Source organism: Hyperolius riggenbachi, chromosome 6, assembly GCF_040937935.1.
Source record: "Hyperolius riggenbachi isolate aHypRig1 chromosome 6, aHypRig1.pri, whole genome shotgun sequence".
In the NCBI taxonomy this organism is placed as follows: Eukaryota; Metazoa; Chordata; class Amphibia; order Anura; family Hyperoliidae; genus Hyperolius; species Hyperolius riggenbachi.
Genome location: NC_090651.1, coordinates 84417180 through 84489268, shown reverse-complemented (window position 1 = coordinate 84489268; position 72089 = coordinate 84417180).

Here is a 72089-nt window from a genome sequence, read left to right as displayed (position 1 = left end):
AAAGGTAAGTTGGTGCAATAACCTCTTACTAAAGTATTTCTTGGAAAATGGAATCAGTGGAATCCTGACTCCTAGTACAGGTCCTATTACACTAGGGGTATCTAACGTAAGTCTTCAAGGTCCTTACACATTTTTGGCACAGCTCAAATTCGTTGATGGGATTGAATCAGGAAAGGTTCATAAAGTAGAACACATTTCTCCATTTTTCTGTTCATCCTGAGCACTGGTATGGATATGACCCTTGAGGACATCCCTGTGTTAGACAATGAAGTATCCACTCTATAAGAAACACGGTTTGTGGTTCATTGATCAGACTCTAGGCCACCAAGTTATTATTTAGTATTTATATAGCTCTGGCATCTTCCGCAGAGTATCTTGTCTTGTCACTTAACTGTCCCTCACCGTCTAATCCCTAGCATAGTTATATGTCTATGTATGTATGTATGGTGTAGTGTCTGTATTGCAATCTAGGTCCAGTTTATGAGGAACTCAGTATAACTTGGGACCCTTTTCCACTAGCAATCGCAATCACAAACGCTTGCGATTGCAATTTTTCATTAATTCTGTTATACAATTGTGATTTGCGATTTTCATTTGCATTGCATTATCATTGTAAAAATCGCTCCAGAAAGCAATTGCGATTTGCGATTTCCAAATCGAATCACTGTAGTGGAAAATACTTCTCGTGATTTCTATGATAAAGTAACAATCCTAGGGATTTAAAAATCACTAGCGATTTGCGATTTTGCGATTCAGCAATCGCAATCGCTCTAGTGGAAGAGGGCCCTTATCTGTATGTTTTTGGGGTGTTGGAGGAAACCCACGCAGACAATGGGAGAACATACAAACACCATGCTGCCCCATGCCACTGTGCTCCCACAAGTTCTGTAAGTTGTTACTCTGATGAGATCAGGATCCCCCCCATGCTTCTACTTCTAGTAGTCTCACTTTAACACAAACAGTCTAATTGCATGGACGATCTAGAAGTCAGGTCTGTTTCTGAGCTTGTAATGGGTACCTGGCAGCTGATATTTCTTATGCCCTGTTCATATGGTATCTAATCCACGTTGTGTTGCTGAGGAAAACATCTACTTTATCTTCACTGTTCTGAGGAGAGAAAAAAAATCCATCAGTGTTTTGTCTGTTTAGCGACAAGCTATGTGGCACAGAGGAGTGCGCAGGAGAGAGGGGAAAAGCCATTACTCACTCAGCTGGTACAAGACATTTCTAAACCTGATTTTCCACCGCCAGGTGGGCAGCTTTAACACCATCGTAGTTGCATTTCTGCACAATGTGTCATGAAAATGAGGCACTAACCTGGCATTAAGGTAGTTAATCCCTTAGCTTGGCCCCCTCAAGGGCTTATGGGTAGTTTCTGCCATGCACAGGCAATCCGCAAGTGCATCCACTGTGTAATGAGAAATGCAGGGGCCGTTCCATGTTATGCCTTCTTAACCCAAAAGGGCCTTCATGGGGCACTAGCTGCTGCCTTGTATGTGTCTTGTTTGGAGATGAGACTTATCAGATTAAAGCTGAAAGTGGAAGTTGCCAAGGTCAGGGCTACATACAAATGACTGCTTAGGCTAAATAATCAATTGTTCCCTTGCTTATGTTTAAAGCAAACTGGCATGGCTTTTATATTCTAGGTGGTGGTATAAATATGCTTTAACTCTGATCTCTCTGCAGTCAGTGTAAAATACAGCAAAAGCTGTTCTAGCTGCTTCTAGTTGTTTATTTTTTCAGGTGTGTGATTCAGACACTGCTGATCAGGGATGGTCGTAGTCAGCCAACTTCGCTACGCTGGAACTACGCGTATTTTTACGCAAATACGCTTCGCAATCTACGGCTATGTAATCAGAATCTTCACTACGTTTGCATTTTGTAGACTACGTGTTAAAATACGCAAGCTTCGCGTAGTGCGAAGCGTAGTTGATGCAACCGCTTATGCCCTTATGCGGAAAAAATTCCGCAATAATCTTCAACCTATTTGCAAATATAAACTAATTTAAGTGTACATTCCACCTTCCAATGCGGAATTGTATGCGTCTACAAGGGCAATAATATTTCTGCGCATGCGCAATGATTCGTATAGATGCAGTTACCGCACGCGTAGTTGACTTCGCAATACATACGTCAACTACGCGCATCGGGCGAAGCTTCGCATAGCGGGACTACGACTACGCGGAAATACATACGTGTAGTTCTTAAACTTCGTCTACGAACTACGATGCGTAGTTGCGTACTACGACGCGTAGATTCGCGCTGGCGTAGTTTACGAGCAACCCTGCTGCTGATTCCAGAATGATCAGCAGGATGGCTACCAGGCAATTGGTATTGTTTAAAAGGAAATAAATATGGCAGCCTCCGTGTCTCTCACATCAGGTTCCCTTTAAGCCATTGCTTAGACACTCTGTACAAAATCCTTTGCATGACTGAAGACTAAGCTCGCTGCTGTATTGAGATCTCATGGTTTCCGTCATAGCTCACATAGCAAATAGCCCCTAGGTATCTGTTTACTGTGACTGCAATTAATTTATGTTTTTACTCATAGTTTATAGCTGTGGGAATAGCGCAGTGCGGTGTTTTCATTCACTGACGGCTGCCAGTTTTACTGATATATTAATGCTGTCCCTTTAAAATCTTACTGGCCTCCAGGTGACTGGAGAGTCATGACCTTTCTTTTTTACAAGAAAGCAGCTGTCTTTCTTTTCTGGGTCATTATAATGGAATACTGAAACGTTAATTCAACAAATGCCTTTCAAGACCCATATATTTCCATTTTATCCTCCGAGCAGATCCCATAAAATAAACTGTCAAACTCAACATTTTAAGGAAATGAAACCTGTGTTCTCTTCAATGTAGAGCACACAAAGCAATTTCCATTGACTTCAGATAATAAAGGCAGGTTCACTATCCCAGCTGAACATGACACTGACACTCCTTTCTATATGAATATGGATTGCATAGAAAAATAGAGTTCACCTCACCTCATGTTTCAGGGAAATGGCATTTCTGTCAATTCCAGTGCCTACAGGAGAATCTTAAATGGAATCTGTGAGGATTTAGCTGAGAAATCAGAATTTAGGGCTGACATTATAAGGATGCTATTTTACTGGAGCCCTTAAGTCCTTGTGTGTCACAGTACTGTGGCTTATATGCTGCTTTTATTACTTCAGATGTCTGGGCCATTGTGTTGAGGTCTCATAAGATCTTCTATAGCACGCACTTGGGAGTCCACTGCACCCACAATGGGAGGTCTCGTCCTGAATGATGTCATTAAGATGCTCTGTATACCATGTTTCCCCGAAATTAAGTTGTCCTCCGACAGTAAGCCCTGGTGGAAATTTCGAGCATGCTCAAAATAGAAGACCTAGCCGGCAGTAAGGGGAAAAAGTATTGCAACTTGTGTTATTACTGAAGCATGGCTCCATCATTGGGCCAATCACTGAACTCACATATAGAGATGGCCCGAACGGTTCGCCCGCGAACTTATTCTCGCGAACTTTATGACGGTTCAACCCGCCCCCTATAGTACATCATTAGGGTCAACTTTGACCCTATACATCCCAGTCAGCAGGCACAGGGTAGCCAATCAGGCTACACTCCCTCCTGGAGCCCCCCCCCCTTATTAAAAGCAGGCAGCATCAGCCATTTCACTCACTCGTGTGGCTGCAGTAATTAAAGAAGGGAGAGGTGCTGCAGAGACATTAGGGAAAGCTTAGTTAGGCTACAGTTAGGCTTGTTAGGTTGCTCTTTCTTGCTGATACTTATTGCTAAAAAGCACTCCTTATCCTCAACAGCTCTTTTGAGAGCTAATGTTGTTCTTGTGATCTATTTTTTTGTGTGTGTCCCACAGACACCTGTGTTGCATATACAGCCCTGTCAGTCAGTCTTAGCTGCTGGACCTTGGCCCCTTGGTAATTCCTACTGTGCCACTGCCAGGCCCAGCACATTCAGTGACTACCTGTGTGTGTGACAGCTGCACATTTGTAATACCCATCTTGTTAACTGCACCTGTATGATAGCTGCACATTGTATTGTAATACCAGTCACTGCTAACCTTTCACTGCACCTGTGTGACTGCACATTTTATTAGTCAAGTCAGTGCATACCTTTCACTTCATCCCCCCAATATGGACAAAACAACAGGCAGAGGCAGACCCAGAGGAAGGCCACCCGGCAGGTCTGTTCGAGGTCGTGCTGATGTGATTTTGTGTGGCACGGGACCAAAGTACAGTGCTCAGAAGAAGGCACTTCCCATCAACTCCCAAGATTGTCAAGACGTGGTTGACTATTTAACATAGAACACCTCATCTTTCGCAGCCACCAGCGCTACTACAAGCACCACATCCACTGCATTTGACACTTTGCAGGAGTTATTTGGTGGGAAATTAACTGATTCACAGCCACTACTGTTACAACAAGATGAAGGTGCTAAGCAAGTTACACCACCTCATGTGTCTGAGTTAGGCGACACTATGGACGTAATGTGTGAGGAGGAGGATGATGAAGTACCTGCTGTTGGTGCAGTTTATGAGGTGTCTGAGGCAAGCAAAGCTGGGGAGGATGATTATGATGATACGGATGCCACATGGGATCCTAAGAGACAAGATGACCAAGGTAACAGTTCAGAGGGGGAGTCAGAGAGGAGTAGGAGGAGACGAGTTCCTGAAAGAAGCAGGGGGAGCTCGTCGTCAGAAACAGCTGGTGGCAGTGTCCGGCGTCATGTATCGCCACATATGTACAGCCAGCCAACATGCCCTTCAACGTCAGCTGCTGATGCCACCATAGTGCCATCACCCCAGGGGGGCTCAGCGGTTTGGAAATTTTTTAGTGTGTCTGCCTTAGATCAGAGCAATGCCATCTGTTCTCTCTGCCTCCAAAAATTGAGCCGTGGAAAGGCCAACAGCCGCATAGGGACAACTGCCTTACGAAGGCACATGGAGAAAAGGCGCAAAGTGCAATGGGAAGAGCACCAGAGGAAAAGCAGCACACAAAAGCAAAGCCACCCTCCTTCAGGTGCATAATCTTCAGCCTCTTTCTCAATTGCACCTTCACAATCACAGCCACCCTCCTCCATTCCGCCTTTCACCTTGAGCGGTTCCTGCTCCTCTGCCCACATCAGCAGTCAGGTGTCCATGAGGCAAATCTTTGAGCGTAAGAAGCCAATTTCTACCAGTCACCCCTTTGCCCGGCGTCTGACAGCTGGCTTGGCGGAACTGTTAGCTCTCCAGCTGTTACCACACCAACTGGTGGACTCTAAGGCCTTCCAAAAATTTGTGGCCATTGGGACACCGCAGTGGAAGATACCAGGCCGCAATTATTTATCTAAAAAGGCGATACCCAAACTGTTCCATGAAGTTGAGAGGCAAGTGGTGTCATCTCTGGCACACAGCGTTAAGTCTAGGGTCCATCTGACCACAGGTGCCTGGTCTGCCAAGCACGGTCAGGGCAGGTACATTACTTACACACAACCTTTGGGTCAACCTGGTGACCGCTGGCAAGCAGGGAGTACGTGGCTGTACAGCAGACCAACTTGTGACACCTCCACGGCTTGCAGGCAGGCCTCCTGCCACCTCCTCTCCTCCTGCTACATCCTCTTCGCTGTCGGCATCCTCCTCCTACTTGGTTGAGTGGCAGTTCAACTCTACTGGTGCTGCAATCTCCTCTCCAGCTACACAGCCCCAGCTCCCCAGGGCCTATGCTGCGTGCCAGGTACGACGGTGTCACGCCATCTTAGTCATGTCTTGCCTCAAAGTGGAGAGTCACACTGGAGCAGCTCTCCTGGCTGCTCTTAACAAACAGGTGGATCAGTGGCTGACCCCGCACCAACTGAAGATCGGCAACGTGGTTTGTGACAACGGCAGCAATCTCATTTCGGCTTTGAATTTGGGAAAGTTGACACTTGTACCCTGCATGGCACATGTGCTGAATCTCATAATTCAGAGATTTGTGTCTAAGTACCCAGGCTTACAGGATGTCCTGAAGCAGGCCAGGAAGATGTGTGGGCATTTCAGGCGGTCTTACACGGCCATGGCACGCTTTGCCGATATTTAGCAGGGAAACAACTTGCTGGTGAGATGCTTTATTTGCGACTCACTGGAATTCGACCCTGCTGATGTTTGACCGCCTGCTACAACAGGAGAAAGCCGTCACCCAGTATCTCTACAACTACAGTAAACGGACACACTCTGGGGAGATGGGAATGTTTTGGCCAAAGAACTGGACACTCATGTGTAATGCTTGCAGGCTCATGCGGCCGTTTGACGAGGTGAAAAACATGGTGAGTCGCAGTGAAGGTGACATCAGCGACTTGATCCTGTATGCTTTCTTCCTGGAGCGTGCCATGCGTAGAGTGGTGGATCAAGCTGTGGACGAGCGTTAACAGGAACAGCAGGAAGAGTTGTGGGATCAATTCTTATCAGAACAAGATGTTTCCTCAACACCTGTGGCAGCTCAGAGGGGGGAGGAGGAGGAGGAGGAAGAGTCATGTGGGGAAGAGCAGTCAGACTCAGATGATGAGGAAGGTGTTTTTTTTTGGAGGAGGAGGAGGCAGCAGAAGAACAACCGCAGCAGGCATCGCAGGGGGCTTTTGCTGATCAACGTTCCCGTGGTATTGTTCATGGCTGGGCGGAGGAGGAGAACTTACCAGACGTCACTGAGGAAGAGCAAGAGGAGAAGGATAGTACGTCTGGATCTAAATTTGTGCAGATGGCATCTTTCATGCTGTCCAGCCTGTTGAGGTACCCCCCGAATAGAAAAACTCAAGGGGAATGAGCTGTACTGGGTGGCCACGCTACTAGACCCTCGGCATAGGCAGAAAGTGGCGGAGATGTTTCCAAATCACCAGAAGGCAGAAAGGATGCAGCACTTGCAGAACAAACTGGCAACTATGCTTTACAGTGCGTTTAAGGGTGATGTCACAGCACAACAGAATAAAGGTACCACTGCCAGTAATTCTTCTCCCATGTCCACGCAGGCAAGGACAGGATGCTCCAGCGATCTCATGGTGATGTCGGACATGCAGACATTCTTTAGTCCAAGGCACCTTAGCCCTTCCGGATCCACCCTCCACCAACGCCTGGACCGGCAGGTAGCCGACTACCTGGCCTTAAGTGTAGCTGTAGACATTGTGAGCAGCATTTAACCCTTGGACTACTGGGTGCGCAGGCTTGACCTGTGGCCTAAGCTGTCCCAATTTGCCATTCAACTTCTGTCTTGCCCTGCCTCTAGCGTCCTGTCAGAAAGGACCTTCAGCGCAGCTGGACGCATTGTCACAGAGCAGAGAAGTCGCCTAAGTCACAAAAGTGTTCAGTACCTCACCTTTATCAAAATGAATGAGGCATGGATCCCGGAGGGCTACTGTCGGCCCGAATACTAAGTCAGTCCCCACACACAGAATCTCTGCCTGCACACCGTGTGACTGCCTGCCCCAAGACTAAGTCCGTCCCCACACAGCATCTCTGCCTGCAGGCCACTTGACTGCCTTCTCCACCACCACCAACAGGGTCCAGGACACCAGGCGGATTCTTGAATTATAATAATTTTTCTTGGGCGTGTACATGCCTGCCTAATTTTTCTGGCTGCACTGCAGCTGCAAAAACAAAACGCATGTACATGTGCCAATTCCCCTTCGTGATTATTACCTTGCCGGGGTGAAGGGGCTTGCGTATCACAATGAAGCAATGACCGATGGCTATATGAGTGTCCCGGGGGGGCTTCATTGTGGACAGACCAAATTCAATCAGCTGGACAATCACTGATCTGTCATTCAGCTACCTCAGCCCGGCAACCATATGGGCTGGAAAACCGCCATCACCTGCACTCTCGTCATGGTGCGCACCAGTCCAGCACATCCGTCACTGCACAAACAGCTGTTTGCAGTCACTGCATACCTTTCACTGCATCTGTGACTACTTATTGTATTATACCTGGCAGTCAGTGCATACCTTTCACTTGAATGGATGGCAGACTCGCCCTCCATAACAGATTCTCGTTAAAGGATTTAAAGTTGATTCATCTCATATACAGCAGGGCCTCAAAAGTCCTCCTGTATTGTTATTTTTTGTCACTACCACGGGACTTGCATGCCATGCCTGCTGCCTACCTTGGATGTGTGGTGGTAGCCGTTTCTCAGGCTCCAACTCCAGACCTGAATCGAACCCTGATTCCCTTACCATTACCCGTGGTCACCATGGTACTGAGAAAGTAATATGGAAACTTGTTTATCAGTCACACAGTTGAATGGATGGCAGACTTGCCCTTCATAACAGATTCTTGTTAAAGGATTTAAAGTTGATTCGTCTCATATACAGCAGGGCCTCAAAAGTCCTCCTGTATTGTTATTTTTTGTCACTACCTCGGGACTTGCATGCCATGCCTGCTGCCTTCCTTGGATGTGTGGTAGCTGTTCCTGCTCCTTTGCCCACAGCGTGCCTGCTGCCTTCCTTGGATATGTGGTGGTAGCCGTTTCTCAGGCTCCCACTCCGGACTGGGTTCGAACCCTGACTACCCGGCTGTACGCTTTCTTTAACAATGGTAAAGAAAGAACCATTGACAGTATGAGCAGCGATGGGCTACTGGGTGCACAGGCTTGACCTGTGGCCAGAGCTGTCACAATTTGGCATCCAACTTCTGGCTTGCCCTGCCTCAAGCATCCTAGAAAGGACCTTCAGCACAGCTGGAGGCATTGTCAGTGAGAACAGAAGTTGCCTAGATCAAAAAAAGTGTTCAGTACCTCACCTTTATTAAAATGAATGAGGCATGGATCCCAGAGGGCTACTGCCTGCCCGAAGACTAAGTCAGTGCTGACTCCCCCCCCCCCACACACACTGTTGTTCTATCATTGAGCTACCACAGCCCGGCGACCATACGGGCTTGAAAACCGCCATGGCCTGCACTCTCGCCATGGTGCGCGCCAGCCCAGCAAGGCCGTCACTACACAAACAGCTGTTTGCGGTGCGTTACACAGTGAGTTTGGTGTGTCAGTGTGAAGCAGTACACTAATTACACTACCTGATTGATGTATATACATGCTTTTAAATGCTTATAAATGTTTTAAAGCACTTTATGCCTGCAATTTAGTATTCAATGTGATTTCTGCCCTTAAAACGCTGCTGTGCATCAAATCCAGATTTTTCCACGGGACTTTTGGCATGTATCCCACTCATCCATGCAAAAACTCAGATGTTAGACCCCTTGAAACATCTTTTCCATCACTTTTCTGGCCAGAATTAATGTTTCTAGTTTTCAAGGTTCACCTCCCCATTGAAGTCTATTGCGGTTTGAACCGAACTTTTGCGGAAGTTCGCGTTCGAGATTCGTGAACCGAAAATTGGAGGTTCCAGCCATCTCCTCTCACCGCTACGCAGAAAGTGCAGTGATTGGCCCAATAACAGAGCGATGATCCTGAGTGCAAGACCATTGGCTCCAGTAGAAGCACACATTGATGTACTTCTTCCTAATGGGCTGAAGTGCAGGGACACAATGTAATGGAGCTGGGGGAAAGAAGAGGATGCAGGGGAACAGCGGAGGACACTGGGGACAGCGCAGCTTGGTGCTGGTGGTAAGAGGAGGATGCAGGGGGACACATCAGGGATATTAGAAGGCACAGCGGAGGACATGGACACGGAACCCAGGAGGACAGGAGATAGAGGTGGACACAGGAATAGAAGGAGACACCAGGAAGACACTACCAAAGGTACAAGGGGACATGCGCACACAAGATGTGGGTCCAGCAGAGGAGGAGGCGGCACAGTGGGGAAGGCAGGAGGACACAGCACAGGAACTCGTGTGTTCATATGAAATCCCCTGAAAATAAGCCCTAGCACATTTTTTTGGTGCAAAAATTAATACAATGTCTTATTTTCCAGGAAACACTGGCCCATATGCAATTCATTTTTTTCACCTGAGTTTTCTCCTAGGAATATGGTGAGTTCATAGAAGATTTTATTTTTTGTCACAAGTTAGCGGAAAATGACACTTTGTGAAAAAAAAAAAACAATTAAAATCAATTTCCGCTTACTTGTGACAAAAAATAAAATCTTCTATGAACTCACCATACGCCTAACGGAATACCTTGGGGTGTCTTCTTTCTAAAATGGGGTCATTTGTGGAGTTCCTATACTGCCCTGGCATTTTAGGGGCCCTAAACCGTGAGGAGTAGTCTTGAAACCAAATGTCGCAAAATGACCTGTAAAATCCTTAAGGTACTCATTGGACTTTGAGCACAGTTAGGGTGCAAAAAAGTGCCACACATGTAGTATCATACTCAGGAGAAGTAGTATAATGTGTTTTGGGGTGTATTTTTACACATACCCATGCTGAGTGGGAGAAATATCTCTGTAAATGGACAATTGTGTGTAAAAAAAAACAAAAAATTGTCATTTACAGAGATATTTCTCCCACCCAGCATGGGTATGTGTAAAAATACAGCCTAAAACACATTATACTACTTCTCCTGAGTACAGCAATACCACATGTGTGGCACTTTTTTGCAGCCTAACTGCGCTAAGGGGCCCTAAGTCCAATGAGCACCTTTAGGCTTTACAGGGGTGCTTACAATTTAGCACCCCCCAAAATGCCAGGACAGTAAACACATCCCACAAATGACCCCATTTTGGAAAGTAGACACTTCAAGGTATTCAGAGAGGAGTATAGCGAGTCAGTGGCAGATTTCATTCTTTTTTGTTGCAAGTTAGAAGAAATGGAAACTTTTTTTTTCTTTTTTTTTGTCACAAAGTGTCATTTTCCGCTAACTTGTGACAAAAAAAAATCTTCTATGAACTAATCATGCCTCTCAGTGAATACTTTGGGATGTCTTCTTTCCAAAATGGGGTCATTTGGGGGGTATTTATACTATCCTGGAATTTTAGCACCTCATGAAACATGACAGGTGCTCAGGAAAGTCGGAGATGCTTGAAAATGGGAAAATTCACTTTTTGCACCATAGTTTGTAAACGCTATAACTTTTACCCAAACCAATAAATATACACTGAATGTTTTTTTTTTTTTTTTATCAAAGACCTGTAGCAGAATAACTTTCGTGCTCAAATGTATAGGAAATTTTATTTTATTTGAAAAATGTCAGCACAGAAAGTAAAAAAAGTCATTTTTTTGACAAAATTCATGTCTTTTTTGATGAATATAATAAAAAGTAAAACTCGCAGCAGCAATCAAATAGCACCAAAAGAAAGCTGTATTAGTGACAAGAAAAGGAGGTAAAATTCATTTAGGTGGTAGGTTGTATGACCGAGCATTAAACCGTTAAAGCTGCAGTGGTCTGAATGGAAAAAAAGGCTCTGGTCCTTAAGGGGTTTTATGACTGCAGTCCTTAAGTGGTTAAAAGGGATTTTATGACCAGGTGTGAAAATGTCAACTTGGAGATATCTTAGGTGAAAAAGTGAATTGCATATGGGCCACAGGGCCATATGCAATTCTCTTTTTCACCTGAGTTTTCTCACAGGAGATAATTTTTCATCTTTGATTTTAAATAACTTTCCAGTACTTTTCAACTAAAAATGTACCAAAAAGTTGGTGAAAAAGTGCTGTTAAAATTATTTTGAGCATATTCTTGCCTTCTGGGAGCTTAAAAAGCATTTTATTGACAAGTTTAAAAATATCCCCTAGGAGAAAACGCAGGTGAAAAAGTGAATTGCATATGGGCCACAGTATCAATGTTTCTCAATCTTTTCTCATTGCTATACTACCATCACAGCCTTTATGGTGTTGGAATAGTATCCAAGCTATTATAAATCAGCATGTGGGCCACACCGACAATATAAGTGGAGCACAATTCTCCAAAAGGTCAAATTTAACACCTAAAGCCTTATTATAAACATACATACCTGACTGGAGATGGATTTATAACCATTTGATTTGTTGAAAAAAAGCAAGATTGCTTGCACTGGGAATGGAGATCCCTGAGCAAGGCTTGTATGGGCTGGTTGGTAGTTCTCTGTGGTAGTAGTCCACCTCCCTCGCCATTCTGCCCCTTCAAAACACCGTTTTAGTTGTTTAATGGGTTCAGTCAGCCAGGATTGCTAGTCATATGCCAGTGTCAGATACTTTTGTAGTAGTGAGTGGATGCTGTCTCTTGGTCAGTGCAGGAGGACAGAGTGCTCAGGGTTGCCGAGCATCAGTGAGAGAGTGCTGTATTTTTCAAAACAAGAGAGTACTGGAGCAGGAGGAGATTCGGAAGAAGGATGCAGGGCTGTGGTCTGATGAGGAGTCTTCAAAGCTAATCATGTAACAGATCCAAGTAAAGACAAGGCCCAGGGTGTGGCAGTTTCTGTGGGCGGATGTAAAGAACCACTGGGTGAGCTCAAAGGAGGAAGGGGGTGAAGCAGTTTAGTTGTAGTAGAGCATTTAGCATCTATGGGGATATTGAAGTTGCCAATAATGCAGAAGTTATGCCAGTAGAAACCACCTAGACCACAAGCAGATGTCTGCTGATCAGCTGTTATATAGCGCTACTATTCACTTCAATACAACTTTTATAAACTGCTGAAAATATATGCTATATGCTTTGTTTAACCTGCAGTGATATACAGTGGGATGCGAAAGTTTAGGCAAGGTTGTTAATCATCATGATTTTCCTGTATAAATCGTTGGTTGTTACAATAAAAAATGTCAGTTAAAAATATCATATAGGAGACACACACAGCGATATTTGAGAAGTGAAATTAAGTTTATTGGATTTACAGAAAGTGTGCAATAATTGTTTAAACAAAATTAGGCAGGTGCATAAATTTGGGCACCACAAAAAAAGAAATGAAATCAATATTTAGTAGATCCTCCTTTTGCAGAAATTACACAGCCTATAAACACTTCCTGTGGGTTCCAATGAGAGTCTGGATTCTGCTTGAAGGTATTTTGGACCATTCCTCTTTACAAAACATCTCTATTTCATTCAGGTTTGATGGCTTCCGAGCATGGACAGCTCTCTTTAACTCACACCACAAATTTTCAATTCTATTCAGGTCTGGGAACTGAGATGGCCACTCCAGAACATCGTATCTGTTCCTTTGCATGAAAGCCTTAGTGGATTTTGAGCAGTGTTTAGGGTTGTTGTCTTGTTGAAAGATCCAGCCCCGGCGCAGCTTCAGCTTTGTCCCTGATTCCTGGACATTGGTCTCTAGAATCTACTGATACTGAGTGGAATCCATGCGTCCCTCAACTTTGACAAGATTCCCAGTCCCTGCACTGGCCACACAGCCCCACAGCATGATGGAACCACCACCATATTTTACTGTAGGTAGCACGTGTTTTTCTTGGAATGCTGTGTTGTTTTTCCTCCATGCATAACGCCCCTAGTTATGCCCAAATAACTCAATTTTAGTTTCATCAGTCCACAGCACCTTATTCCAAAATGAAGCTGGCTTGTCCAAATGTGCTTTAGCATACCTCAAGCGGCTCTGTTTGTGCTGTGGACGGAGAAAAGGATTCTTCTGCATACAGCATCTCCTTGTGTAAAGTACGTCGAATGGTTGAACGATGCACAGTGACTCCATCTGCAGCAAGATGTTGTAGGTCTTTGGTGCTGGTCTGTGGGTTGACTCTAACTGTTCTCACTATTCGTCGCTTCTGTTTATCCGAGATTTTTCTTGGTCTGCCACTTTGAGCCTTAACTTGAACTGAGCCTGTGGTCTTTCAATTCCTCAATATGTTCCTAACTGTGGAAACAGACAGCTGAAATCTCTGAGACAGCTTTCTGTATCCTTCCCCTAAACCATGATGGTGAACATTCTTTGTCTTCAGGTCATTTGAGAGTTGTTTTGAGACCCCCATGTTGCTACTCTTCAGAGAAGAATAAAAGAGGAGGGAAACATACAATTGACCCCCATAAATACTCTTTCTTATAATTAGGTTCACCTGTGTATGTAGGTCAGGGGTCATTAAGCTTACTAAGCCAATTTGAGTTCCAATAATTAGTTCTAAAGGTTTTGGAATCAATAAAATGACAACAGTGGCCACATTTATGCACCTGCCTAATTTTATTTAAACAATTATTGCACAGTTTCTGTAAATCCAACAAACTTCATTTCACTTCTCAAATATCACGGTGTGTGTCTCCTATACAATATATTTAACTTGAATTTTTTTATCGTAACAACCAACAAATGTATACAGGAAAATCATGATGATTAACAACGTTGCCTAAACTTTCACATCCAGTGGCGTAGCTAAGGAGCTGTGGGCCCAGATGCAAGTTTTACAATGGGGCCACCAAGCACTCTATACATAACAATTGATACAGCGCACCAAAACCTGCCAATGGCAACTACAGTGTCAGAGGTACAAGAAGGGAATGGGAAGCAGTTTGTTAATGATTACCACTATTCAAAGTATCTATAGACGTGATTATTATGAGCCCAGGACCAAAAGAGAGCTAATACTGTAGTGGAGGAAGTGCCTTTCGGGGCCCCTCTGGCCCAAGTGGCCCGATGCGGTCGCAACCTCTGCAAACCCTATTGCTACGCCCCTATTCACATCCCACTGTACATTGTTTTTCATGTGTGAGTTGAGAAGCTTTTTTTGTGCCTTCCTGTCCCGGGATTTGACTTTACAGCACGAGCAGGATGGGGGGAGCTAAAATGTCAGTGTAGCCCCTAATCTGTATGGGTTGAATCATGAATTCCACATTGTGCTGGAATGTATGTAGTCCTTCTGCTGTAGTGCTGAGATTCTGATGTCAGAGATCCAATGCAAACAATGATTAGCCTTCCGCACTTTAACACCCACAAGATGGAACTCCAGTAATTATAAGGCCCCATTCTTACTTGGGCGATTAGCGAATGATTCCGACTAATCGCTGAAGCGCTAGCGCTTTTTGAAGCTCTAGCGCAATACTAACCTATGGCAATAATCTCACTGCCACGATTGCAGCCGATTGCAGGTGTTTCGCGATTAGCAATCACAAAACATGTTCCCTGCAGCATATTGCCGCGATTCTGGAGCGGTCGCGATACAGGGCTTATAAAAGCGCTGATCATGATGGCTCAAAATCGCAAGAGTGTACAGTGATTTTACCGCGCTAATCGCGGTAAATTCACAGACGCAAAACGGTAATGCTAAGTGCTACCATTTTGCACTTTTAAAGAGACACTGAAGCGAAAAAATTGGTTGTGTAGTATGGATAATTACTAGAACATTAGTAGCATAGAAAATATTCTCATATTTTTATTTTCTGCTATAAAGTGTTTTGTTAGCATTGCATCATTCTCTAATATTTGCAGTTTACACACTACTCAGCACTCTAAATGATTTTACAGAGTAGGCCAGTGAACTATTGACCTGTACTCCGCTACAGAAAAAACAATACAGTGACTGACAGTTGAGATAACAAGCTTCAGAAGACAGAGCTCTTTGTGACTTTGAAAGTCGTGGAGCTCAATGGCTCTTTTGCATAGATAACAACTGGAGTTTCTTAACTATTCCTGTACTGGAAACAATATTAGACTTATGTCTCTGCTAATTGTTTTTCGCTTCAGTGTCTCTTTAAAGAAAACCTGTAATGAGAAAAAGTTCCCCTGGTGGGTACTCACCTCGGGTGGGGGAAGCCTCCGGATCCGATCGAGGCTTCCCCCATCCTCCTGTGTCCCGTGGTGGCGAAAAAGCTCCCGGAAAGGTGGGGATGTAAATATTTACGCTTCCTGGCTCCAGCGCAGTATCAGCTCTCCGCTCGGAGATAGGCGGATATAGCCGATCGCTGTTGAGCCGCTGTACTGCACAGACCCAAGTCTCCTGCGCCTGTGTAGTAGAGCGGGCCCGACGGAGATTGGCTATTTCTGCCTATCTCCATGTTGAGTGCCTCAACAGCGCCCCCGCTGGAGCCAGGGAAAGTAAATATATTAGCCTTGTCAGGCTTGTCGAGCCCGGATTGCGGAACACTTCGGAGGAGCTAGATTGCCTGCAGCTACATTGGAGGGGGAAGCCTCATTGGGACCCTGATGCTTCCCCCTACTGAGGTGAGTACCCACCAGGGGAGGTTTTTTCTTGTTACAGGTTCTTTTTAAGTGTGAATGGGCGCTAAAAACAACTAAAATTCAAGTTGTACTCAGTGGAGGATATTCACTTCCAAAATGGTTTGCATGCAAGAACATTCTGTATTAAACCCCGTTTGCTTCCTCGAGATCTTAGACTGATTTATGTGCATGCATGTGTTCCCTAGAATGGTAGAACCAGACAGGACAAGCATGAATCCCAGGTTTAGGAGCATGAAATGTTTCCCTTCTTGCTGACTGGTGTGGGTAGAGTAAGGACCCTTTTGACTTGGAGGAACCTCAACGCTGGTAAAAGGGTCTAGTACAGATTGCTTTTGCAAGCATTCCCTTTTGGAAGGAAATATCCACCATGAATGCAACCGAATACAACTTGCATTCAAGTTTCTTATCATTTCTAGAGTTCCAGCTTGTTGCAAGTGTTTAACTGCTGAGGGTTAATGATTTTTTGTACATAAACTGATCACTCCCCTCAACACCTCCATTTCTATTTAAATCCATGGCCCTCAGAAGCATGAGCATAGATCCCCTTGCTTGTGGGTAGAGTTTCTATGCATTCAGATCCCATTGTAATGGCATGTGAAGTTTCCGTGTACCATGTACTGCCAAACTAGAGTTTTATTTCATACCTCCGGCAAAGGATTGTTAATACGAGCATCCAGTTGATGTAGATTAATGAGTAGCCATGAAATAATTTATTCATCCTTAGGACAAGCGCAGCACGATCCAGAGCAATAGGAATTTCATTCAAAAGAGGTGAAGTATTTAGATGGATCTTTTCTGCTGTAATAAGTTGTTGGCCTGCTTTGTAGGAAGCGGATCACTAAACTAAGTAATGGATCGCTCCATCTGCTTCCACTAATTCTTTCCCTGCTTCAGGCCTCAAGTCCAGAGTACCATGAAAAAAATACTAGTTAATCTAGAGGCTAGTTTCACACTGCTATCCAACGTTAGCGGTGCGATGTGAGGGTCGCACCGCAACACCAAAAACAGCCTTCAGGGATTTCCACCTTAATACGCAGTAATCACCATTCTGGCATCAGGCCAAGCAAGAAGTGAGGCTGTTTTGCGCTCACTTCCTGTGGCAGAAGAGAAGAATTGCGCGGAAGTGTATTGACAAAATATGCTTCCGCGCATGCACGTTGTGAATACTTGCGGTGGCCACTTTAAAATAACCACTTCACACAATTTGAGAGGCCCCATAGACTTTCATTGGCGTAGCATTGGCCTATAACAAAACAGGCCAACACAACGCCACAATGTGAAAGGGGTCAGAGTGTTTTCCGCATACATAATTCTAACCTGCAGAACACGCGTAGCTCTCCCTAGAAAGCAGGAAATAGCGGGGAAGTGAGCATCCCGCAGATCCCATTATTTCAGCCTGCTTGTCAGCTGCGTGGTTTTTGTGTGTTTTACAATAAATAGTCAATGCCTGCAAATGTAAACTGTGGCAGTGCTCTATTATTCCACGTTCACAGCTCGGTTCATCACAAGCAAGGCCTTCACCTGCTTTCATGACATCACATCATTATATCCTGTCATTGTATTGTGCAACCTCTCTCAAGCTGTTCTGTGCTGGTGGAGAAGGGTTTGACAATACCGAGCCGAGTATGTTTATCGCTATCTGCGGTGTTGCCTTTCATGTCTTCTGATTTATCTCCGGCAAATGTCAGCGGCAGACAAGTACTTCAGGGCTGCACCTCCTACCGTATTGTGTCTGAGTATGAAACGCATAACCTCTTAATTATCTCCCGGCGAAGCAGTCCATTAATGTAGCTGACCTCTGTTTTACATTTATTCTTTATTAACTCTTTTTGTCTTCTCTTTTGATTTTATTTACACGGCTGCTGCTTTTCCTCCCCTTCTGCCCTTTTACTGCCTGTAATCTGATGATACTTCTGCCCTTTTACTGCCTGTAATTCCTGCTAGATTTGGTACAGCAGGCAAAGGGTGTATGACAGTACACCTGATTGGCTGACTGGCGTCTGCTGGCCAGATAGAGGCAGGATATTGCTCTAGCTGGAAGTTAGCAATTGTGTTTGTTTGCAGTCGGCATTCAGTTTAGAGGTGGTGGGGTGAGTTCCCTGGAGGTGAGAGATCCAGGGCTTGCCCACACTTCCCTCTAGGTGTCGCATGGTGGTTTGGGGGCCCCAGTGAGTGAGAGAGACCTGGAGCCCCTGGGCTGTCATGTGGACCAGTGTTTGTGAATCTGATGGAGCGCCATATTACGCTGACAATAGAAACTGCAAAGAAAAAAGGGTCTTCCTTAGAAATATAGTTGGCTGGAGATATTCTAGACTTTCAGGTTCTTGATTTGGTAACAGCTGACATATGCAATCTATGCCATTTCCTGAACATAAGGCAAAGGATTAACCCCTTCTGTGCTAGCGGGGGATCTCACTCATATTCAGTGGCTTGTGATGTATTAAAAGGACATTCCCAAGTGTGCTGCTTGCTTAAAATCTGATACCACCGATAAAATGATAATTACAAGTAAAAAGACAAAAGCACTCCTTGCATTTATAGATAGATAGAGGATTTCTTACCCATATACAGTTTAGAGATGCTCACCCTGTGTCAATGCTGACAGCATCTGTATTGACGGTTCAGCGGGTTAGGCTTTGGTGGACAAACCACTTTGATAAGGCATGGGATGTCATTATCATGGTTCCCTGGTCAGTCAGGAAGTTTTGTTCGCCCTGGACCCCAAATGGAAGCTGAATTCCCACCCACCAAAGGGTCCCAGACAGAGCTTCAGACAAGGGCACCAATAGGAAGTTTAAAAGTAACAAAAATGTTAAAAAGCATACTAGAGCTAACGCGTTTCACAAGTCAGCTTCTTCAGAGGATACGCTGATTTCTCACACAATGTACCCATTTCATGATTTAAGTCATCCTGTTTGAGAAAGTTAGTCACATGACATAACTCCCAGGCGATCGAGTATTCCTTCTTCAGCTAGTGATGTCTAGAGCTTGTGTATCTGCTCGGTAGATGGTGCCCTGATAGGCATGTTGTGAATGGAGTTACAGGACATTCGTTTTCCTCTGTGTTTCTACCAGCATGCACAAGCCTGAGCAGATGGCAGCACTCTGGAGCACAGAGACATTAAAGGTGCCTGCAGTCTTTTTTGTACAAGAATACCATTTCTGTGTAATGAGAGGAAGTACCTAAAATATAAATTCAAAGCATATTCGCTTACTTTACCTTTTTATTACATAGATTTAGTAAGAATGGACAAAAAATATTGTATCATTAGTTGGTACCTTAACATGACTCCAGCCCACCAGTCTAAAGTGGCTATACACTTGTAGATAGCAACTCAATGTGGCAAAAAGATATGCCCCTCTCTAAACTGATTTTTATCAGAGAGGGATCTATCCCCAACACACACAGTGCATTGATTTTCAAAAGATTGGTCTAAAATCTATCAAGATTATAATCCGGTGGGGTATAGACTTCTGGCAGATAGGATTAGATTAATTCAATTTGCCAGGAATAAAATTAAGTGTGTGGTTACCTTTATTGCCGTACAGTTCTGTAGAGCCTTATCTAGTTCTTCCCCACTCTTTGTGCAATAATGCATTTAAAGGGTACCTATAGCCATATAAAAAAAAAAGTTACTTACCTCAGTGGGGGCGGGTGTTGGGTGGCCTCTGGATGGCCCAGAGGAGGGGAGGAGCGGGCAGATGCGGCCCTCAAGCAATGTTCCTATAGCTTTGTACTGATTGGTACCACTCAATTACTAAACATTTTCCTGGCCTTAAAGAGAACCTGAGGTAGGTATTTTACATCTTAAGAGAACACAGAGGCATGTTCTGTGCATAATTACATGCCTCTGTGTCTCTGTATTGCCACCTCTAGTCCATACCCCCCCCCCCCCCCCGAGGTCTCTTGTGCCCCCCCCCCCCCCCCTCCCTGAAAAAAAAACATGCCAGACTAGCGACAATCTCCTTGTCGCTAGCCTTCTATTTACCTGCGGCCTGTCAATAATTGTGCACTCCCCCGCCTCTGTCCCCGCCGCTGCACGCCTCCATGAGCTTCCTCCAATCGGTACCTAAGCCGCGAATCAGGAAGTACCTCCCAGGTCGCGGCTTAGCTTCTGATTGGAGGAAGCACACGGAGGCGCTTCCTCCTGGCCTGTCATTTTTTTCATGGCGAGGGGGGGGCACAGCAGACCCGGGGGGGGGGGGGGGACTATAGGCAGCAATACAGAGACACAGAGGCATGTAATTATACACAGAACATGCCTCTGTGTTCTCTTACCCGCCGCAGGTTCTCTTTAAAGGGTACTGTGAGAATCTGCTCAGCTGCCTGTGCAGACAGGCAGCGTTTTGACCACTGTTCACGTCTGCATTCTGCAGGTCTCTTTAAGAGAGACCTTCTGTCAGTTCTGCAGCTTGCTGCTGAGGGATTTGCATACATTCGTTATGCAAATCCCCTACCTGCCTCCTGTGATGACTGGCAGTATAAAGGTTGGGATTACCCACAGTCCTTGGCTGGTCATTCCTTCAGGGTTTGTAGTACACACTCCTAGTGAGTGTCAGCCATGCTCTTGGTTTGAAGATCAGCTTAGAGTAATTCCTGGAAACTGTGCTAGGCAGATTTCCCTAGTGCAGTTAGGATTGTTTATCTGTTTTGTTTGTCTGTTGCGATTGTCCTGTCCCAGCGGTGGTCGATAGGAAGTCGTTCTGATCTCTGTTCTTGGAGCATAGCTGGTGCAGCGGTTGCTACCAGCTATCTCTTCTGTTCTGCCTCTCTGGATCGCGCTAGCCACTTTTCGCTAGAGCTGTGGATCCTTCTGTTCTGTCTCCTGGGATCGCGCTAGCCACTTTTCGCTGGCGCTGTGGAGCCTTCTGTTCTGTCTCCTGGGATCGCGCTAGCCACTTTTCGCTAGTGCTGTGGATCCTATCTCTCGCTTGACTCTGTTTTCGTGTGTCTGTCTTGTCTGCTACGACCGCTTGCTGGAGGCTCGGTGAGGTAACCGTTAAGCAAGCGTTCACGTCCTCTGTTTCATGTTTGTCTGTCGATGGTTAGTTAGGCGTGCTTGTCTCTATTGTGCTTATCACATGGAGACCGCGCATAACCGCGTGCACTGTTGCGAATGAGTGCGGTGTTCTCGGTTAGCTAGCGTTTGTTATTTTACGCATCTCCTCATTGTATGATTTGCTGTGCCTTTGCTACTCTCATGCTCCGCCTTGCTGTAGCCTTTTGTCACGTCTGGCAATCGCACCTCTCGCGATCGCGTTCCTGCTTCTTATCTGCTGTGGTGTGTGCACAGTCGCGGGTTGGCGACTAGTTTTATGCACACACACACAATCTGTCTCTGTGCTCACTCTCAATCGCTTCTCTTGCGATTGCGTTTCTTCCTTCCGTACAATTCCTGTCTGGCGTGTCTGGTAGGGCAGAGGAGCTGTTCCTCTGCACTCCACAGCTCCACCTGCCGACAGGAATTTCCCTCTGCAGGTGCATAGCACCTAGCCTGGGTGTCCTAAATCATACGCTGGTGGAGGGTTTTCGTTGTGTCAGTGCGCGTCTTGTGCGCTGACCACGAAAACGACCCCGCCATCATTACAGGTACCCAATGGAACAGGATAAGATAGATGTGTATGTACAGTACCAAATATACAAATAACTATGCATTGTTCCTTTTCTTCTATTTCTGCCTGAAATAGTTAAGTATGCAAGTGACTGTTTCTCTCCAGTTGGGACTTAGTTGAAGTATAGCTGTAATCCTCACTGAGGCAATTACAGCCATAAAACGTTTTCTTAGCAGAGAACAGCTTCTGAGTGCAGGAGATTTTTATTCATAGATGCTTATTCTTATCTCATCAGCTTTTCACCTTGGCTTTCCTTTAGGTCCATTTGGTAGTGTACATTGAGGTTTAGTTGTTTTCTTTCTACAGCAGTGATTTATTTTTAAACTTTAGGCTTTGAGGAAACACACCGCTTTTGCAGGATTTAGAACATTTGTCATGGAAGGCGGAGCTTACATAGCAGCCATTTAGCACAAGGGGAGGAGTGTGAGCACTGCACATTAGCAGGACCAAGCCACAGAGTAAGCAGTTCCAAGGTTAGTATGGTTTCATTATGTACAAAATACTAGCACACATAATAAGTTTGCAAAAAAAGAAGTTCAGTTGTATTTAAAGTATCAAAGCAAGATCCTGCATTTTAACCATTTGTATCAAACAGTGAACATTCAGATACACAGTACACATTAGTATATACAAAAGTGTTACGGGCACAAAAGAACAGAGCATGCACTAAAAAGTAAACCTAATGGCCCCAATCTGGTAGCTATGTGCGGTAAATATTTTTTTGTCGGTAAAATACATCATGCGGTATTTTCTGTTTTGGTTTTTTGGGCAATTCTGAAAGATTTTTCTACATTTCTGAAAATGTGTAAAATGCGGTAAAACGTGCAGTATTTCAGCTGTAAATATTAATAATAATACTCTTTAATTGTTTTCCATAACTACTGGTAGCCACACATGGTACATTTTCTTCATTTTTTTTAATTAATTTTGTTCCATTATTCTGTTAGATCAAGGGTCCTCAAACTTTTTAAACCTTTAAACCGGGGGCCTGTTCACGTTCCCTAAGATTGTTGGGCGGCAGAACTATCATTTGGAAAAAAAAACTTCCCATGTAAACTGCACATATTTTATTTGTAGTGGCAAAAAAAAAGAAAAACACCTACTTGTGTCTCTGGTTACTGGGTGGCAGGTGATGCTCCTGGCTTGTGTTTCTGGATACTGGGCAGCAGGATTTGCTGCTGGCCTGTGTTTCTGGGTACTAGCAAGCAGGATTTGCTGCTGGCCTGTGTTTCTGGGTACTGGGCAGCAGGATTGGCTGCTGGCCTGTGTTTCTGGGTACTGGGTGGCGGTAGGAGTTGCTGCTGGCCTGTGTTTCTGGGTACTGGGCAGCAAGATTGGCTGCTGGCCTGTGCTTCTGGGTACTGGGTGGCGGCAGGACTTGCTGCTGGCCTGTTTCTGGGAACTGGGTGGCGGCAGGAGTTGCTGCTGGCCTGTTTCTGGGTACTGGGTGGTGGCAGGAATTGCTGCTTGCCTGTTTCTGGGTACTGGGTGGCAGCAGGACTTGCTGCTAGCCTGTTTCTGGGATCTGGGTGGTGGCAGGCATGGGAGGACTGGCCAGGGGGGAAAGGGGGAGATTTCCCCCAGGCTGCCTCTTTTTTAATGATTTAGGGCTGGTACAGTGCCTGGTGCTTTCATGTTTTTGTATAAGGCAATGTGAACCACTAGGCTGGCTGAGAGAAATAAACGCCCAATTTCAGAGCAATTAGAAGGCAGGCAAGCTGGTAAATATACACAACATGATGCAGAGCAGAAGCTTGCCTGCAGGGTCCATGGGAAAAAAAAATCGGTCTAGTCTCTCATCATTGTTAAAATGACTGCATGTGCACAGCTACATAAGGTATTGTCTAGGTTGAAAAGTTTTTGACAGTCATTAGATTCCAGAAGGGCTGCTTACAGACAGTCCCTAGACTCCAGAAGTGCTGCTTGCAGACAGTCCTTAGACTCAAAAAGGGCTGCTTGCAGGTGAATTCTGATGATAAATTCTGAATGTGACGGAAACCCCAGCCATTGTCCCTCAAGTGTTCTTACTGTATTTCCCATGTGACTACTGGCGTATAGCACGTGGGGCACGTGTGTGTTATCATTTGGGCTTGGGCTGCGGTGAAAACGGGCCTCTAGTTTGTGTTTTCCCTCCAGGCCAAAAGGTCCCAGTCCTCCAGGAGTTGCTGCTGGCTTGTTTCTGGGTACTGTGTGGCGGCAGGAGTTGCTGCTGGCCTGTTTCTGGGTACTGTGTGGCGGCAGGAGTTGCTGCTGGCCTGTTTCAGGGAACTGGGTGGCGGCAGGAGTTACTGCTTGCCTGCTTCTGGGAACTGGGTGGTGGCAGGAGTTGCTGCTGGCCTGTTTCAGGGATCTGGGTGGCGGCAGGAGTTGCTGCTGGCCTGTTTCAGGGAACTGGGTGGCGGCAGGAGTTGCTGCTGGCCTGTTTCAGGGAACTGGGTGGCGGCAGGAGTTACTGCTTGCCTGCTTCTGGGAACTGGGTGGTGGCAGGAGTGGCTGCTGGCCTGTTTCAGGGAACTGGGTGGCAGCAGGAGTTGCTGCTGGCCTGTTCCAGGGAACTGGGTGGCGGCAGGAGTTGCTGCTAGCCTGTTTCAGGGAACTGGGTGGTGGCAGGAGTTGCTGCTGTCCTGTTTAAGGGAACTGGGTGGTGGCAGGAGTTGCTGCTGGCCTGTTTCAGGGAACTGGGTGGTAGCAGGAGTTGCTGCTGGCCTGTTTCTGGGTACTGGGTGGCGGCAGGAGTTGCTGCTGCCCTGTTTCAGGGAACTGGGTGGTGGCAGGAGTTGCTGCTGGCCTGTTTCAGGGAATTGGCTGCTGGCCTGTTTCTGGACACTGGGTGGTGGCAGGAGTTGCTGCTCCTCTGTGTTTGTGAAGCAGAGGGAGGATGGGCAGAGTGGCCTCTATCAGGAGACAAGTAGGCAGCTGCAGTGACCTGTAACAGAGAGGAAACTAAGTTGTATTGGGGAGAAGATGGTGGAGACCGAGCATCTCCGCCACCTACCACAGACTGTCCACTGCTGCTGTGTGCCCAGTTACCTGTCAGTACAGTGAAGCCAAAACACCAGTGCCAGAGAGAAGCATTTCTGGGACTCTGCCAGGATAATCCCATTTGTTCTTTCCAACAGGAATACACACACTCCGCTTCCTACCACAGACTGTACAGTACCACTGTGTTCCATGTTACCTGTAAGTGCAGTGCAGCCAGAACACCAGTGGCAGACAGAGGCACAGGCACTTCAGGACAACCCTCTTTGCTCTTTACAGAAGGAATAAATAGAATATAAAAAACATTTCTGGTAAAAGACACGCACGCGCCCACACGTCTGTCCCCGTCCCAGGAAAATCTGATTACTGTAGCTGGGGAAGATAGGGGGAAGAAACGTGCTCACTCTCGATCACCAGGCAGAGGGCCCAGCTGACACATACTAGGCAGAATACTACTCGCCCGCCCTCCCCTCCGGCAGGGGTCACACTTGTCGGCTTTTGTGCGCGTTTTCTGCACAGAAAAACTGTTTTCAACTGAGAACTCATGTTAATCAATGAGCTAAGTGTAGATTTCGCACGCAGAAAAAAAACTGACATCTTGCGCAATTTGTCAGTTTTCTCTATAAATTACATTAGCTGTTGTAAGGTAGAGGTCACATTTGTCTTTCAGTTTTCTGAAAAGTGTAGAAACTAAAAGACATTAAGACAAGTGTGACCCCTGCCTCCAAGTTTTTGTATTTCTTCCCCGCTGTTTCCAGCCTCCTCCGTTTCTGACAGTAGCCTGCTGCCATCGGTTTACCATGGTGACAGGGGCGGGGACTTGCGTAACGCAGTGTCATGCATCACCATCCCTGTGGACGCTGTGGAGTGCTAGTGTTGCATAGACGCTGCGTCCGCACGTCCCCAGGGCCGGATTTGTACTTTTTACCGCCCAAGGCCAACTATACTGTCTGTTTGGTTTTTATATCTGTGTGCCCCAATGAGAATTCTACTTACTTTCCATCATTGGATGTCACAGACAATAACTATTTTAGTAATATGCGTATAGACTTTGTTACGTTTTCCTTAAGAACTTTTATGTTATTCTTGCCATCTCATTAATGATGGAACCATTGTGTCACCATTAGAGTTAGGCTGATGTGTACCTGCAGGATAGAGCTTACAGGTCTTGCAGGGACGTCACGAGTACAGGACAAAGGGTTCAAAGGGTAAATCTGTCCTTGTAGATAGGGTTGGCTGCATAGAACAGCTTTACTGCCCCTCACTGAGCCGCCCCTAAATTTCTGGTGCCCTAGGCCATGGCCTATGTGGCCTTGCCAGAAATCCGGCCCTGCACGTCCCCGCCCCTGTCACCATGGTAACCCAATAGCAGCAGACTACTGTCATTCAGAGGAAGCTGGAAGCAGCGGTAAACAAATAAAAAAATTGGAGAAGAGGGCCGGGCCGCTTTTAATGTGACAGGCCGTATTCGGTCCGCGGGCCGTAGTATGAGGACCACTGCGAACAGATTTTTCCAACATGCCCAATCAGATTTTTATTGAATAAACTGGACAATCGTTCGTTTTTCTTGATCGGAAAAAAAAGATTATTTTCACTTCAATCATTTTGGTCGAATAAACGGAAAATCAAACGTATTTATTGTACTGTGTATGGGCGCCTTTAGTATCACTGGCGAACTCAGGGGGCTGTTCCGGGTGTCTGGAACCTCCCCCCTGCACTGAGCTGTGTATTCAGCCAGGGAAGCCCGCATAATATAAACAGCCTCATTCTCCCTCCCTTCTTACTTCTGGTGCCTCCCTCCAGCTAATAGAATGAGAGGCGCAGCCGAGCTTCCCTCACAACCCTCACAAGAAGATGCAGCCTACTGTGAGAGAATGTTGATTATGGAGTCCTGGACTCTCCACAGCACAGAAGTGTCAGACATGATGAAATTAGAGTGCAGGCAAGCTGGTAAATATGCACAGCATGATGCAGAGCTTGCCTGGACTCAGGGTCTGTGGGCAAACATCTGTCTGGTCTCTCCCCATTGTTATAATGACTGCATGTGTGGATAAGGTGTGGATAACAAGCTGAAAAGTTTTTGACAGTCCCTAGACTCCAGGAGGGCTTCTTTCTGACTTGTGTGAGAGACTGACAGGGACAGGAGTCCGATTACAGGCAAGTAGCCTGTGTGATGTGGGACTTCAATACAGATAAGTTCTCTGCTCCATCTCAGGCTATTCTCAATTTCTCCACTCCTCTCTCTGGGCTAGTGCAACGCCAAAATGACAATAGCAATCGCTAGCAATTTGTGAGTGTGATTTTGTGAAGTGATTTTCAGAGCGATTTTTGAATGAATTGCTCAAAAACATGCTACATGCAGTATACCTGCGATTTTGAAAAAATCACAACGCTGCTGTGGGAACACCCACATAGGGTAACATTAGCCAAGCGCTTTTCAAATCACTGTTGATTTGAAAAACGCTCAGAAGCACTCTTGGTGTGCACCAGCCTCCTTCATTCACCTTTGTTTCCCTCTTCCCCTAGTGCTGGCTGGCTGGCTGTGTCTTCTTGTCATACAGGAAAGCTAAATAAAAGTGCAATCCTGGTGAGGCAAAATAATATTATTTAGTATTTATGTAGTGCCGACATCTTCCGCAGATGCATATATCCCTGCATCATATGGGTATCGCTTGCGCTATGTGAAACTATGTAGCATATTCCACTGAATTGTCCAAACTAAGTCTATCTCCTGTTCCTCTCTTGGGGAGTTGTTCCAGCGCTGTCCCCCGTTCACATTTGCTGCTACCAGAAGCCCTCAGAAACACTCGTGTCCTTGAGTACTTCCAAAGATAGGCAGCTCCGTAATACGCCAGCGCACTTTTGTGCATGGGCAGTATGGAGCCACCTGTATTCGGAAGCACTCGGGACATACGTGCTTCTGGACCTTTCAGGAACCCCCCCCTTAAAAATCCTGCGTTTGCCCCTGAGTATAGTATTTAATGGAGGAAAGAGATGAAGATCGACACTGCAATCTTTATTATTAGTTTTATTATTATTTTATTAGTAGATATATAAAAGCAACAAGCAATAAACAATTGTTGTGAGCGTAGGTGGTTCAAACAAGTTGAGATACACATACCGGTCCTGGTGAGCAGGCAGTGGGTGGGTGGGTGTGGGGCACTGGTAGCCTGACGGCCGTTTTACGCTACAGTCACTTCTAAGGAGGCCTCACGTCTGTCACGGAGGTGTATTATGTAGCAATCTATGGAAAATATATTTATAGGCATCCTCTATAAAATGGCGTATAAGAACTTGAAAGCCTTCTGAAAAGTCAGGGCTCGTCTAAGACGCCGGGTGTCATTGATTCTAGGTGATACGCACTATCCTGTTACCGACTCTCAGATCTCGCTGCTGAGGACTGTAGTGAAGCAGCGCAGGCACACCTGCAAGATCTGAGAGGCAGAGAAGGAGGTGAATAGAATACAAGGGTGGGCCAGAAGGGTGAAAGAGGCGTGTTTTATGGGCACAGCACAATCTATTCTTCCATACCGCACTGATAATAAACAGGTAAACAAAGAGAGCAGACCAATCCACTTAGGGAGAGTGAGTGTTGACCAATCCAAAGAGTCAGTCGCCTATATACTGTTATATACTGGGTATCACATACAGTACAGCACCAGTATCTGTTCATACATAGCACCAGTATATGATTTTTTTATTTTTTATTTGGTGTGGGTTGGAAGAGGGGTAGTCTTATACGGCGATTATATCCCAAACTCTATATTTTAACTGGAAAAGTAGGGGGTCGTCTTATACGCCCAGACTTATATTTGGAGTTTTATTTCTACTATTCTTTTCTATTACATGGCCTGAATAGGAATTCCACCAACACAGGAATAGGAACTCCGCTAAAAAAGTCAAAATGCATACAAATCGACTTTACCGCCATGTACAGACAGGTCTTAAAATGATCAATAAATTATGTGCTAACATGCCCCCCTAATTTCCATGAGAATTCCAATGTTTGGTAAAATACTGTGCAATTTGTGACCTAATTTACCACATGCGGTAAATGATGACTAAAATCTACCAGAATAGCAAACTGCTTTTACCGCATGTGGTAAATTACCACTTATGCGGTAAAACGGTCGGTAAGCATTCCAGAATTGAGGCCAATGTATATGAAGGGCAATTTATGCTCAGTTCATGGCAAGAACAAGCAGTGAATGTATAGTAGGAGACAGAGAGCTAAAATACAGTCCTACAGGTACCCATATTTATGATCTCGGTTGAAGTGTCCAAAACTTAAAGGAAACCTGAAGTGAAAAAAAAGTACCGGTATATATAATGTATGTCTAGCACAGATAATGAATAGAACATTAGTAGCAAACAAAATAATCTCATATCATACTTTTATTTTCAGTTACATAGCTTTTTTTTTTTTTTTTTTGTTACATTGCATCATTACTGTCACAGTTGCAGTTTTAAGACCACACTCATACTTTTGTGCATCACTGCTGAATATGCAAATCATCTCCAACTACAACCTGAATAATCACAAATACCTTTTGTTTTAAGAAGGCAAACGCCTGTTTCATTACTTGGCTGTTTAGGTGCTTCAGATAACAAGACTGTAATGACCAAGTTGGGTCAAATAGGTCAGAGAAGTTTTTTGCATAGATTGCTGATACTGGGGATCGCAGAACGCGAGTGTTTTGCGGTGGCAATTATTTGTCGCAGTAATAGCATATTTTTTATAGTACATTTTCAAGATTGTTGAGCGATTATGTTTAGCACTTTTTCAACCTTGCAATCGCGATCATTTTAAATAGCTAAAAAGCAGCACGCGCTGTGTTTGCATTTATCGCAAATCGCCGACAATCACTGCCATATACTTTACATTACACTAGTGCTTTTTAAAGCACTAGCGATCGCCAGCGATCCGTGGTAAATGCCTACGAATCGTCCCAGTGTGAATGGGCCCGAACTCTTCCTGTAGTGAAAATCGATATAAAACTTTTCTTTGCTACTAATGTTCTATTTCTAATGCTGGGTACACACTATGAGATTTTCTGGCCGATTTACTGTCGGATCAATTATTTCCAACATGTCCGATCTGCTTTACGACTGAATTCCGAGCATTTTCCGATCAATTTCGTATTGAAGTGAACGGAATTCGATCGGAAAATATTCGGAAATCGATCGGAAAGCAGATTGGACATGTCGGAAATAATTGATCTGACAGTAAATCGGCCAGAAAATCTCATAGTGTGTACCCAGCATTAGCTGTACTACACATTCAATTCATTATCTCATGAGTTTATTTTTGCTTCTGATTTGCTTTAATGCTTTATTTGTAGATGAAAATGATCTGAAGTTACATATTTGTGTGATGAAGATATGAATGTTTGCTTTTTGGTAATTGGCGGCACCTATTGGAACAGCAATACCGGCAATGACACTTTTCTGGCAACTGTTGATCATTGTGTCATAATTAATTTGTGTATTTAGCTATCTGCTCATCTTAAAAGATGTGACTGCAATGATTGAGCAGCAGCCATAGCTTATCACTGTGTGTAAATGGGTAAATAAATGGCTCACAGAATCCAAAGTAGCAGTGATTTTGTGTTTAAAGGGAACCTAAACTGAGAAGGATATGGATTTTTCCTTTTAAAAGAATACCAGTTGCCTGACTCTCCTGCTGATCCTGTGTCTCTAATATTTTTAGCCACAGCCCCTCAGCAAGCATGCAGATCAGGTGCTCTGACTGAAGTCAGTCTGGAATAGTTGCATGCATGTTTCAGGTATGAGATCCAGATTCTACTGCAGAAAGAGATCGGCAGGACTGCCAGGCAACTGGTATTGTTTAAAAGGAAACATCCATATCCCTCTCAGTTAAGGTTCCCTTTAAAGAGACACTGAAGCGAAAAAAAAATTATGATATTATGATTTGTATGTGTAGTACAGCTAAGAAATAAAACATTAAGATCAGATACATCAGTCTAATTGTTTCCAGTACAGGAAGAGTTGAGAAACTCCAGTTGTTATCTCTATGCAAACAAGCCATTAAGCTCTCCGACTAAGTTAGTCGTGGAGAGGGCTGTTATCTGACTTTTATTATCTCAACTGTACGTTAACTGTTTTCTTTTTATCTGCTAGAGGAGAGGTCATTACTTCACAGACTGTTCTGAAAGACTCATTTTGAAAGCTTAGTGTTGTGTAATCTGCACATATTAGAGAATGATGCAATGTTAGAAAAACCACTATATACCTGAAAATAAAAGTATGAAAATATTTTCTTTGCTGCTAATCTTCTAGTAATTATTCATAGTACACAACCAATTCATTATATCATATTTTTTTTTTCGCTTCAGTGTCTCTTTAAGTACCACCACATTTTTTAATGGCCTTATGCTGGGAATACACAATGAGATTTTTTAGCAGATTTACTGTCCGATAATTTTTCCGATCGATTTCCCTATTGTTTTTCTGATCAATTTCCATACACTTCTATGAGAAACCGGTTAGAAAAACGATCGAAAAACAGATCGGACATGTCGGAAATTATCTATCGAACTATCTATCTGCCAAAAAATCTCATTGTGTATTCCCAGCATTAGTTGAGTTTGTTTCATTGAAACCTCAATATATGTTTCATAGTCCATATTGCTCAGTTACCATGCCAAATTATCAGTGACTATTATATAAACATTCCCTTTAATTTAGGTGAGAATGGTAAATTAATAAAGCAAACTGAAAATAAAAAGTAAAAATAAACACTTAAGGTCGCCACTAACGGTCCAAATTCTAGCGAAAAATTGTTCGACCGATCAGAAATTCTGATCGGACAAAAAATCGTTCACTACATCATCAGGGAACCAACAAGAAAATCCAAATTTTGGTTTGACAAAAATCCAATCGGACGACTATTTTTATAATCGTTTGTAATCTATTGTGCCCATCGACTGAAATTATTTACAACCCATCTGATCAGAATTTCGAATCGCCTGAACGATTTTTTTGCTAGAAATTGGACCATTAGTGGCCACCTTTATCTGTCACACTTGCCTTCCATGGAGTCTACTCATCAATCTCTTTCACCTCTCCTGCGTCATTTGTCCACTGTGACCAAAGGAATTTTCTGCCCTCCATTTTGAAAATGGCTATTAACCCATAACAGCTTCCTGGTCAGCTGTAACGATTGTGGAATTCTCTCCGTGATCAGCGCACAAGACGTGCGCTGATACTGCGGAAATCCTCCACAAGCGTGTAATTTGAGGGATCCCAGCAAAAGGTTCAATGCACCTGTAAAGGGAAATTCCTGTCGGCAGGTGGAGCTGTGGAGTGCAGAGGAACAGCTCCTCTACCCTGCCACAGACGCAAGACAGGAATTGCACGAAGGGAAGAAATTCAGGGCAAGTTAGCCCTGAGGGAGAGAGAGCACAGGGACAGATTGTATGTGTGTGCACCAAACTAGTCGCCAACCCGCGACGGTGCATACACAACAGCAGATATGAAGTAGGAACGCAATCGCGAGAGAGGCGACTGCCAGAGGTGACACAAGGCTACAGCAAGGCAGTGCACGAGAGTAGCAAAGGCACAGCAAATCATACAATGAGAAGATAAGGAAAATAACAAACGCTAGCTAAACGCGAACACCGCACTCATTCGCAGTGCACGCGTTTATGCGCGGACTCCGCGTGTTAAGCACAACAGAGACAAGCACGCCTAACTAACCACCAACAGATAAACATGAAACAGAGGACGCGAGCGCTTGCTTAACGGTTACCTCACCGAGCCTCCAGCAAGCGTTCGTAGCAGACAAGACAGATACACGAAAACAGGAATAAATGAGAGATAGGATCCACAGCACTAGCGCAAGAGGCTAGTGCGATCCAGGAAGACAGAACAGAAGGATTCACAGCACTAGCGCAAGGCGAGTGCGATCCAAGTATAGCAAGAGGGATGGAGATCAGACAGATGCACAGCACTAGCGCAAAGCGTGTGCGATCCTGGCAAGACAGATCAGATGAGATAGTTGGTAGCAACCGCTGCTCCAACTATACTCCAAGAACAAAGATCAGAACGACTTCCTGTCGACCACCGCTGGGACAAGACAATCGCAACAGACAAACAAAACAGATATGCAATCCTAACTGCACTAGGGAACCTGCCTAGTGCAGTCCCAGGAATTACTCTAAGCTAATCTTCAAACAAAGAGCAAGGCTGACACTCCAAGAGTGTTTCACAGGACTAACCCTTATGACCAGCCAAGGACTCTGGGAAACATAGCTCTTTATACTGCCAGTCATCAAAGGAGGCAGGTAGGGAATTTGCATAACGAGTGTATGCAAATTCCTCAGCAGCAGAACAGACCAGAAACTTGTAATGGAAAGACAGGTCTCTCTTCCAGAGACCTGCAGCCCACAGACTAGAGGAATGGTCAAACAGCTGTCTGCCAGTGCATCCAGCTGAGCGGATCATTACATCAGCACACTGTTAAACTGTAATATCTCTCTCTTGAGCCATAGGGAAACATGGACATTACCTTGCTCATCAGTTGTCCTTTCAGTTGTAACTGACAGTAACTGATATATTTCAGTTCTGACAAAAACTTGTCAGAACTAGAAGGAATAATTGTTAGAACTTAGAAGTGAATGTTGAGCTTCTGAGAGGAACTAATGGCAAGGTAAGTATGTAATATTCATTTGCAGGTACATCATGTGTTTATTTTAAATAATTTTACTCGGTTCAGGTTCACTTTAAAGGGACTCCGAGCAGTGCAGAAACTATGGAAAGATGCATATCATTTTAAAGCTCTCTTTCTCCTCTTTCCAATGATATATAAACCGCCGCTCTACGCCTTTTAGTTTTTGCTATTTTCGTGATTGAAATTGCAGCGGCCTCGATTTCAATCGCGAAAATAAAGAAAACTAAAAGGCGTAGGGCAACGATTTAGGTGTCGCCAGAAAGAGGCGAAAGAGAGCTTTAAAATGATATCCATCTTTCCATAGTTACATTGTATTACACAGGCCGACTTTTTCTGCTGAATGGAGCTGCTGACACTGGGGAAAGTGTCGTCCTGTGTAATACAAGTAATTATGGAAAGATGGATATCATTTTAAAGCTCTCTTTCTCCTCTTTCTGGCGACACCTAAATCGTCGCTCTACGCCTTTTAGTTTTCTTTATTTCCGCGATTGAAATCACGGCCGCTGCAATTTCAATCGCGAAAATAGCGAAAACTAAAAGGCGTAGGGCGGCGGTTTATATAGCATTGGAAAGAGGAGAAAGAGAGCTTTAAAATTATATGCATCTTTCCATAGTTTCTGCACTGCTTGGAGTCCCTTTAAGTTTTAGCTGTGATTAGGAATTGTTTAGTCCGTGTGTTGCCCATTTAACAAATGGATTAAACAGGCTTTGCAGGTTGTCGGTGCTTTTATGATCAGAGGAAAGATCAAACCACAACAAGGCTGAAAGATTTTTTTGATAGATCAATGCCGCTGCATAAAATAAAGGGAAGGTTGGGATTGCTGGATCTCAGCTTATGCTGCTAGAATTCCTGGGTAGCTGAGAGTTCACAAAATATGACTTGCATTCATTCAATGTATTTCCCATGTGTGGTGATCAGTGAGTGACCTGCCCAGGCAAATGCTGTAATGAAACTGTCTACCATGATGGCAACACATGGTGTCCTTGGTTCCTGGATGTGATGTTATCTCTCTGGTGACAGCAGCGGTCAGGGAAGTGTGTGCAGACACCTTGCCTTCTAACCTTGCTCCTCCATGTACATATGTGTAGGAAATTACTTTTTTTTCCCCACTCATTTGTTGTTGTGACCATGTGCTATGCATATTTTCTCTGTTGGGGGAGGGTCCAATTTCTAGCGAAAAATCATTTGAGCGATCCGAAATTCTGATCGGATTGGTTGTAAATAATCTACGTTGATGGGCACAATCGATTACAAACGATAATAAAAATAGTCGTCCGATTGGATTTTTGTCAAACCAAAATTTGGATTTTTGTTGTTAGTTGTGGTCGATAGGAAGCAAAGATTAGTTCGTTGATGGTGTAGCGAACAATTTTTCGTCCAATCAGAATTTCTAATCGCTCAAACGATTTTTCGCTAGAAATTGGACCATTAGTGGCCACTGTGGCGAACATTACGGAAAGTTGTGCGCAATCGCCAACGACTTGCTTAATGGTCCAGCCCATTACTGTCAGTCCTGTGTAGATAAAAACAAATACCTTCCCTTTTGCTCTCTTCTCACTGAAAGCAAAAGCCCCTCACCCCATATCCAGTGTCCTGATAACATGGAAAGGAATTTCACACCTAGCTGACCTCCTGCTGAGGACCATTTCCTGCTTCAGCCCTCTCCCAAAAAAAAAGCCAGCTCGAACTGGCCAGATAAGAGCTCCCTCCAAACTCATAGACTCAAACAAAGGAAACTTTAATTTATTAATAATTCAGAATAGGTTTGTCACAGAAAGACAAAAATTACATTTTCGGATACCCATAATGCAGTTATATCATTCACCTGAATTACAATTTTCTGTCAGGAAATGGTAGAGAAACCGCTTTATCTGGCCTGCGTAGAGCGAATGCGATAGAATAGGCATGTGTAGCCTCAATTAATACGGGGTCGCAGCAGGCCGCTTATGAATATAGGCTCGGATTTGCGATGCGCCAATCTGGGGCGGAGTCACACAGATTATTAATAATTGGTACATTTTCTTGCTCTGAGTCTGAGCGTGGCAAGCAACCTTGCTGCCAGGAGATAACCCTGCCTTAAACACACCTACTTTCCAGGTAGTGACAGCCCCAAAACTCAGGTCCTATAAAAGTGGGGCGGGACCAAACCCGCCCAGTTCTCCAAATTCCATCGACCAGGAAAGTCCATGCAGGCGTTCAAGGAGAACTGACGCCTGCTGTGTTCAAGGACTCTTAACATTAATGCCTACTTTTAAACTGGACTCTGTTTCTTCATTCTCCAAATGGACTATCAGTCATAACTAAGTGAGAACTTTCTAATTTTACCCCTTTATTTTTAAGCTTTGTGATATATGTTAATTGGTGTATATAACTGTATGTAATGCATTTTTGTTATTAAAACATTTTAAAAATCGTTTAGCGGTTATGACCTGTTGCTGAACATACACAATCGTACCTATTCTCCTGAAATCGCCACCCTGTGTTTAAAAGAAGTGTGCCTTTATAACCCGTATGCAAGAACGCCGCCCAGATATAACGATCTGACCCAGGTTCCTGCATACTGCTAAGGGTTAATAGAGCGTTCTCGAAGTCCTAGTATAATTACAGTAGCGGGATGTGTAACCCACTTGGTGGCAGATTTTTTAATTGTATGTGTGTGGTGAATCCGGTGGCGTCTAAACGCTCCCTCTGCGAGTTAGTTCATCAAATTGGGAAGTCGGGTTACCCTTCGTGATGAGCAAAATGACCGTGTGAGAGGATTTCTGACTCTGACCGATTGACCCCATCCGCAGACCGGCCTTGCAGTCTGTGACAGCCGCCTTTAGTATTTGGCTTTTGAATGAATGACATGTCCGCTGCTGTAGTTCCTTATTATGTTTTATAGCTTGTAAAAGAAAAACTTTACAATGTATGTCTGAAGTCATATCAATATAATGCTAATACACTTGGAGTATTCAACCACTGTCGGCTCTTTGGAGAAAACAGCATGGACTGCATGTGAGCAGCCTTAACCACTTCCCGACCGCCCACTACACAGGGGCGGCGGGGAAGTGGAGCCCTGCAGGACGGCCTCACCCACAGAGGCGGCAGTCCATTTAAGGGCATGGGCGGAGCGATCGCGTCATCCGTGACGCGATCCTCCGCCCGGGATCGAAGCACGGGCATTTTGTCTCCGCTCGCCGGCCACTTAGCAGAGCCGGCGAGCGGAGGAATCCGCAGGATCAGCCAATCCCTGAGTATAAGGCACTTTGTTAGGTAAACAAAGTGCCTTATACGTGCTTCCTCCTCGCCTCGTGGTCTCATTGTTCCAGAGACCACCAGCGAGGAGGAAGCACTTGTAAGTCTCACTGCACGCAGCTTGATTTTGCCCACAGCCTCCCTGATCACCCACCCCAGGCCTCATACCCCCCCTGATCACCCCAGCAGACCCCTGCCCAGCACCCTTGCACCCCTGCAAAACCCCCACCCCCCCCCACCTGCCACTAACTAGCGACGCTGCCCCTTAGTTTAGGTCCCTAACTGCCTCCTAGTCACCCCTGATCCCCCCTCCCTACCTTTAGATCACCCCCACACCCCATCCCAGACTACCCCCCTGTATACTGTATACATTTGTATACAGCTACATTACCCTCTGATCCCCCTCTGATCCCCCTCTGATCACCTGTCTATCACCTGTCCATCAGCCCTCAGCACCCCCACCCATCAGAGCAGACCCTAACTGCCCCGCGGGGGTAACCGATCACCTGCCCAGGCCCTCGATTGCCCTCGTACCCCCCTTCTGATTACATCCCCTGCTGTTTGTTTACATCTGTCCTCCCCAGCAATCACTAACTGATCTTTGATCAGTAACCCCCTGTGTCTGCCTCTCATCAGATCAGGACTCAGTCTGCCCCGTGCAGGCTCCTGATCAACCCCCCATCCCCTCAAATCGCCCTCAGACCCCCCCCCTAATCACCGTCCAAGTGCATTGTATTTGACTGTGCTGCGCTTGTATTCGATTGTGCTGCGCTTGTATTCAATTGTGGTGTAATTGTATTTGATTGTCCCGTGATCGGCTTCGATTGCCCCGTGATTGTTTGATTGCCTGAGACCCCACTTCCCGCCACACCCAACCCCACCCTCCCCCCCACCACACCCAACCCCACCCCACCCCCCCCCCCCCCCCACCACCACCTCCAACCACCACCTTCCGAGTGCATCAGATTTGCTTGTGCTGTGATTGGAGTCGATTGTGCTGTAATTGTATTTGATTGTCCCGTGATCGACTTCGATTGCCCCGTGATTGTTTGATTGCCTGAGACCCCACTTCCCACCACACCCAATCCCACCCTCCCCCATCACCTTCCGAGTGCATCAGATTTGATTGGGCTGTGATTGGAGTCGATTGTGCTGTAATTGTATTTGATTGTCCCGTGATCGACTTCGATTGCCCCGTGATTGTTTGATTGCCTGAGACCCCACTTCCCGCCACACCCAATCCCACCCTCCCCCATCACCTTCCGAGTGCATCAGATTTGATTGGGCTGTGATTGGAGTCGATTGTGCTGTAATTGTATTTGATTGTCCCGTGATCGGCTTCGATTGCCCCGTGATTGTTTGATTGCCTGAGACCCCACTTCCCGCCACACCCAACCCCACCCTCCCCCCCACCACACCCAACCCCACCCCCCCACCCCCCACCACCTCCAACCACCACCTTCCGAGTGCATCAGATTTGCTTGTGCTGTGATTGGAGTCGATTGTGCTGTAATTGTATTTGATTGTCCCGTGATCGGCTTCGATTGCCCCGTGATTGTTTGATTGCCTGAGACCCCACTTCCCGCCACACCCAATCCCACCCTCCCCCCATCACCTTCCGAGTGCATCAGATCTGCTTGTGCTGTGATTGGAGTCGATTGTGCTGTAATTGGATTTGATTGTCCCGTGATTGTTTGATTGCCTCTGAGACCCCACTTCCCACCAACCCCAATACCTCTCAAATACTCCCTTTTTGCTAGGTAGGTGCTCTTTTTTTCTGGGTAGTCTCGGAGGAAAACCCCATAAATTTAGCAATCCAAAATGGCAAGAAGGGGGCTTTCCGATGACGAGGTATACAGGTACATGGACCAGTCGGATGAGTTCTTTTGGGAAGAATCATCCGTCGAATCTTCCGGGTCCGATTTTGAACCTGTAGAAAGCAGTGGTTCCCTGACCGATAGTGATGACGAGGCTATGGTCCCGGCTAGAGCCAGGCGTACCAGACCCCAAGTCGTTAGACCGCAGGTGGCGCAGGATCCGCCTCAAGGGCAGCAGGGTGGTGCTAGCGCTGTTGATAGTTTTCTTGGTGAGGCAGGCACCAGCAGCGCAGCATCTCCTGGACTTAGTGCCAGTGCTTCCGTAGACCCTGACGAAGTGGTGAGCGTCAGCATGGAAGTTGAAACTGGTACGGTGGCAAGTGCAGTAGTACCCCCGTCGCAGCCACCAACAAGAAGACGGGCCCGTAGTACCCATAGACTCCCAGAGGTGCTGGCACAACCAGATTGGCAATCCCCTGATTCCGCCGCACCCGTAGTGCCCCCTTTCACCGCCCAGTCTGGAGTCCAGGTGGCGACAGCTCATCTAGGAACGGCCCTAGACTTTTTGCAGCTGTTCATCACCCAGGTTCTCTTGGACTTAATTGTGGTTGAGACCAACCGTAAAGCCACACAATTCATCACCGAGCACCCGGAGAGCATGTATGCCCAGCCTTTCGGGTGGAAACCAGTCCAAGTTTCCGACATTAAAATCTTTTTGGCCCTTATCCTTCACTTGGGACTAATGAAACAGAATGTACTGCGGTCGTATTGGTCTACGAACCCAGTAAATCATGTTCCCTTGTACCCTGCTGCCATGTCCAGGACACGATTTGAGTCCATCCTGCGCTTCCTGCACTTCAACGACGACAAAACCTGTCATGAAAAGGGCCACCCTGCTTATGACCGGCTCCACAAAATTCGGCCCCTCATAGACCACCTGTCATCAACATTTGCAGATGCTTATATCCCTGAACAGAACATCTGCGTAGACGAGTCCCTCTTACGCTTTACCGGGCGCCTTGGCATCAAACAGTACATCCCAAGCAAGCGCGCCCGGTATGGGGTGAAACTGTATAAGCTCTGTGAAAGGGCCACAGGCTATACATGTCGTTTTAGGGTCTATGAGGGAAAAGACTCAAAATTGGAGCCGGTCGGATGCCCTGACTACCTGGGGAGCAGTGGAAAGGTTGTGTGGGACTTGGTGTCACCCTTGTTCCAGAAGGGGTACCATCTTTTTGTGGACAATTATTACACAAGTGTGGCCCTCTTTCAGCACTTAAAGTTAGAAGGAATCCGATGCTGTGGCACTGCGCGGCCTAGTCGCCAGGGCTTCCCCCAACGGCTCGTTACCACCAGACTTTTACGGGGGCAGAGGGTCGCCTTGCGTACTGAAGACCTGCTCGCGGTGAAATGGAGGGACAAGAGGGACGTTTACTTTCTGTCCACCATTCACACAGACACGACAGTCCAAATTCAACGGGCAACTGCGGTCATTGAAAAGCCCCTTGTCGTCCACGAATATAATGTCAACATGGGAGGGGTGGACTTCAATGACCAGAGGTTAGCGCCCTATTTAGTTACCCGGAAAACAAGACGCTGGTATAAGAAAGTGTCTTTTTATCTGATTCAATTGGCAGTTTACAACAGCTTTGTTCTCTACAGTAAGGCTGGGAGAACTGGATCTTTCCTCCAATTTCAGGAAGAGATCATTATGGACATCCTGTATCCAGGAGGTGCCAGGCCCCCCCCCCCAGATGCAACTAGCCGACTGCATGGAAGGCATTACGCCTATCAGCTTCCGTGTGCCCCAGGTCAACGCATCCGAAGAAAACGTTGCCGTGTCTGCAGCAGGGCTGGAACAAGGAGTGACACCGTTTATTATTGTCCCCGCTGTCCTGACCAGCCTGGTCTATGCGTAGGGCCGTGTTTTGAGAGGTACCACGAGCAGGTACACTATTAGAACCTAGGGAACTCCAGACACAGGAGTAGGCACACACTCAGTGGTCTTTCGCACATTGTCGCAGGGAGAGGAGAGGTAAGCTTGAAGACCAAACGGGTAAGCATAAAAATGGGAAGAAGGATCGGTTTCCATGCTTGATATTGCTGATCTGTCCTGGGTTGGCGATATAAGACGGCATGTTTGAATTTCCCTTGAGTGTGGACACCCCCGGTTTATATGTGATTTGGGCCTATGATGATGCTTTAATGCCACACAGAGTCATCTCTATTGGCAGGCATATTGCTGTATCCTACAGGCATAATGCTGTATACTAAAGTTCTGAGGCCCAGTCACATAAGTTGGTGGCTCACCCTGAGTGCAGGGTGGCACGGGGTGTCTCTCTCCTGAGGTTATCACTGCCATTGATGTGGAGGAAGATCTGCCATTGATGTGGAGCAAGGTATGTTTGCCGTTCATTTTTCCTTTCAGCCCAGAGTGCATTACCCGTATACCCAATATAAGGAGTATAGCAGAAACTCCTAATACTGGCCATACATGTAATGATTGCAGAGACCCTAAAATGCCAGGACAGACTCCACAAATGACCCCATTTTGGAAAGAGGACACCCTAAAGTATTATGTGAGGTGCACGGTGAGTTCATAAAAGATTTTAGTTTTTGTCACAAGTTAGCAGAATTTTTTTTTTTATTTTTTTTTAACAAAGTGTCATTTTCCGTTAACTTGTGACAAAAAATAAAATTTTCAATGACCTCACCATTCCCCTCATGGAATACCTTGTTGTGTATTCTTTCCAAAATGGAGTCATTTGTGGGGTTTGTTAACTGTCCTGGCAAGTGGGCGGGGTGCTAAATTTTGAGCACCCCTGTAAAGCCTAAAGGTACTCATTGGACTCTGGACCCCTTAGCGCAGTTAGGGTGCAAAAAGGTGCCACACATGTGGTATCGCCGTACTCGGGAGAAGTAGTACAATGTGTTTTGGGGTGTATTTTTACACATACCCATGCTGGGTGGGAGAAATACCTCTGCAAATGACAATCTTTTGATTTTTTTACACACAATTGTCCATTTACAGAGTTATTTCTCCCACCCAGCATGGGTATGTGTAAAAATACACCCCAAAACACATTGTACTACTTCTCCCGAGTACGGCGATACCACATGTGTGGCACTTTTTTGCACCCTAACTGCGCTAAAGGGCCCAAAGTCCAATGAGTACCTTTAGGATTTCACAGGTCATTTTGCGGAATTTGATTTCCAGACTCCTCCTCACGGTTTAGGGCCCCTAAAATGCCAGGGCAGTATAGGAACCCCACAAATGACCCCATTTTAGAAAGAAGACACCCCAAGGTATTCCGTTAGGAGTATGGTGAGTTCATAGAAGATTTTATTTTTTGTCACAAGTTAGCGGAAAATGACACTTTGTGAAAAAAACAATACAAATCAATTTTCCGCTAACTTTTGACAAAAAATAAAATCTTCTATGAACTCACCATACTCCTAACGGAATACCTTGGGGTGTCTTCTTTCTAAAATGGGGTCATTTGTGGGGTTCCTATACTGCCCTGGCATTTTAGGGGCCCTAAACCGTGAGGAGTAGTCTGGAAATCAAATTCCGCAAAATGACCTGTGAAAGCCTAAAGGTGCTCATTGGACTTTGGGCCCTTTAGCGCAGTTAGGGTGCAAAAAAGTGCCACACATGTGGTATTGCCGTACTCGGGAGAAGTAGTACAATGTGTTTTGGGGTGTATTTTTACACATACCCATGCTGGGTGGGAGAAATACCTCTGCAAATGACAATCTTTTGATTTTTTTACACACAATTGTCCATTTACAGAGATATTTCTCCCACCCAGCATGGGTATGTGTAAAAATACACCCCAAAACACATTGTACTACTTCTCCCGAGTACGGCGATACCACATGTGTGGCACTTTTTTGCACCCTAACTGCGCTAAAGGGCCCAAAGTCCAATGAGTACCTTTAGGATTTCACAGGTCATTTTGCGGAATTTGATTTCCAGACTCCTCCTCACGGTTTAGGGCCCCTAAAATGCCAGGGCAGTATAGGAACCCCACAAATGACCCCATTTTAGAAAGAAGACACCCCAAGGTATTCCGTTAGGAGTATGGTGAGTTCATAGAAGATTTTATTTTTTGTCAAAAGTTAGCGGAAAATTGATTTGTATTGTTTTTTTCACAAAGTGTCATTTTCCGCTAACTTGTGACAAAAAAAAAAATCTTCTATGAACTCACCATACTCCTAACGGAATACCTTGGGGTGTCTTCTTTCTAAAATGGGGTCATTTGTGGGGTTCCTATACTGCCCTGGCATTTTAGGGGCCCTAAACCGTGAGGAGTAGTCTGGAAATCAAATTCCGCAAAATGACCTGTGAAAGCCTAAAGGTGCTCATTGGACTTTGGGCCCTTTAGCGCAGTTAGGGTGCAAAAAAGTGCCACACATGTGGTATTGCCGTACTCGGGAGAAGTAGTACAATGTGTTTTGGGGTGTATTTTTACACATACCCATGCTGGGTGGGAGAAATACCTCTGCAAATGACAATCTTTTGATTTTTTTACACACAATTGTCCATTTACAGAGATATTTCTCCCACCCAGCATGGGTATGTGTAAAAATACACCCCAAAACACATTGTACTACTTCTCCCGAGTACGGCGATACCACATGTGTGGCACTTTTTTGCACCCTAACTGCGCTAAAGGGCCCAAAGTCCAATGAGCACCTTTAGGCTTTCACAGGTCATTTTGCGGAATTTGATTTCCAGACTACTCCTCACGGTTTAGGGCCCCTAAAATGCCAGGGCAGTATAGGAACCCCACAAATGACCCCATTTTAGAAAGAAGACACCCCAAGGTATTCCGTTAGGAGTATGGTGAGTTCATAGAAGATTTTATTTTTTGTCACAAGTTAGCGGAAAATGACACTTTGTGAAAAAAACAATACAAATCAATTTTCCGCTAACTTTTGACAAAAAATAAAATCTTCTATGAACTCACCATACTCCTAACGGAATACCTTGGGGTGTCTTCTTTCTAAAATGGGGTCATTTGTGGGGTTCCTATACTGCCCTGGCATTTTAGGGGCCCTAAACCGTGAGGAGTAGTCTGGAAATCAAATTCCGCAAAATGACCTGTGAAATCCTAAAGGTACTCATTGGACTTTGGGCCCTTTAGCGCAGTTAGGGTGCAAAAAAGTGCCACACATGTGGTATCGCCGTACTCAGGAGAAGTAGTACAATGTGTTTTGGGGTGTATTTTTACACATACCCATGCTGGGTGGGAGAAATAACTCTGTAAACGGACAATTGTGTGTAAAAAAAATTAACAAATTGTCATTTACAGAGATATTTCTCCCACCCAGCATGGGTATGTGTAAAAATACACCCCAAAACACATTATACTACTTCTCCTGAGTACGGCAATACCACATATGTGGCACTTTTTTGCAGCCTAACTGCGCTAAGGGGTCCAAAGTCCAATGAGCACCTTTAGGCTTTACAGGGGTGCTTACAATTTAGCACCCCCCAAAATGTCAGGACAGTAAACACACCCCACAAATGACCCCATTTTGGAAAGTAGACCCTTCAAGGTATTCAGAGAGGGGCATGGTGAGTCCGTGGCAGATTTCATTTTTTTTTTGGTGCAAGTTAGAAGAAATGGAAACTTTTTTTTTTTTTTTTTTCGTGTCACAAAGTGTCATTTTCCGCTTACTTGTGACAAAAATTAATATCTTCTATGAACTCACTATGCCTCTCAGTGAATACTTTGGGATGTCTTCTTTCCAAAATGGGGTAATTTGGGGGGTATTTATACTATCCTGGAATTCTAGCCCCTCATGAAACATGACAGGGGGTCAGAAAAGTCAGAGATGCTTGAAAATGGGAAAATTCACTTTTTGCACCATAGTTTGTAAACGCTATAACTTTTACCCAAACCAATAAATATACGCTGAATGGGTTTTTTTTAATCAAAAACATGTTTGTCCACATTTTTCGCGCTGCATGTATACAGAAATTTTACTTTATTTGAAAACTGTCAGCACAGAAAGTTAAAAAAATCATTTTTTTGCCAAAATTCATGTCTTTTTTGCTGAATATAATAAAAAGTAAAAATCGCAGGAGCAATTAAATAGCACCAAAAGAAAGCTTTATTAGTGACAAGAAAAGGAGCCAAAATTCATTTAGGTGGTAGGTTGTATGAGCGAGCAATAAACCGTGAAAGCTGCAGTGGTCTGAATGGAAAAAAAGTGGCCGGTCCTTAAGGGGTAGAAAGCCCTAGGTCCTCAAGTGGTTAAGCAGGCCATACATTTAGCGACCATCCGAGTCAATAATTTTATCAAATTGGATTAAAATCGGTGCTGTAGTAATCAAAGCTAGATCGAAACCGGTGTGCTGATACATTTTTTTCACAGATCGAAGATTCGACTGACTTCGGGCCAAAATCAGTCAAATGTATCGATCGAGCATGCTAGATAATCTTGGTGTGCCATGGCTGATTGGGTGCGTGGCAGTACCGGCCTGCAATAACGTAATGTACCGCCGGTCACTGTACAAATGACGCTGAAAATGGCATATGTGCTCATCTGAATGATACAGAATGTAAAGCGCAACCAATATTGTTTCGTTATTTACCAGTAAAAAAAACAAAAAGGCTTCAGTTGCACACATTTGCAGATGTATAAATAAAGGTGCGCACCATGCTCAGACGTGTGTGTGTGTGTATGTGTATATATATATATATATATATATATATATATATATATATACACACACACATACACACACACACACTTATTTTAATCTTTACTTTTCTGAAGCATAGCAGTGGGTCAGGCTAAGTTCACAGTGGGGCAATGTAATGAAGAACTTTTAACGCACTCCAATTGTAAATCTATGCAAAGTTCAGAGTGCATGCATTGCATTGGGATGCAACGCACTAAACTATCCCAACACAGTGCATGCAGTGCGTTACCGCATAATGCGTGTGTTAAGTGGCAGTGAGGCATACTTTTAATAGACTTTATGCTTCACTTTATGCAACGCAAAGCTTGCATAACGCGATGCAACTTTTCCCCTCCGCTGCGTTGCATTCCTGTTTTTACAGGGAAAGCACCTCTGCTCCCTCTCTGAACTCAGCCTTGCAGAATGTCTCGCTGAAGACTCCTCTGTAGTAACCCTGCTTGGTTGCGCTTGAGTGACTTTTGTTTTGGTGATTGATCTCCTGTTCAGGATAGATGAGTTAGCCTGTAATGAGAAATTGTGCTGTAAGATAATGTTCAGACATGAGCAATAACTCGTCTCTCTCTGTTCTCTCGCAGGAGTCTAATGTTCTTATTGCTGCTAACAGCCAGGGCACAATCAAGGTAAGTCCAGCCATTAACCTCTGAAGGAACCGCCTGAAGCGGTACAACTTCCTGTCTCTGCATCCAGCCATCACATTAAACATCGCAGTCTCCTTCTGTGGAAAATGTACATCGATGTGTAAAATAAAAACCGTGTACTTAGCAAATTGTCTCCGATAGTCTTGGGAACTTTAAAACATTTATAAACAAGCTGTACCCAAAACAGTTCATTTAATGAAATAGTACCAGGACTGGCTGGGTGCAGCATAATGCTTTGGCAGCCTTGCTGTTCACCTTTCATTGTGATTTCCTTCCTGCCTGCCTGTCAGACGTTGGTGTTGGCACTGATGGTGTCAGGAAGCCTCAGCCACCCAGACAGACCTGGACAGACTATGGAGGTCTGCTGGGGGAACATCCAAATAGAAGGCCTGCCGATATGCTGCTTGCCCCCAATCACCCTTCGCAGTTCATTAATACTTAATATAAATCTCTCTTCCACTTCCACCAATCTACAGAATGATTAAAATCCGTTTAAAAAGAGCAAAGTAGGGGACTGGCCTCATAGGAAAAGACTAATCATTATATCAAATGTTACTAGAACTGTTTGGATGACCATGCATTTTACAGTTCACAGCCTCTTCCTTCAGGTGAAGAGTTGTGGGCCTTACTAATGGCCACCTTACATATATTTTATAGTCTATTCTCCCTATTTTTTTTATTTATCCCTATTACCTTCTTAGGTGATGTAGGCTGCCCCCCATCTTTCCAGCTGCTTTGTGTTCTGGGTTACAATACTGCAAGAGTTCCTCCTAGAAAAAAAAATTGCATGTGTTTTTGCCATTGCATTATTAAACTTCTATCAATTACTATATAGATCTTTGATGCCTCCTATTTAGGTAATTACAGTGACAAGCCTTATTTAGGGAAGGTAACGTTTTTACTCCGTCCTTTTGTTCTTTCTGGCAGCAGCAGGAAATAGTTCTGGTGCTGCTGATTATTTTGGCATGAATGAAAAATGTATTCATCTTTTGAGCATTTTAATTGTAATGAGAAGGGCAAAGTCTAAGATTAATAGTGCAGCACAGATTATACATGGAATGGTCAAAAAATTAAGGGGCCCATACACTCAGCCGATTTTCTGGCCAACCGATCGATCCCGATCGATCGATCGAGCGCAAATCGGTTGGCCAATCGACCGATCGATGGCCGATTTCGATCGATTTCTGGCAGGGTGGAAAATTTAGGTCGATCTGATGAGATTGCTTATCAGTTTGCATTGGCCTTAGTGGAAATCTGATGGCAAAAAAATGCCATCAGATCGAATTTGAATAGATTTCAAACTGAAATCTATTGGAATTCTATCCTGGTAAAAAATGTTCTAAAAACGCATCAGATAGATCATCAGACACATTTCTTATCTATCTGCTGCCAATCTGACGAGTCTATGGGCACCTTTACTATGGACTCTGCCTTCCCAAACTTGTGGTCAGTCTCTGAGGACGAGCCCCGATTTACATCGCTGGAGCAGCAGGAAGAATGAAGTGGGGCAGAGGTGGTACAGAGGCACACAGTGGAGGCAGAAAGGGATACAGAGACAGGGGTGGCACGGGGAGGGGGGAGGTGGCAGGGGGGAACACTGAAGGCACTGGGTAACAGAGGCGACACAGAGGTGGTACAGAGGCACACAGTGGAGGCAGAAAGGGATACAGAGACGGGGGTGGCACGGGGAGGGGGGAGGTGGCAGGGGGGAACACTGAAGGCACTGGGTAACAGAGGCGACACAGAGGTGGTACAGAGGCACACAGTGGAGGCAGAAAGGGATACAGAGACGGGGGTGGCACGGGGAGGGGGGAGGTGGCAGGGGGGAACACTGAAGGCACTGGGTAACAGAGGCGACACAGAGGTGGTACAGAGGCACACAGTGGAGGCAGAAAGGGATACAGAGACGGGGGTGGCACGGGGAGGGGGGAGGTGGCAGGGGGGAACACTGAAGGCACTGGGTAACAGAGGCGACACAGAGGTGGTACAGAGGCACACAGTGGAGGCAGAAAGGGATACAGAGACAGGGGTGGCACGGGGAGGGGGGAGGTGGCAGGGGGGAACACTGAAGGCACTGGGTAACAGATGCGACACAGAGGTGGTACAGAGGCACACAGTAGGGGCAGAAAGGGATACAGAGACGGGGGTGGCACGGGGAGGGGGGAGGTGGCAGGGGGGAACACTGAAGGCACTGGGTAACAGATGCGACACAGAGGTGGTACAGAGGCACACAGTAGGGGCAGAAAGGGATACAGAGACAGGGGTGGCACGGGGAGGGGGGAGGTCGCAGGGGGGAACACTGAAGGCACTGGGTAACAGATGCGACACAGAGGTGGTACAGAGGCACACAGTGGAGGCAGAAAGGGATACAGAGACAGGGGTGGCACGGGGAGGGGGGAGGTCGCAGGGGGGAACACTGAAGGCACTGGGTAACAGATGCGACACAGAGGTGGTACAGAGGCACACAGTGGAGGCAGAAAGGGATACAGAGACGGGGTGGCACGGGGAGGGGGGAGGTGGCAGGGGGGAACACTGAAGGCACTGGGTAACAGATGCGACACAGAGGTGGTACAGAGGCACACAGTAGGGGCAGAAAGGGATACAGAGACAGGGGTGGCACGGGGAGGGGGGAGGTCGCAGGGGGGAACACTGAAGGCACTGGGTAACAGATGCGACACAGAGGTGGTACAGAGGCACACAGTGGAGGCAGAAAGGGATACAGAGACAGGGGTGGCACGGGGAGGGGGGAGGTCGCAGGGGGGAACACTGAAGGCACTGGGTAACAGATGCGACACAGAGGTGGTACAGAGGCACACAGTGGAGGCAGAAAGGGATACAGAGACGGGGGTGGCACGGGGAGGGGGGAGGTGGCAGGGGGGAACACTGAAGGCACTGGGTAACAGATGCGACACAGAGGTGGTACAGAGGCACACAGTGGAGGCAGAAAGGGATACAGAGACAGGGGTGGCACGGGGAGGGGGGAGGTGGCAGGGGGGAACACTGAAGGCACTGGGTAACAGATGCGACACAGAGGTGGACACTGGACGCACAGGAGGATAAAGCACCTGAATAGAAAGTGTTAGTTGGCATTTGCACAATTACCCTCTAGAAAAGTTGTAACTGACTCGAAATGTAAAGGTAAAATGAAGATTTACAACAAAAATCTAAAGTACAAAATGACTTGTGTAGCAAAATGTAATTTACATTTTTCAATAAAAAGTTTACTTTTTTCTTAAAGGAACCACTATGACTGCTGTCAAAACAGGCCTTTGCCTCCTCACTTGGCATCTTCCAGCTGACATCACTTCTAATTGCCATTACTTCTCTGCACACTGCTGCTTGCCTGTCAGGGGAGTAATTGCTTGTCTTTCAGAAGAGAACATGTAAACAGGAGATTTTTGTCCCCTTCAGCAGCACTGCTGACAGATGATGAGCTGCCAGAGATTGAAAGATGGCATCTCAAAGCATTTTTTGATAACCAGTATATTGTGATTTTTATTCTGCTTCTATTACATGAATGGCTGTAGGTGTAGCGGAATGCAGAATTTTCCTAAAGTGGTCCATCAAGGCTGAATCTGGATGGATGTCTGAACAGGATGACTAATTGGTGTTTCTATAGCAATGGAGCAGTGATTAAGCGTCAGCAGCAACATAAAGTGTTCCATTCAAATACAGATCTTTGTTTAGGATTTGAAAAATCTCAGCTGTAATGTTTTGTGGTCGGTTGGTGGGCTTAAATTGAACTAATTGGAAGTGTCCTAAAAATGTCTGAGAGCTGTCACCTTGTCATTGTATGGAAATTCATAGACATTTCTCTCTGTTTTCCCAAAGGTCCTGAAGTAAAAACGGAATAACCCATTATGTGCAGTACTTGTATGGGAAAATGTAGACATTTGTTTATTGTACAGGCAGCAGCTGTAAAGGGTGCCTGTAGTGTAAAAAAAAAAAAAAGTTATGACGGTTTGGGGAAGTCAGTACGTGAATCAGGTACTTAAGGGCAGAAACCATTAGAAGGCGGCAAGCGGCAGCTCCCCTCCCCAAATGTCCCTCTCCTCGCACTCCCGTCTCCCCCTCCCTAGATGTGTGGCGTAGCTTCACTCACCTGCTCTCAGCATTCCAGCGATGGGCTCTCCATCCACCCATCCAGCGTCCTGTATCCATGGCTACCGCGGTGCCTCATGTGACCTGTTATGTCCTGTCGGGTCACATGAGGTGCTACTGTAGTACCCTGACCAGACGTCCTGTTTTACCTGGTCCCCTGTCCCGGCTGAAATGTGTCCCAGGTTATGTCCCACTTTGGGCCATCAGGTGTCCCAGCCGCAGGACTGTAAGTGGCCTCTCGCTGTCTCTGCAAAATGATAAGTGCAGACACACAGCACAGGACCTCTTCCTTGCCAGGAAACCTTGCATGCCATTGGTCGAGGCTCACTGGCCAACACAGGAACTTGTAAGGCAGCCTCTTTCTCTCTATATATCCTATGTATGATGAGAGGCTAGTTGCATGCTTTCACATGCTAGAGTTAGAATTTAGGTTCAAACAGAAAGTATTGCTTATTCAGCCTACATAGCTCCCAACCGTCCCGCTTTCGGAGGGACAGTCCCTTTTTGGAAGCCCTGTCCCTCTGTCCCTCTTTCCTCCTCATTTGTCCCTCTTTCAGGACTTTGTCCCTCTTTCTATGTAAATATATATATTTCTCTACTAAAAAATGTGTTTTATTGACTCCAAACTTTACTCCCATCCTTTAAATTGATATATTTCTAATGTTTAAATGTTACTATGAAGGAAAATGAATCAGAATAGAAAGGACCAGTGTAGTTTGAATTATAAAATAACATATTTTTCTTATTAAATCTTTATGGTATGCGTGACTAGGGGCATGTCAGGGGCGTGATTGGGGGTGTGGCTTAAGTGTCCCTATTTCCCATCTTAAAAAGTTGGGAGGTATGAGCCTATCCAGGATATATTGTATATTATATCTGTATTGAATTAGAAATTGTTATTCAAAAGTTTTGGGCTGAATAAGCTGTATTACGTAATATAAGAGGTGACTGAAAACGAATGAAACGGTCCCTGTTTCCCATTCAGGGAGGTAGATGTGAATGCCATGCACATAGTAGTCTAAACCCAGTAGCATATAATAGGGGATGCAGAGTTTGTGACTGCACCAGGGTTCCTGAATCTGAGGGGCCCTCCTCCTGACACTACATAGCTCGTCTTGTGGTCTGGAACGTTTATACATTTTACCATGTGTGGGAGGTAATGTTTGCCTTATTTACTGTTTGCTGAATTTACGGTGACCAGATGTCCCCCTTTAGCTGGGACACATACCACATTCGGGGTCCCCTGTCCCGGGCTGCAATGAGTCCAGGTAACGTCCCGCTTTAGCATGCTGCACAAGAGAAAGGGATGTGTGCTCTGACCAGTCAACTCTTGACTTAAATACTGGCTGCCTCAAGTCTATTGACTAATTAAAATGGCAAAGCGTTTGCATATTGCATTCGCCCACCAGAATATGCAGGATCTAAACTATTTACCTGCTCTTCCTGCAGGAGTTGGCCCACGCAATATACATTGCATCTCAACAGGGGTGCCGCGTGTAGGCCTCCTTGTACCCCCAAGAAATGAGGGGCAGCGCTGACACCCCCACAAGGCATCCATTGCTCGGGAGCGCTGCAACTGCCCCTCAGGGAGGGGGGAGCGAGAGAACATGGCTGGTACACCCCCCGGACATGGACGGTGTCCCACTTTAGGCCTCGGGACGTCCCAGCTGCGGTACTCTGGCCACCGTCCTATCATTTGCCCCCAGCGTGTTGCCCGGCCCACCCTCCCATCAGCCCGACTCCCCGCTGCCTCAGTTCCGCCCCCCACATGCGGCGCCACCCTCCAATCCACCATACAATCGGTCCGCCCCCTTGCCACATTAGTCCCGCCCCCAGCATGCTGCTCCGCCGGCCAAGCACAGCCATCTGCCTGTATCAGTCCTGCCCCCATCATGCTGCATTTGAGCCAGGAGGATGCTCCTCCTTCCCATCCGCCTCTGTGCCCAGCTCCGCCCCCCACGTGCTGCTTGTTTGTGCAGCGGAAGAAGCCTGGCAATGAAAGACTGAGTAGAAGGAGGTGGTGGCGCTTCCTAGCAAGCCAGGCCATGAGGGGACACCCAACAGAGAAGAAGGTGGGGGTGCTTTCCCTCTGTCACCCTCCTCCCTAACCAGGTCACCCTCCTCTTCTCCCTCACTATCACCTTCCTCCCCACCCAGTGTTACCCTCCCCTCACAGTGTCATCCTCCCCACTCAGTGTCACCCTCCCCATACTCTGTGTTTACCCTTCTATCCACCCAGTGTCACCCTCCCATCCCACCAGCACCCAGTGCAGAGTTAATGAGTGCTGCATTTATTATTTGCTGGTCATAGTGACTGTATTTGATACTTTAAGGTTATTGTTGCAACAGTTGGCATTTTGGTAACTCTGGCCCACTGCCTCAGAGTTACACAGTTACATTAGTTAGCCTTGTTGCATTAGTTAGCTCCGCCCCATTATGTCATGGCATCCCCCCCCCCACCACCACCACCACCACTACCACCACCACCCCGCCGTCCCAGGTTGGGCCCTCAAGAATCTGGTCACTGTACACTGTAGTTGAGAGGAAGGAGGACTTCATGTGTAGCTGATGATCCCATTGCTAACCTTCCCTCCATGTGTGAGCATGGCCGCACTGTGCAGGCATCAGGGATGCTCTTCACGGATTGATCACGGTGGTTACTCGTGATTCAAATGAGGTTCAATTACAGCAGCTGAGCGTTGGGGAATGAAAGGGTTATTTACTCATAAATCTGCATCCTCCCCGCGCTCCATATAGGTCCATGCGTCCTATATTAGCGTTCCAAGCCTCTCTGCTGTCACTTCCTCCTTCAGGCCCCAGAAAGTTTTTCTATGGGGCCACATAATCTCTAGCTACGCCACTGCCTCTCACTTCAGGTTCCTTTATAATAATAATGTAGCGCTTTGGGTATCTCAGGAGGGCATGCCAAGTGGTCTGCACTAGGCTGGATGGAGACGACACAGACAACCTGGTGTAATATACAGGTACAGAAAAACTTGGAAATGGCACACCAATGGCTTGCAATTTCAAATTGTATTGGAGCACACAGTGTACAGCTGTGTGCTCCAATTCAATTTGTAATTGCAAGCCATTGGTGTGCCGTTTCCAAGTTTGTTCTGTGCAATTGGTTGCAGGAGTGGTGTCCCTGCAGGATTCTGGCACCTGCGTACTGCGGTAGAACGTAGCACCCGTTGTGAGGAGAGAGTGTGCGGTTTTTTTTGCTATATACCTGTAATATACAGTTATGTATTCAGGATGAACTGTAATGGCCACTAGTGCACAATCTATCAGCTGAGAATTGGGCGATAGTTTCTGTGCCAGCGCAGCTCTCTTCATAATATAGGACTGTCTCCATCAGTATTATGTAACGGTAACATGCATTCAATTAATTAGTGGAAAATATTGACAAACGCTCCATAATGTAAGCCATCACCTTGCGTAAAACCTCAGAAGCAGCGAATTGATTGTTAGACTCTTATTTGAGGCTGATCCATTATAGGCTTGCTGAGAGCGGCACAACAGTCTCTCCAGTACACACCTCGCTTGCTCCTTATTTCAGCAATAACCAGCAGTGTATTCAGTAGTATGAGGCGTACGCTAAAAAGGGGCGCTGGGAAAAAAGGGCGCCGGGTTTTTAACGATAAGCATGGATAACGTTTAAAAATGTATTGTACTGTATTTCGTTTAAAATTAATGTTTTATAAAGTTATAAATCATTAAATAATGTGCATTAAATCGGCAATTGTAAAAACGTTAATCTTTCGTTTAAATAGTGAAACGTATAATAACGTTTAAAAAAAAAAATTAGTAAGTAACCCTCCCTGTACCTACCCCTAACCCCTAGACCCCCCTGTTGATGCCTAAACCTAAGACCCCCCCTGTTGGTGCCTAAGTAACCCTCCCTGTACCTACCCCTAACCCCTAGACCCCCCTGTTAGTGCCTAAACCTAAGACCCCCCCTGTTGGTGCCTAAACCTAAGACCCCCCCTGTTGGTGCCTAAACCTAAGACCCCCCTGTTAGTGCCTAAACCTAAGACCCCCCTGTTGGTGCCTAAACCTAAGACCCCCCTGTTGGTGCCTAAACCTAAGACCCCCTGTTGGTGCCTAAACCTAAGACCCCCCTGTTGGTGCCTAAACCTAAGACCCCCCTGTTGGTGCCTAAACCTAAGACCCCCCTGTTGGTGCCTAAACCTAAGACCCCCCTGTTGGTTTTTTCGTTTAAAAATAATGTAAAAAAAAAAAATGTACTGTTTTTCGTTTAAAAATAATGTTTGAAAAAAAATATTGTACTGTTTTTCGTTTAAAAATAATATTTAAAAATGTATAAATCATTAAATAATGTGTAATCATGAGAAGCAGTAATAAAACATTAAGTCCCCGGGCGCCGCTTTTAAAACGTTATTTTTCTCCGGCGCCCTTTTTTCCTATTGGGCGCCCATTAAACGATATTTATTATAGGAGTGAATGGCGGCGCCCGATTTGTCCACTAGCCTCAGGCGCCCGAATTTACTGTTCCCTAGTATGAGATCTTTCTGGACTGCAGCCCTCCTGTGCCTTTCAAGCACCCAGCCTGGGTAGCAGTTATTACTGGCTGGTTTTCCTTCCATCCTGTCTGCAAATAATAAAATACCCAAGTCTGCATAAATTATTGAAAAAAGTAATAAATGACAGCCATTTGTAAATACATTGTCTGCACAAACATCACATGTGCTTTCCTTGGATTTTGTTTGAATGGTTTTCCTGTTCTTAAAGCAAACCTGAAGAGAAAATAAACTTATGAGATAATGAATTTAGTTAGAGTGACCAGACGTCCTGGGTTGCCCGGGACGCGTCCCGGATTCGGGGTCCGCTGTCCCAGGCTTAATGAGGTCCCGGGAAACGTCCCGCTTTTGGCAGCGGGGCATCCCGGCCTCGGGACTCTGGCCCCTCTCTCCTCATGAACTCGCAGCGGCGTCTATAGACGCCGTGCCAGTTCATTGCCTGCAGCCCCGCTCCAGCCTCCTCTTCCGGTGTCTGTTCCGACACCGGGAGGCGAGCAGGGCTACGGCAAGATGGCTGCCGAAGCCCTGTACTGGAGACTATTTGTGTCTCCAGTACAGGGTTTCGGGCGCCATCTTGCCGTAGCCCTGTCAGCGCGGGAGACGAGCAGGGGGAAGGTGGTCCTGGGAGGAGCGCGCCAGAGGCCGGAGACTTCTGCCAGGTGAGTAAATGCTTTTTTTCCAGGTGAACTTTGCCCGCATTGTGTTTCTTGTCTGGTGAAATGTTTGCCCACATTACGTTTCTTTTCTGGTGAAATGTTTGCCCGCAGTGCGTTTCTTTTCTGGTGAAATTTTTGCCCACATTGCGTTTCTTTTCAAGTGAAATGTTTGCCCGCATTGCGTTTCTTTTCTGGTGAAATGTTTGCCCGCATTGCGTTTCTTTTCTGGTGAAATGTTTGCCCGCAGTGCGTTTCTTTTCTGGTGAAATGTTTGCCCACATTGCGTTTCTTTTCAAGTGAAATGTTTGCCCGCATTGCGTTTCTTTTCTGGTGAAATGTTTGCCCGCATTGCGTTTCTTTTCTGGTGAAATGTTTGCCCGCATTGCGTTTTTTTTCTGGTGAAATGTTTGCCCGCATTGCGTTTCTTTTCTGGTGAAATGTTTGCCCGCATTGCGTTTCTTTTCTGGTGAAATGTTTGCCCGCATTGCGTTTCTTTTCTGGTGAAATGTTTGCCCGCATTGCGTTTATTTTGTACTGACATGTTGCCCGCATTGCGTTTATTTTGTACTGACATGTTTGCCCACATTGCGTTTATTTTGTACTGACATGTTTGCCCGCATTGCGTTTCTTTTCTGGTGAAAGGTTTGCCCGCATTGCGTTTCTTTTCTGGTGAAATGTTTGCCCGCATTGCGTTTATTTTGTACTGACATGTTGCCCGCATTGCGTTTATTTTGTACTGACATGTTGCCCGCATTGCATTTATTTTGTTCTGACATGTTTGCCCGCATTGCATTTATTTTGTACTGACATGTTTGCCCGCATTGCGTTTATTTTCTGGTGAAATGTTTGCCCGCATTGCGTTTATTTTCTGGTGAAATGTTTGCCCGCATTGCGTTTATTTTGTACTGACATGTTTGCCCGCATTGCGTTTATTTTGTACTGACATGTTTGCCCGCATTGCGTTTATTTTGTACTGACATGTTTGCCCGCATTGCGTTTGTTTTGTACTGACATGTTTGCCCGCATTGCGTTTATTTTGTACTGACATGTTTGCCCGCATTGCGTTTTTATTTTGTACTGACATGTTTGCCCGCATTGCGTTTATTTTGTACTGACATGTTTGCCCGCATTGCGTTTATTTTGTACTGACATGTTTATTTTCTGGTGTCCGCGGTAACTGTTACTGCATTTATTATTTAATGGTCATAGATGGCTATGTTTGCTGCTTTGTGATTACGGTATACTATTAGCATCACACAGTTTCTGCACAGCCATGATGCAAAGTCTCGTTTGTCCACATCATGGCGTAAACACTGCTTTCTTATGCCTCGCTGTTACATCATTATGTTAGCTCCGCCCATACAATGTCATGGCCATGCCCATTTTTTGCCGCTCCCTCCCCCCAGTCTTCGTCGCTGCGCGCTCCTCAATCCTCCCCACTTTTCGCCGCGGCCCCGCCCCACGCCCCCCCTCCCCATCTCAGGTTGGACCCACAAAAATCTGGTCACTCTAATTTAGTGCAGTAAATAAACAAAACATTAGTAGCAAAGGAAAGACTCTCATTTTTTCCAGTACAGGAATTTAAGAAACTTCAGTTATCAGTTATCCATGCAAAAGAGCTTCACTGAGCTCTTCGACCCAACTAGGGTCCGAAAACCGTCGTGTTTTCGGAAGCACTTATCTCAACCTGTCTCTCACTGTTTCTTTGTTGTTTAATGTTTTACTGCAGCACAGTTCTAAGGGTCATTAGCTTTGTTCTGTTGTATTGTTTAATACATGTTTGTGGTTCGTTAACTGCAAATATGTTAGAATGATACGAAGTTAAAGAAAAAAAAACATAGAACTGAAAATATAAATAAGAGACTCTTTTCTTTGCCACTAATGTTCTATTCATTATCTGTACTATACACACAAATCATTATATCAGAAGGGTTTTTTTCAGGTTTGCTTTAAAAAGTGGCAGGTTCCAGTAGTATGTGCCATAATATATGAAAATCCCCATACACATGCCAGGACAAGAACAAATCAGACTATAGGGGGAAATTGTTGATTTTTGCTTATGTGTATTCTGTTACAGGTTGCAGTCTTGTTGTTCCTTCTACAGGATCAAAGTTACTGTATTTTTTGGACTATAAGACTCACTTTTTCTCCCCCAAAAGTGTGTGGGGGGGGGGGAGTCACTGCGTCTTATAGTCCAAATGCAGGGAGTTCCTGACTTGTGAACGCCTGCCAATATGAACCTCCAACCTGCCGCAATGTTGGGGACTCTCTGTACTGTGCCATGTGCCCATGCAGAAGAGGACACAGGGGGACAAACGGAGGACACGGGGACACAAGGGGGCATAGAGGGGGACACAAAGGGGCATAAAGGAGGACACAATGGAGACACAAAGGAGCATAGAGGAGACGACAAGGAGGACAGAGGCGGACGCATGGGGGACACAAGGGGACAGAGGAGGACACAGGGAGAACACAAAGGGGCATAGAGGAGGAAACAAGGGGGACACAAGAGGTACAAGGGGGCATGATCTACAAGATGCCCCTTCACCATGGATGCATCAGGTTTAGTATATATTTTTCCCCCCGATTTTTTGTCCTCTAAACCTAGGGGCGTTTTATGGTCAGGAGCGTCTTACACTCTGAAAAATATGGTGATTAGAAAGAAGCTTCAATGTGTACCTATCAGAGTAACCAAATTGAAATGACTGCCAAAGACCCCAACACCTTGTTATATGTTCAAGGATGATGTCTGTTCTCAGAGTCTGAATCACTAGCTTAGTCACCATTTACATTTTTACACCTGGTGCAAAACACTGCTCCTGCCAGTCCAATGTGTGAAAAGAAGTCTTGCTGCCAAATATAAGGCCCTTGATTATATGGACTCCTGTTTTGTGTAGAGATTAGTTTGAGGAATAGTACAACTAATACCACACCCAAAAAGTTATCAGGACTTTGTGGTTGAAAAGTGACGAAAATGTACACATACCTCTTACTTCAGATTTTCTTTAAAGGAAACCTGTAATAAAGAAAAGAGCCCCTGGCGGAGTACTTACCTCGGGAGGGGGAAGCCTATGGAGCCTAATGCAGCAGACTGCAATATTTACCTCTGTGCTCCAGCGCAGGCACAGTACCATCTTCCCCTTCGTGTTTGCTAGGTATGCCCTACTGTGCAGAACGGACCTGATTGGACTCGGCTATTTCCACTGGAGTCCGAGGAGGAAGCTGGTAATGCGCCTCTGCTGGAGCCGCTACTGCGTCTGCATGCATTTTTGGGCGGTGTCAGTACTGTATCAGGGCTACATAGGACGATGGGAAAGCTTCATTAGGATCCAGAGGCTCTCCCCTCCCGAGGTAAGTACCCTTTAGGGACAGTTTTTTTCATTATAGGTTTACTTTCAAAGGAGCAGGTCTGGCAGTAGTCTAGTTTAGGGGACCCAGCACAGCAAGAAAGCTCATAGGGAAATTCCACTAATTTGATTGGGTGGACAGCACCCTCTCGAACTGCTTGGTTTCAGATTAGGTTATACAGTGGCACCCCACTTTGCAGTTATTTATTTGTAAAAAATGTTTGGAATCATGTATGATTTTCGTTCCACTTCTCTCGTGTACACCACTTTGTATTGGTCTTTCATGTGGAATTCCAATAACACTGATTTATGTTTGTGGCAGTAATATGACAAAATGTGGAAAACTTCAAGGGGGCCAAATACTTTTGCAAACCACTGTAGTTAACTACGCCCGCACTTTTCAGCCAATCACAATGCTGCGTGCTATAGAGAGTGCTGTGCTTGGAGAACTACTCCCTATAAGATGTCTTGTTGGGTCCCCTAAACTAGACTGGCACGCAGATCTTGCTGTAATGCTGATCTCCACCATCATGTGCCACTGTGCACATCAGTTGGACAGGAAAGGGAAATAGTGGTGCACAGGGCAGAACAATTGATCACAAACTCCAAGAGATGAAAGAACCCTGGATCTTCTCGCCAGAAACCCTGGCTTTTCCTCATATTCTACTTCCTGCCCGAACACAGAGATTTCAGGCAGATAAGCACTGCTGTAATAATTTTATTGCACACATTAGCAAAAAACTTTTTTCAGCAAGGGGGTGGAGATATTGGATGCTTAAAAGAGTTCACAGTAGTCACAGGAGCTATCTTCACACCTTCCCCTGGATAAATAATGGGCAGCTAGAAGAGGAAGGTAGAACTTGGCAGCTCCTATAGCTATATAGCTAAAAAAGTAGTGCTTGGTTACCTTTAAGGTCTGTACACACGCCGGACTGCAGGCAACGACGGGTCCGTCGTCACCTCCCGCTGGGCGGGTTTTCAGCAGACAGTTCGGCGTGTGTACAGTCTGTCGGCGGACTGATACGGCTGTTTCTGAGCGATCCGCCGGGCGGATCGCTCAGAAACAGCCGTATTAGTCTGCAGACAGACTGTACACACGCCGGACTGTCGCTGGAACGCCCACCCAGCGGGAGGTGACGACGGACCCGTCGTTGCCTGCAGTCCGGCGTGTGTACCGACCTTAAAGGACACCAGAAAGAGATTGGCCTTGTTGCAGCTCTGGTGCTTTTCCTCTTATCAGTGAATACGTGGAAATATGCACATCTGCAGACTTTACATGAGTTTAGCCGTGTTTCTTTTATCTGTTGCTGTGTGTGATTGACTACCTTGCCCCATGAGTTCATCTCATACAAGCCATTAGCTTTATTAAATCAACTCCCTTGATTTGCTGAATACAGTGATGTGGGAGAGCTGATTCAGCTGTAGCAGGGGTCATCCTGAGGTTCTGCTCATGCTTTAAAAAGAGAATTGTTACTCCTGTGCAGGTTTGTTGACCTGCTGCAAACATCAAAGAGCTGATTTGGCTGTAGCAGGCTCATCATAAAGCTCCGTCAAATCTTTAAACACACGAACCTGCTGTGAAAGCTAACATTGATAAGGATTAAGAGAATTAAGAATAGGCTGAGGTCATTGAGCAGGCTGAGGTCAAGGCTGTCACAGTTCAAGCAGATTCTACACAGGCCAAGGTCAGAAATCAAGAAAGGAGTATGAGCGTAAATTATGTAAACAGAGTCAAGATCCAGCAATGCAGCTGAACAGATCTCATAGCCTTAGAACAGGGGTGTCCAAACTTTTCAAGCCAAGGGCCATATCGTCTTTCTTGAGAGTGCTAGGGGGCCAAACTACAAAATTAAACACAATTTTGCTCATTGCCAATGGTACACTATGCCTGTGACATTTTGTCAAATAATTTCCATGGGAAATTACCCGCATATACGCAGGAAAATTTGGCCACACCATGCGCCGCCATAGGCTTTTTTTTTTACAACCCTCTCATACAAACCACATTTGTGGAGCACTTGTGATATTGTTTTCATACGCAATGACAACTGTGCCATACATTTATGTACAGATTAGCAGTTTTTGTATCCATCCTCTGACTTGTGCTTGTCAACACTCAACAGCTTCATCCCTGAGATCTTTTGACAGTGCCTTCACACGCATAGTTGATTGTTTGCTTTCAGTTGCCCTACCAAGGACTTTGAGGCTAAATGATTATCTGTTTATATGCTGAATTAATCAGAATGATTACAGTGAATCACAAGTGGAAGACAATTAGCTTGACTAATTACTTCTGATTGAATTTACAAGTGTTTTTGTTGGAGTGTTTTGTTGTCGCGCTCCTGTAGCTGGGAGCTTTCTGCCCTTGCGCAGAAGTACGCGGGCGCAGAACACTCCCAGCAACGGGAGCAGGATAGGGTGCCTGTGCCTAGGCTGTGCAAGTGCACTACGCCCCGACCGATTAATTTAACGGGACTTATAGCGGAGGATACAGGCAGCGGAGGACAACAGCGAGGGATGGGTTAGCCTGAAGGGGGCTGGAGGAAGCCCCAAGATATGTATAATTTTTTATTTTTTAACATCTCAGGTTTACTTTAAGCTAAGAACTATTTAGATTTTATGTTAATAAGCTTATAGGACCCCATTTATTGATCAAGCAAAATCAATGAATTTTGTTTTATGCCATTTTATCACTTTATTACACTTTTTTCTTATTCAATATGCAGTAGTAACTTGGAAAAGATGTACAGTGTAACTGCTCCAGTTCTTAAAGAGGAACTCCAGTGAAAATAGTGTAGTAAAAAAAGTGCTTCATTTTTTACCATAATTATGTATAAATAATTTAGTCAGTGTTTGCTCATTGTAAAATCTTTCCTCTCCCCGATTTACATTCTGACATTTATTACATGGTGACATTTTTACTGTGGGCAGGTTATGTAGCTGCTCCTAGCTGTTTTGGCTGTTAGAGACAGCTGTAAACAGCTAATTCCTGTATGTGAACCTTGTTACATTGTAACAAACTGCCAAAAGTACCGCGGTACTCAGAGCTTCTTGTGGGAGGGGTTTCAGCACAAAATCAATCATACAGCGTCCCCTGATGGTCTGTTTGTGAAAAGCATTATATTTCTCATGAAAAAGGGGGTATCAGCTACTGATTGGGATAAAGTTCAATTCTAGTTTGGAGTTTCTGTTTAAGGCTGTATCTCCTCAGCAGCTATTTTTAAAGCAGGTAACCACTTTGTGCTGCCTAGAATGCTCTGCACTGACTTCTCCACACTAGAGGTAATTACATCTGTGCAAATCAAATGGTGAAAATGTCACCCAACTCCCTCTTCCCAATTACTATTATCACAGTATAGCCACTTAAAGCTATTCGAATGCTTTAGAACGGCTTCATTTCCTGCTTTAACGCTGACTCAACGTTGAGGTGTCGCTGCTAAATTCACATGTGTTGTTTCTATAAATACCACTATATAAGTGTAGCAAACAGATTTACTTTGCTTCTTCGTGACTGTAAGCTGGGAGACAAGGCCGGGTTTAATACTTTTTCCACCACAAGGCCTTTCCTTGTGCTGCAGCACCTTCTTCCATTAGTTATATTAATTTACAGCAATCCCTCTGCTTCCTGTAACACTCCCTTAGGCAGCAGCTTCCCTCTGTGTATTGCTCTCCATTTGTACCTTTACTATTCCATTTGCATTCTTTTCTTCTATATGCAGCAACCTCTTTTCCATGTACAGCTGCCTTTAGAGCAGCAGCCACCCAAGACCCGGGCCTTTGTGGCCTTACCAGAAGTCCAGCCCTGCCAGGAGGCTGTGTGAAAAGTGAATTATAACAGAATGTGACAATTTAGAAATCATATGAACCCTATGCTTAAATGAAAATAGTACAAAAATGCAAAAAAATTGAATGCATTGCTCTCTGAAAGTCTATTGGAAAAGTATGGATCCTTGATGGTTACTTGTAGCCTCCAAGTTTCTGTGGGATGAGAGACCAGGAGCCCAATAGTGCAGTATTATTGGACAAAGGTAGATGTGTAAGAACACGTGTGTTATATACTCACAAGGGTGGGTCGCAACAACTTGCAACCACTGTCAGAGCCTGCTGTAATAGAACTGTCCCTGCTCAGTATCCCAGGTCTGTTGGTGCAGATGCTGGTCGGTCACTTTCCTGGAGAAGTTCTTAGGACACTGAAGTCCTCGTTACTAAAAACCCCTTGGGATACAGGCTATACTAAAAGCACTGGTGGAGGCGCACTTTATGATATATAACTAGTGGGTATATAAATGAGTAATGTAGCATCTTACCTTTTCAGAAGAACAAACCATTTGGAAAAGATATATTGAGGGCCTGTTTCCACTAAATGTGATGCAGTGCGATCACCGCACTGCACTGAAACTGCATCCAATGTTAATCAATGGGACTGTTTCCATGCGAACTTCCGTTCGCGATAGGATGCGGTGCAGCTAGATTTATGCATGCTGCATTTTTCCGCAGTCCGCATGCAGGTCCCATGGAGATTGATCTATACCACATTGCGGCATGACTGGAAGGATGTGCGGCTGTATGCGGTGCAGTGATTGCACTGCACACCGGCAATGCGGCCAGTGGAAACAGGCACTTATTCATGCACCATAGACAATGCGTATCAGGGGGCTTGGCCGGCTTCCTCAGGTCACAACTGCACAACTTCAGTCACGAGCATGGGCACCTCAAAAAATGTTTTATGGAATATGTGCAGCCTACATACTTCCTGTCTTGGTGTATTAGTAATTGGCTGCACAAAGCATTTTTACACATCTGGATTATAACAAATGTACACACACATACTGCCCAACTTTTTGAGATGAGAAAGAGGGACACTTAAGCCACACCCCTGCCACACCACCGATCACGCCTCCGCCACACCCCTAGTCATGCATAGCATAAATATTTCATAAGAAACATATGTTGTTTTATAATTCAAACCACACTGGTCCTTTCCATCCTGGTTCATTTTCCTTCATAGTAACATTTTACAATTAGTAATATATCAATTTAAAGGATGGGAATAAAGTTTAGAGTCAATCAAACCCATTTTTAGTAGAGAAATATAAATATTTACATAGAAAGAGGGACAAAGTCCTGAAAGAGGGACAAATGAGGAGGAAAGAGGGACAGAGGGACAGGGCTCCCAAAGAGGGACTGTCCCTCCAAAAGAGGAACAGTTGGGAGCTATGCACACATTTTATAAACTTACATGTGAAGGTGAAATATCCTGACATTAATTTGTGCAACATGTAGAGCTGGCTTGGAGGGACTGCCGTTTTTGGGGTTTGTTGCACTTTTTCACTGTAAAAGAAGAGGTAATACAACACAGTGGTAAATATGTCCCAATTAAACTAAAACAAAAACAAAAAAAAACTTGCATCTGGCATCAAATTCAAAAGGAGCATTTAAAAAAGTATGTTACTTGCACAATGGACATATAAGGCAAAGATGCAGCATTTATTTACACTTCAGAGAATTGTAGCTGTTGTCTTCACTTGTACATCCAGAGGAAATTCTGGGCAGTGTTTAGCGAGCACGTCGCCCCAGCGTGCTTCCTGTGGCTATCAACTATTCTGGCTTTAAAGACTAATTCATTATTAACCACCTCGTTTATTACCAGGATTTATTTGCAGCTGCAGAGAAAAAAGTGTCTGGCTCAGTTTCAATAAACAATCCCTGCATTCTGTTCCTTATCACTGCTGTCTATTGAACATGAAAACATCTCCCTACCATTCCAGATCCACAATTACGCCATTCACCACCGATATCTGTCACATCCCACCTCCTGCGTGTGCTTATGTCATTTCACCTTAAAGGGAACCTGTCCTGAGAGAAATATGGCAGCTGCTCAGCTTGTAAACAGAATTGATGGCTTTCCCAAAAAAATGTATAGCTCAATCATTCACCTGAAAATCAGGTGCTTTGATTTCCCTGGCCTGTTTGCTGTGTGATTTCCAGTTCAGCCATGGCAGCTACTATCTGTCACTGCATAAGCAGTGTTTTCTGTTTCAAAATGTTTCTTTAAGTTTTTCAGTTTTATACAATAACAACATGACGCAGCGTAGCTGCAAAACACAGCAGAGGGAAATTGTGAACTTAAGGTACATACAAACAAAAAAGGACAGCCCCATTATATTCACCTTAAGCATCAATTCTGCAATAAATATCAATAGTCTGTCATTCATAGTTCCACATCCCACCATCATACCATGAGTATAGGCCATACTGGCCTGCAAGGAATAGAAAAGGTTAGAAGGGCCATAAGGAAATAAGAGAAAGGAGAAGAGAAAAAGAAAGGAGGGGGGGAGAAGAGAATAAAGGGAAAGGTAGAAAAAACACCAGAGCAGAGCTAACCAATATCGGTCCATTAAGGCAACCCGATATAGAGACGCAAGGGTCCCAGATCGTATCAAACTTATCAGTCCTATCTTCCATAATACTGACCATCCTCTCATGTGCCATAAATGCGGTTAAATCTCTTCAAACGACACAAATTGGGTCTTCCAAGAGCGCAAAATTGTTTGCTTTGCTGTTGTGAAAATAAATCCTGACAGTGTTTTTGCATATTTAGGAAAACACAACTTTCACAGGCCTGTGTAGGCACTCATGGCAGAGCTTGTTTTTTTATTTGATTTGATTGGCTGATGTCAAATAAAGCACACACAAGTCCCCAGCAAGGAGCCCTTCCACCAGCCACTTCCTGCTACATAGACTTCAGTTCTTGTCAGAGAGATTAGGGCTGGCTCACACGGACGGTTCTGCGACAGTAAACTACGGGTGTCCTTTGAGTAAATGCCACATTTTAATCCTGATTTTCGCCATCGTCTGCCCGTCGCTTAGCCAATGATGAAAGCAACAGGCTACTTCCAGGATTATTTACCGCCACTCATCCGTGTCCCCCGGGCTGAAAAAAAATATCCACAGGGAAGGTGTGAAGATAGCTTCTGTACACTCTTTGAAGGGGTTCCTTTTAAATAGACACTGTAACATCAAATAGTTCCCCTGGGGGGTACTCACCTCGGGAGGGGGAAGCCTCAGGGTCCCAATGAGGCCTCCCACGCCGTTCTCTGTACCCCCCGGCCTGCTCAGGGCTGTTTTTGGGGGCCGGAGGTGTCACGGCATGAGGGGAGGGAGAGCATTGGACATCTGTGGGGAGGGGGTACAGTCCCGCCACCCCCCCCCCCCCTCACCTCGGTGTCTCCCCTCTGCGCTCCCCTCCAGCATCTATCCCTGGCAGCAGGCGGCCAGGCAGAACACTCTGATCTCTAAGTTCTTTACACTACTTCCTGTTTAAACAGGAAGTAGCATCAGACACTTAGAGGAACCTCCGGTGGTGGAACGCAGGAAGGTATGTGTTCCAGCCCGCTACTAGTGATAGATGCAGTAGATGCAGGAGGGGAGCGCACCAAAGGAGTAGCCCGAGGTGAGGGAGGGGGGACTGACCCCCCTCCCCGCCGATGTCCAATGCACTCCCCTCATGCTGCGACCCCTCCGGCCCCCCAAAAACAGCCCTGAGTGGGCCCTAGAGGGGCCCCGGACCTCCCCACGGATGCAGGTGTTGCATGCACTATTGTTACCCTGCTGATAAGGCAAATACTATATATATATATATATATAATTTTTTTCCCTTTTATTTTCTGTTATTACCTCTGCTAGTTTACACGCGTCTCCATAGAAACATAGAAAACATTGTGGATGCAAATGCCACATGTGGGACCCTCATTATGAAATAACACCTGCATATTTCAATTAATAGTTAGCATGGATGTAGATGACCTAAAGGTCAGACCAGGAATATGTTTACTGGATATTACAGTGTACACATTGCACAATGCCTAATCCGCCAGCCAGCGCTAAGCTCTGCATCTATTAGCTCAGTCCCAGCACAGGCTGGCTTGCAGTTAGGTCATTTGCAAAGCCTGCTGTGGGATCCTTGCTAATTACTTCATTAGGCGGTTACACAAATATTGATAAGCAGTCGCTGGTAATTCTCCATCTTATGAAAGAAGCAGGCTGAAGTATGGCTGACGTTTATGACAACAGTCTACATTGTCCTGTTTATTGCTGTGGCTTGAATAGAATCAACTTTATTTGCCAAGTACACCGTTTTGACGTACTCGGAATTGGTTGTGGTGCATATGGCAATGGCAATACAAGACAGTTCATAGGACAGACATGGCACTGACAATCAGGCCCGGTATTACCTCTCAGGAGCCTATAGGCACAGATCTCTCGGGAACCTTAGACTCCGCCTACCATAAACTTACAAACCCCCACCAAACTGCAAGGGTACTGGCTGTCCCAGCTGTCACATTTCCTCTTATTTCCCTTCCCCATCATAGGTAACTACTGGTGCCCCTTAGTATTAGGCAGCCAGACGTATCCTCAGTATTAAGTAGCTAGAGGTGCCGCTGACTGAAGGCAGAACTCGTTAGTGGAATGCCGAGAGAACGATGAGTAACCTCTCATTTGCAATCTCATCAGGACTGCATAAGGATGGAGGGATGCACTTGGGAAGAGGAGTTAGCTGTCTTTCCGTCATCAAGGCGCCTGTAGGCGCATGCTTACAGTGCTTTATGGTAAATCCGGCCCTGCTGACAATATAACATCGCACTATATAGCACATATGGGGCTCTAATCCTTCTCATGAATGACTTATCACCTAATTGATAGGTTTCTGGGCTATGGAGTTTCATTGAGCAGCACATTAAGTAACCTTTTACACTGCGTCCATTTCATTCCCTTGCAACTGACAGTTAAATGGTGTAGCAAAGAAACACAATTATATTTCTATGGTACATTCACATTGGGTCCAGTGGGTTCCGTCATAGTAATGCATAGCATGCTGTGCATTTACCAGACAAAGTGCGCTTTTACAGTGGCAGTGAAGCATACTTTTAATGGACTTTATGCATCACATCTCACTAGGGATGATCAATGAGATACAAATATTTCAGAGTTTGTGCAGATTAATGCGCATTTTTTCAGCAACTATATTCAACTTGAAAACGGATCAATCAATTTATACCTAGTTGGGACTTGATTGGTCCATTTTCAAGCTGCATATACTGTATTTGCCTAAAAATTTGCATTAATCTGCATGAACTCAGAAATATTTGTGGCTCACTGATCATCTATAAATCTCACTTCTAATGCGCGATCCTGCTTTTCACCACCGTTTCACCACCACCAGGGTGGCGGCGCAGCACTATTTTTTTTGTTTTGTTGTTAAATCATGTAGCTAGCCTAGCGCTAGCTACATGATAGCCGTTTAGCAGCGGCACACCACCCCCGCCCCTTCCAATCGCCTCCGACGATCAGAGCAAACAGGAAATCACGTTCAGAACGGGATTTCCAGTTTCGCTTCCCCCGTCGCCATGGCGACGATCGTGACAACGTCATCGACGTTGTGACGTCAGAGGGAGTCCCGATCCACCCCTCAGCACTGCCTGGCATTGATTGGCCAGGCTGCGCAGGGGTTTTGGGGGGGCGGCCTGTTACGTGTCGGCGGATCGGCGGCGGATCGGCGGCGAGCGGCGGCGATCGTGTCCATCAGGCAGCTAGCAAAGTGCTAGCTGCGTGTTTAAAAAAAAAATTGTGAAAATCGGCCCAGCAGGCCCTGAGAAATCCACCGCGGCGGTAATGGACGAGCTAAGCTCGTCATTACCGCCAAGGTGGTTAAAGTGTAAGTAAGCTCATACCTCTCATGTTTAAATTAAATTGCTGCTCGGATCAATAATGTAACATGCTTGTAGAACTGATTTTGCTCTCATTCTAAAATACAAGCTTATCTTGGCTACAGCTTACATGGCAAAAATTAGCTCCTCCAATCGTACAAAAATCACAACATGAAATTTCACATGCGAACACCTTGAAAAATCACAAAAAAATTCCAATAAAAGAGCCGTAAAATCACAAACGCAAATTTGTGCACATGCAAACGTCATCAGGATGTTTGTGCTTGGTGGTAGGGGGACTGGGGCTCATTCACACGAGTGCCTTGGGACACATTCAGGAACTGTCGTTACTTTTACCATCGAGGAAATGAGCACCATAATCTAAACTAAGTACCCACGTGAAGATGAATAAGAGAATCTGCAGCAACAAATGATCCCCAATCCATCTTTCATAATTTTGCAACGCAAGAACTAGTGAGGTAAGCGAACGATTGTGTAAAGGATCACAGTATTTTCTGGTAAACTCCATTGACTTCAGCGGAAATCCTAACAATCATCCGCCATGTGATCCGTCATGACGGCCGTTAAAAAACAACTGACCATCATGGGTGGTCTGCTGTCCCTTGAACATTGTTTAATGAAATTTCATTAAATTATGTTACATGATATCACAAAAAACAATCGTCGATTGCAAAAGTTGCATCATGGGTATGGACCTTAAAGAGAACCCTAAGTGTATTTAAAGAATGTTATCTGCATACAGAGGCTGGATCTGCCTATACAGCCCAGCCTCTGTTGCTATCCCAAACCCCACTAAGGTTCCCCTGCACTCTGCATTCCCTCATAAATCACAGCCGTGCTGTGAGGCTGTGTTTACATCTGTAGTGTCAGTCTCAGCTGCTCCCCCGCCTCCTGCATAGCTCCAGTCCCTGCCCCGGTCCCTTCCCTCCAATCAGCAGGGAGGGAAGGGATGCAGGCGGGGACTGGAGTTCTGCAGGAGGCGGGGAGAGCAGCAGACTGACACTATAGAGATAAACACAGCCAGCTCTGACAAGCTGTTTGTCAGCAGCGTGGCTGTGATTTATGAGGGATTGCAGAGTGCAGGGGGACCTTAGGGGGGTTTGGGATAGCAACAGAGGCTGGGCTGTATAGGCAGATCCAGCCTCTGTATGCAGATAATATTCTTCAAACCCACCTCGGGTTCTCTTTAAGGGTCAGCTGGGTGCAGTACATAAAGTAGGGTATTAGTAACATTCATTTGGCATCAGTGTTACTGTGCAGACAAAACATTGTGAAGGTGTGATGTTTTGGAATGCTGGTAAGGTGCTGTGTTAGCAATGATCACCCTCCCCCCCCCCCCTCCCCTTCCCTTTTACCTTGTCCCCTCCCTGTCTTTTCCCTTCTATTACCCACTGGTCGTGTCCATAGGCATGATGTGGGATTTCTCACCCATGGACCTGCCTTTTATCCTTGATCCCCCCTCATCCATCATTTTCCCTTATTTTCCTCCTACCTTACTCCTACTCCCCCTCTTCCCAAAAAATAAAATGAAGATGTTTATTTATAACTCTCTGATATGTATAACTAAGCAGGGGCGTAGGAATAGGCCCTGCAGCCCCTGCGCCCGCGGGGGGGCCCGGCCCCCCCCTGGGGCCCGCTTGGGGCCGTTTTGTGGGTGCTGGAGGGGTGGCAGCATGAGGGGAAAGCCTTGCCCACAGTCGGCGGGGAGAGGGGTAGTTCCCCCCTCTCCCTCACCTCGGGGCTCTCCCCTCTGTGCTCCCCTCCAGCTCGTAAGTGTCTGTGGGGCTGTGGTGGGCAGCGAGCGGCGGGCAGATACATACCTGCTTCCGTGCGTTCCATCGGAGACTTCTCCCTCTAGCGGCTGACGTCACTTCCGGAAGTGACGTCAGCCGCTAGAGGGAGAAGTCTCCGATGGAACGCACGGAAGCAGGTATGTATCTGCCCGCCGCTCGCTGCCCACCACAGCCCCACAGACACTTACGAGCTGGAGGGGAGCACAGAGGGGAGAGCCCCGAGGTGAGGGAGAGGGGGGAACTACCCCTCTCCCCGCCGACTGTGGGCAAGGCTTTCCCCTCATGCTGCCACCCCTCCAGCACCCACAAAACTCCGAGCGGGCCCCAGGGGGGGGGGGGGGGGGGGGGGCATATTACGATTTTCAGGTGTCTGCTGCCCACATTGTGATTTTCAGGTGTCTGCTGCCCACATTACGATTTTCTGGTGTCTGCTGCCCACATTGCGATTTTCTGGTCACTGCTGCCCACATTGTGATTTTCAGGTGTCTGCTGCCCACATTATGATTTTCTGTCTGCTGCCCACATTACGATTTTCTGGTCACTGCTGCCCACATTGCGATTTTCTGGTGTCTGCTGCCCACATTACGATTTTCTGGTCACTGCTGCCCACATTGCGATTTTCTGGTCACTGCTGCCCACATTGCGATTTTCTGGTGTCTGCTGCCCACATCATGATTTTCTGGTGTCTGCTGCCCACATTACGATTTTCAGGTGTCTGCTGCCCACATTACGATTTTCAGATGTCTGCTGCCCTCATTACGATTTTCAGGTGTCTGCTGCCCTCATTACGATTTTCAGGTGTCTGCTGCCCACATTACGATTTTCAGGTGTCTGCTGCCCACATTACGATTTTCAGGTGTCTGCTGCCCACATTGCGATTTTCAGGTGTCTGCTGCCCACATTGCGATTTTCAGGTGTCTGCTGCCCACATTGCGATTTTCTGGTGTCTGCTGCCCACATTACGATTTTCTGGTGTATGCTGCCCACATTAGGATTTTCTGGTGACTGCTGCCCACATTGCGATTTTCTGGTGACTGCTGCCCACATTGCGATTTTCTGGTGACTGCTGCCCACATTGCGATTTTCTGGTGACTGCTGCCCACATTAGGATTTTCTGGTGTCTGCTGCCCACATTACGACATTCTGGTGACTGACTGCTGCCCACATTAGGATTTTCTGGTGACTGCTGCCCACATTACGATATTCTGGTGACTGCTGCCCACATTAGGATTTTCTGGTGACTGATGCCCACATTGCAATTTTCTGGTGACTGCTGCCCACATGGCGATTTTCTGGTGACTGCTGCCCACATTGCGATTTTCTGGCCCACATTACGATTTTCTGGTGAACACTGCCCACGTTACGATTGTCTGGTGAATGCTGTCCACGTTACGATTTTCTGGTGAACGCTGCCCACATTACGATTTTCTGGCCCACATTACGATTTTCTGGTGAACACTGCCCAAGTTACGATTGTCTGGTGAATGCTGTCCATGTTACAATTTTCTGGTGAACTCTGCCCACATTACGATTTTCTGTCCCACATTACGATATTCTGGTGAACGCTGCCCACATTACGATTGTCTGGTAAATGCTGCCCACGTTACAATTTTCTGGTGACTGCTGCTCACGTTACTATTTTCTGGTGACTGGTGCCCACATTACGATTTTCTGGTGAACTCTGCCCACATTATGATTTTCTAAAGGCCCACATTACGATTTTCTGGTGAACTCTGCCCACATTACGATTTTCTGGCCCACATTACGATTGTCTGGTAAAATGCTGCCCACTTTACAATTAATTTACAGTGAAACGCTGCCCCATTACGATTATTTGGCACCTATGGGGGGGGCCCCATCCAAATATTCGCAGGGGGGCCCAGTGATTTCTAGTTACGCCCCTGTAACTAAGTTTTCTCTATTGCAGTGGTAAAAGCAACAGTTTATCTTGTTGAATTACTGTGATTTTCTTCCCCGAGTGGGGACCATGTTGTTTTTATTTTTTTTAAAGTCTGTCATGTGATTTTTATTATATACAATAAACACCCTTGAAACGAAAACATTGTGAAGGATTAGTGGGGGATTATGAGAACACAGCTCTCATTCATGGATTTCTGTTCTGGGTGGAGTCTTCATTCTGGCTGGTACACTATGCATTTTAATGCTGGACAAATGTCCAAAGTGGAGGCAAGTAAAACGATTAGGGCAACATTATAGGAGGTGGTGATGACTGTCAAATCAG